At 36.7% G+C, this 72,089-nt stretch overlaps 4 protein-coding genes across 4 annotated transcripts; 2 read left to right on the forward strand and 2 right to left on the reverse strand.

Moving 5' to 3' along the window:
- Window positions 1-29,768: 29,768 nt before the first annotated feature.
- On the forward strand, window positions 29,769-33,298 carry LOC110689933 (probable pectinesterase/pectinesterase inhibitor 41). Its single transcript, XM_021866758.1, has 2 exons — window positions 29,769-31,035; window positions 32,556-33,298. Exons 1-2 carry the CDS (start codon window positions 29,961-29,963, stop codon window positions 33,245-33,247), a joined length of 1,767 nt encoding a protein of 588 aa, XP_021722450.1. The 5' UTR covers window positions 29,769-29,960; the 3' UTR covers window positions 33,248-33,298.
- Window positions 33,299-35,896: 2,598 nt separating this feature from the next.
- Window positions 35,897-37,334, reverse strand: LOC110689934 (putative pectinesterase/pectinesterase inhibitor 26). Its single transcript, XM_021866759.1, has one exon. The coding sequence runs from the start codon at window positions 37,135-37,137 to the stop codon at window positions 36,544-36,546; it is 594 nt and encodes a 197-aa protein (XP_021722451.1). The 5' UTR covers window positions 37,138-37,334; the 3' UTR covers window positions 35,897-36,543.
- Window positions 37,335-42,642: 5,308 nt separating this feature from the next.
- Window positions 42,643-43,332, forward strand: LOC110689904. Its single transcript, XM_021866731.1, has 2 exons — window positions 42,643-42,867; window positions 43,111-43,332. Exons 1-2 carry the CDS (start codon window positions 42,643-42,645, stop codon window positions 43,330-43,332), a joined length of 447 nt encoding a protein of 148 aa, XP_021722423.1.
- Window positions 43,333-52,767: 9,435 nt separating this feature from the next.
- Window positions 52,768-54,824, reverse strand: LOC110689935 (U3 small nucleolar RNA-associated protein 18 homolog). The gene has a single exon (XM_021866760.1). It carries the CDS (start codon window positions 54,478-54,480, stop codon window positions 52,768-52,770), a length of 1,713 nt encoding a protein of 570 aa, XP_021722452.1. The 5' UTR covers window positions 54,481-54,824.
- Between the last annotated feature and the right edge of the window lie 17,265 nt (window positions 54,825-72,089).

Raw genomic sequence — 72,089 nt, forward strand, 5'->3', positions numbered from 1 at the left:
AAACTTTAGAACATAAGTAGACTAAATTTAGAACATAGGAAAAAAAATTTAGAACATAGGTAAAAGAATATTTAGAACATAAAAAAAATAAAAATAAAATTAAAAAAATAAAAACTTTAGAACATAGGTAGTAAAAATTTAGAACATAGAAAAATAATAATTTAAAACATAAGTAGACTGAATTTAGAACATAGGCAAAAGAATTTAGAATAGGTAAAAGAATATTTAGAACGCAGGAAAAAAAAAACTTTAGAACATAAGTAGACTAAATTTAGAACATTGAAAAAAAACATTAGAACATAAGTAGGCTAAATTACAGAAATGCCATTACTAAAGGATCATTTTAGATGGTTGGATCAAAACTAATAAACGGTTGAGATTGGTTCTTATATAAGATTGGGTTCCTATATAGAGAAGGGTTCTTACATGAGTCTTCCCCTATATATATATATATATATATATATATATATATATATATATATATATATATATTACAATTAAATAATAATATGATAAGTGTTTCAAAAAGAAAAAAATAATATGTTGTGTTTAACTAAGCAGCTAAGTACCTATTAGCTAATAAACAATAACAAAACTTTTTTTTTTTTTTTTTGAAACAAACAATAACAAAACTTAATTATGAATCATATGATGCGTAACCAAAAAGGCTAGAAAATTTTATGGAGTATTAATCCAAACTTTTATGGAGTATCATTTATAATATATACTCTGTATATTTCTTCCATACATACATAAAGAAGCCAATCAAGTGATTGGAAAATTCTGTAATATTATCATGTACTTTTTATATACTACTTATATAAAACACTTTGTATATGTTGATCCTACTTTGCATGATTTTTTTTTTTTTTTTTTTTTTTTGACAAGAGCAAATGTGTTCATAAAATCAGAGTTTACAACCTACAGAACAAGAACTTAAACTTAAACTATGACATTTAACACTAAAGTCGTTACAACAACTTTTGAGATTAAAGACGAAACTAAACTTGAATTGGTCGGATAAGTCGCAGATTAGGGACTCCTTACAAACCAAGGAGCAAAAACATACTACATTCCATGAAGAGAGCAATGGAGGGGATCGAAACTGTTTGACCATGGCTAGCAAATCCTTTTCTGGCGGGATCAACTCATCACCAAGTAAGGTCATCAAACGGGTCACTTGAACTAGTGACCTTCCAATCAATAGCTTTCCTTGTTGGCAAGAAAGCTTTGGCAACGTTGAGCCTCGAGAAACCCCAAAACAAAGTTTGGGCGCCTGCTTCAGATAATAAGAATCAAGAGTAATGACCAAAAAAATCATTACATCCGAGGGAAGAAAAACCAAACCCATACCACTCCAACAACGTACACACTTCACCTTAGCCAAGGCCAACTTCTTGTTCAAACCCCCAACAACCGCACCTTTAACCTCTCTTACCATAATAACCACACCACATTCCTTAACACGTGATCTTAATTCCCACTGCACACAACCATCCAAAATACTATAGCCAAAACAACTAAATAGCCCGAAAAACAACCAAAGGTCTTAAAACTTACCGTAACACAAACTAAGGCAATTATACTCCGATAAATACTAAGAACAACCATACTTAAGAAAGAGAACAAACCAGAGGAGAGCACCGTCCAAACCGAAAACCCGAAACCACTTACACTAGGAACCTATTTCTCGAAACCCTAGTCCTAACTTCACCGTTTCCGTCACTAACTACTCTTGACGGCGGCGTTAGACCTAGCCCTCCGGCGCAAGGACCCACGAAACCCTATCCCTAACTTTACCGTTTCCGTCACAGTCAAAATTACCGATGACCTTCATGAAGGCGGCGTTAGGCCTAGTCCTTAGGCCTTGTTTCACCGGCGGTGAGACCCTTTGAACAAACACAAACCTTCCACACAAAGGTGGGCAACGGCGACGGAGGTGGACGATCTAAACACTCCCCTCAAAACCTTCGAAACTTAGAAAAGGCTCTCACAAACCCCTCCAAAGGATTAAAATCCCCAAGAAGAAAGAGGATAACGGTGTGAGTAAACCACCAAACCAAGAAGGGGTAAAGAAAATAAAGGAGAAGAGAAACAGTCCAAGAGAAGAAGAAAATAGAGGAGGGGGAAAGAAGACGAAGGGCCACGGCGGCCAGAGCTCCTGCGTCTCTGAATTTGAAGCCGCCTTAGAGCAGGACAAAGAGAGGAAACGATAACGGAGGATAGAGCCTACACGCCGGCGACCCTCGCAGATTACAAGAAGAGAAAATGGAGGAACCTCGCCGGAGAAACGGTTGCGGCGCCGGATCTCCGGCGAGCCCTAGGTTTCCGGCAGATTCCTTTCGAGGAGGAGAGAGAACAGAGAGTTTGGAGGAGGAGAGAGAACAGAGAGTTTGGAGGAGGAGAGAGAACAGAGCCTTCATATCATCAGTGCTTTGCATAATTTTAAGTGATTGGAAAATTCTGTAATATTATCATGTACTTTTTATATACTACGTATATTTGTATACCTCCTTTGCATAATTTTAAATGTTATTAAATACAAAAATTTGGCAAAAATTAATATTTTAAATTTAAATGTTAAGATGTAGATAGAATTAGGAAAAAAAAATTATTACCATGATTTAAGGAAAAGTTGAAAACTAACGCAAGTTTCAATTTTTTTTTTTTTTTTTTTTTTTTTTTTTTTTTTTTTTTTTTTGTAAACAACTGTATTTTCGTTTCTTTTAACCACTTGGTTTTTTTTTCCTTATTTTTTGAGATAATTAAGGATGGATTTTGATAAAAGAATCCATGATTCAAGGAAACTGCTACGTATGTTCTTTGGTAAAAAAAAAAATATTAATTTAAATTTAAATTCTTAATTAAAATATAGCCATAATGCCTACTATTTGATTACAAGATGATACAATATGCTCAAATGCAAATAATTCAATCTTCCAAACATTATTCTAAAATTAAGAGGGTAGGGGATAGTAATTTGACTTAAATATAGAGTGTGTTTTATTTACCTGATTTTCACTTATCTGAACATATTCGAACTTATCTGAACTTATTAGACCTTATTAAAACTTATTTAAGTTGTAATTTGTACTTGGGTAACCTAAGTAAAACTTTTTAAACCTTATCTGAACTTATTACACCTGAAATAAGTGAAAATAAGGTGAATGGAACATATCCATAAAAATAGATTAATCTCATCAGATATGTTCGGTTCATGTTTAATAAGTTTTGATAAGGGTTAACCAAGTACAAATTAAATTTCACCTAATTAAGTTTTAATAAGGTCTAATAAGTTCAGATAAGTTAAGATAAGTATAAATCAGTGAAAATCAGGTGAATAGAACACACTCTAAGGGTATTTATGTTCACCTTTAACTTGTTTCAGGAGTAATAAGTTCAGTTAAGTTCAAATAAGTTCAGTTCAGGTTTAATAAGTTCTGATAAGGATTATCCAAATACAAATTACAACTAAAATAAGTTTTAATAAGTTCAAATAAGTCCAAGTAAGTTAAGATAAGTTCAGATTAATGAAAATCAGGTGAACAGAACACACCTTAAGTATTATGTAGTGTTAATCAAGAATATTTAAAGGTTCAATCAAATTAGGTAGTCCCATTAAGTATTATGTAGTCCCAATCAAGAATATCTGAAAGTTATTATAGATAAGTTCTAATCAGTGAAAATCAGGTGAATAGAATACTATTTTTTGTTTAATAGAATTATTCTTAGGCTTTAACTATACAGCACAATGCCACTTATTTCATCCTCCACCTAGCAATCTAGCTTGGCACCGTGCTGTATATTAGTTATTCTTATGCTTTAATTGTCATACGTATTATAGAGTCCCAATAAAGAATATTTAAAGGTTATTATAATTAATTAAGACAGTCCCAATTAAGTATTATAGAGTCTCAATAAAGAATATTTCAAGATTATTATAACCAAATTAGGCAGCATCTATTTTATTTAATTAAGTATTATAGAAATAAAGAATATTTGAAGGTTATTATATTTAATTTAGGCAGTCCCAATTAAGTATTATAGAATCCTAATAAAAAACATTTTAAGGTTATTATAATCAAATTAGGCAGTCCCAATTAAGTATTATAGAGTCCCAATGAAAAATATTTGGAGGTATTATAATCAAATTAGGCAGTCTCAATTAAGTATTATAGAGTCCCAGTAAAGAATTTTATTTGGAGGTATTATAATCAAATTAGGCAGTCCCAGTTAAGTATATAGAGTCCTAAAAAAGAATATTTGGAGGTATTATTATCAAATTAGGCAGTCCTAGTTAAGTATTATAGAGTCCAAATAAAGAATATTTGGAGGTATTATAATCAAATTAGGCAGTTTCAATTAAGTATTATATAGTCCCAATAAAGAATATTGGAGGTATTATAATCAAATTAGGCAATCCCAATTAAGTATTATAGAGTCCCAAAAAAGAATATTTGGAGTTATTATAATCAAATTATGCAGTCTCAATTAATTAAGTATTATAGAGTCCTAATAAAGAATTTTTGAAGGTTACTACAATCAAATTAGGCAGTAGTTCTATTTTTTATTTTATTTTTTTAAATTTTGAAAGAAGGCAGTAGTCCTAATTAAGTACTCCCTTCATTCTTTCTTTTTTTTTTTTTTATATTTTTTTTATATATTTTTTTTATATATCAACTACTCATTTGTTGTTCATGTAAAGTTGTTTATAAACATTGACATTATTATATAGTTTTATTTGAGCTAAGTGATGAGGACATGAGGTAATATAAAGTAATAAAAGGGAAAAAAATTTTACCATAAAAGAAAATAAGCAAAATGGAGAAGATAAAAAACAAAAAATTTACTTTCAAAAAAAATAAAAAAAATAAATAATAAATAATATATGATTAAAAAAAAAAAAGAATAAGTCTTGTGTATAATGGGTGTACATTAATTTTATTGTAAAACGATCAGTTTGAGCGTAACTCTAACTATTTTTAGGGTAATTTTAACCATTTAAAGGGTAACTTTTAATTTGTCGTTGGTTTGAATTTTATTTTAATGTGTAATTTCTTATAGATATGTGATTACATAGTATAATGACTAATATGATTAATCTAATACATTATAAGTTTTTTGTAAGATAAAATTTATTAATAGAAAAATAATAACTTTTGCAGTATAAATGGTAACTTTAAGTACTTTTAATATAACTTTAATCTGTTTTACAATAAATTAATATACACCTGTTGTACACAAGACTTTATAATAAAAAAACACATCGAAACGGAAAATGAAAAGATAAAAAAGAACGGAAGAAGTATTACATAGTTCCGATTAAGGATATTTGAATGTTATTACAATCAAATAAGGTAGTCCTAATTAAGATAGAGTGTGTGTGTATGAGTGTATATGTGTGTGTGCACGCTATAAACTCATAATCTAATGGAATAACCCATTAAATTCAAAGAGTGATATAAAGAATGAACCAAACGCATGTACTCCCATTGCTTTTTAGTCCATTACTCAATATCTTGGAAAAAAGAAGTAGAATATTAACACCAAAACATAATCTTTTATTTCATTTTTTCTAAAACATTGGAAACATATACGGGTATACAATTATTTGTAAATAAAAAATATAATAATTTAATATACGACGTATATAGTTTTGTTGTATTGTACTACCTCCATTTCATATTTTTTTGCAATTTTGGAATATTATTTGTGAGATATAAAATATTCCAAAGTTGTAAAAAATATGAAATAGAGGCAGGATATCTATTTTAATTAATTAAACCCAAATCATTTGAGGTTGCCTATATATTAATTGGAAGGTACCATTTGAATATTACAAAATATATATTTCAACATGAGTATTTTTTTTTTTTTTTTTTTTGTGTGTGTGTGTGTTTTGTGTAAGGCAACATGAAAATATTTAATTCAAATACATACACGCCTTTTTTAATGTCTTTTTTGACTCAAAAAACAATTTTAATCTAATTTTTTTAGTCGAAAAGACATGAAAACGTATATATATATATATAAAAAAAAAATTAAAAAAAAAAAGCAAACAAACTACAATCCACTACCCCTTATTTTAGGGAACTTAAGTTCATCCTAACTTAAATAATTAGACTTCACTTGCACAAAAAAAAAAAAAAAAAAAAAAACCTTATATGATTAGACAAAATAGATGCATATAGTTTATGTTGTTCAATTGTCTTGATTCAATGTATTTAGTTTGACAATAAATAATTATTTGCATTTTTATTGAGGGAAATAATTATTTGCATTAATTAAGTGAATGTTATTTACGAGTATTAGAAAATCCGTACTATGTAAAAAATCAATACTTAAGAAAATCCCAAAATGTATAAGTAATTCTAAATTTCAAATATTAATAGAATATTTAACCCTTTGTTTATAGATAATATCCTTTGTTTAGAGAGAATAATGGTTAAAGAATCAAATATAACACTGTTGATGAGCAATAGTAATAAGGTTCAATTAAAACTCATCTTTCCCTTACATGTTAATATGAATATTCCAAAATCTAAATACTTATAATCAAATTCATTTTTTGTTCAAAAAAAAAAAAATCCAGAGTATCTTTTAAAATTAAATGTCAACGCTAATTTGAGAAAAAATAATTATCATATAGTACATATTTTTTATTTATTTTTTAAAGACATCATATATACTACATATTCATAAAAGAAAGTTGAAAGAGTCTCTCTCTCTAATTTTAGGGTTTCCTAGGTCAGCGAATAGAGTCATTGGTCTTGATCTAATCAAAAATCTGTCCTCTCGTGGTAGGGGCGACCGTGGTGTGCTTCTCTATTGATTGATTTTGGTATTTGTGTACGGGTGTTTTTGTCTAATTGGGATCTGATGATGGAGGACGTTTTGAGCGAACGATGGGAAAAACTAAAAATTACGAATGATGAACGTGATGTTGACGATTTAGGTGAGACTGAGGTAGAAGAATCGAAGGGGTGTATTGAATTATCGCTGGTGGGTAAACTTCTGACGATCAGGGCATACAACTTCGAGGCCATGAAAAAACCCTTATACAAATCTGGGCTCTTAGCAAAGGGGTGATATTTCGATGTATCGAAAATAATCTATTTGTTATGCAATTCTTTCATTGGAGGGATAAGGAAAAGGTTATTGATGGAGCGTTGTGGACGTTTGACAATGATCTTATTCTCCTCAAAGAAATGCAGCATAACGAGCAACCTGAGAACGTAGAGATCAAATATTGCCCTTTCTGGCTGAGATTATACAATCTTCCTTTTGATAGTAGATCGAATGCGGATGTTAGATTGATTGCTGAGAAAATAGGCATGGTGTTGGAGGTTGAAGATGATGTACTCGGCTGGGATAAATCAAGGAGAGTTAGGGTTTTAGTGGACACATCGAAAGCTCTGCGAAGATTACAACAAATTCGTTGCAGAAATGGAACAACAACTACTATCCATATAAAGTATGAGAGACTCCCAAATTTTCTGCTTTTTGTGTGGTCTGATTGGCCATTCAGAACGGGACTGTCCAACAGTGGATGAGGAGGGCGATGAGGCGGAAAAACAGTGGGGTCTTTGGCTGAAAGCTTCTCCACAAAAAGGCACGTCTATTAAGAAGGTGGAGAATGATAGGCTCGTGCATCGAAAGCCCTGATGTTCACTACAAAGCCGAAGACCAGTTCGATGAAGGAGAAGGAGTTAGCCCCTGGAGCACAGGAGAATGGGGGGAGGAAGGATAGAGAAATTAGGTTGATGCAAACCCTTGAAACGAATATAAACCGAATGGTACTTAGGCCTAATCCGACGTACCAATCAACAGATGACTCTTTATTGAGGGGTGAGACTACACCCTATATCAATGGGGATGGGGATACACTACCAGGAGAGAGTTTGGAGGTAGTGAATGCTGGGGATGTGGTGAGGGTGATTAACAAGAATAAGGGTTGTGATGTTGGGGAGGTATCGGGCGAGATAGACAACTTGGTGGTTAAGGGGGAAAGCTCGAGGTTTGTATCAGAGGGGGGTATAGCTGGGGGTGGAACTTGTGTGCAACTTCAATTGAGCAGAGGGTGGAGAAGGATAGAAAGGATGGACATGGGCTATAAACAAAACGGTGTTGAAGCTCAAGTGAATGAGGATTGGGTTTCACACTGCAAGAGGGTGTCAGGGGAGGACCCTAGTGACGAGGGACATGAGTTCGTATGTTATGGGGAGAAGAGAAGGAGAGTTGATACAAAGGGGGATGCTGGGAACAGTTACATTCAAGTAGAGGGTGTTGGTAATCCCCAACCCCTCGAAAGACAATGAAAATCATAAGTTGGAACGTCTTCGGGATTGGCAACCCGAAGACGGTGAGTACTCTCTGGGATTTATGCTGGAGGGAAAGGCCAAATATTGTCTTCATTATGGAGACAAAAACAACTGCTCAGGTGGTTCAAGGTATTATTAGGAAGTGTGGGTTTACAAATGGTGTTAGCCGTAGTAGTAATGGAGAGCAGGGGGAATTAGCTTTTGGTGGAGAGATGTTGATGCGTCTGTTGTTTCTTTCTCAAATAATCATTTTGCTGTTGATATAAATGATGATCAGGGGATTACAAAGTGGCGCGCGATTGGGATATATGGGTAGCCAGAGGGTGAAAATAAGCACCGTACATGGAGTTTGATGAGAAATATGAAACACCAATGCGAGGTGCCATGTCTTATGTTCGGGGATTTCAATGAGATTATGAGCATGAGTGAGAAAGAGGGAGGGGCTGTAAGAAGAGATAGACTGATGAACGAGTTTAAAGACATTGTGGATGATTGCACTTTACACGATCTGGGCTTCAGTGGGAGTCCTTTTACCTGGCAACGTGGCAGATGTGCTACTACGGTGGTTAGGGAGAGACTAGACCGTTTTCTGGGGGATATGAACTGGTGTGGATTATTTCCTGAAGCGGGAGTGAGACACTTGGTGAGAATTGCAAGTGATCACTCTCCGATCATTTTAGATACTATATCACACTTTGCACTGGAGAAGAAGAAACGCCAGTTCAGATTCGAGGCTATGTGGCTGGAAAATGAGGATTGCACGAATGTGATTAAGGATGGCTGGATGATGGGTGTAAACAGGCCGATCCACGAACGTGCTGGGTTGTGCACGGCAAACCTGAAGAAATGGGCTTCAAAAACTTTTGGTGACCGAAAGAGGAAGTTAAAAGACAAAGAAGATGAGTTAAAGAACGCCCAAGCTCTTCCAATTGATGCCCGTATGTTGGCAACTTGTGAGATGTTAGCTGCTGAGGTGGAGGAGTTGAGGAGGCAGGAAGAGACTTATTGGTTTTCATGGGCACGGGAAAACGAAATGCGTGACGGTGATCGGAATACCGCCTATTTTCATCGAAAGGCCTCCCAAAGACGAGTGAATAATTGTATCGAAGGTATCTATGATAAGAATGGTGCATGGCAGGAGGAGGATGATCGAATAAAAATGGTGGTAGCTGATTATTTTTGCTCTCTGTTCATGTTAGAGAATCCAAGGGACATGGAAGTCGCAGCTGCTGGCATTGAGGGCCGAATTACAGAAGAGATGAACATAGCCCTCGATGCTACACCTACGGCCGATGAGATAAAAGAAGCACTCTTTCAAATGCATCCGAATAAAGCCCCAGGTTTGGATGGTTTACACGCTTTATTTTTTCAGAAATTTTGGCACATTGTTGGGCATGATATTATTGCTACAATCATTGATTGGTGGAACGGTGTTTTTTACTTGTCTGAGTTAAATAAGATTGTTTTAATCCCAAAATGTAATAAGCCAAAACATATGAAAGACTTTAGGCCTATTAGTTGTTGTAATGTGCTATACAAAATCATTTCTAAAACTATGGCAAATAGGCTTAAACCTTTTCTGGATGTCATCGTATCCCAAAATCAGAGTGCTTTTATTCCAGGAAGATTGATAACTGACAATGCTCTTGTAGCCTTCGAAACTTTTCATACCATGAAGGGGGGGGGGGGGTGAAGGAAGATGGGGGTCGGTGGCGTTGAAGTTAGATATGTGTAAGGCCTATGATAGGGTTGAATGACCGTTTCTGCAGGTGGTTATGGAAAAGATGGGTTTCTCGAGTGCGTGGATTGGTAGGATTATGAATTGTATCTCAACTGTTTCTTTCTCTTTTAAGGTGAATGGTGAGGTTTATGGGGATGTGAAGCCTACCAGAGGTCTCAGACAAGGTGATCCTATTTCTCCGTATCTGTTCATTTTATGTGCTGATGCTTTTTCAGGGTTGCTAAATAAGGCGGCTCAGGAGAAAAGAATTCATGGTACGAGGGTCTGTAGATCGGCTCCTAGAATCTCTCACTTGTTTTTTGCAGATGATAGCCTTTTATTTGCTAGAGCTAAACCTCAAGAATGTTCCGTTATAGCTGATTTAATCAGGGTATATGAGAGAGCATCGGGCCAAAAAGTTAATCTAGACAAGACGGAAGTAGCTTTTAGCAAATGTGTGTCGGCTGATCGAAGAGGGGACATCGTTAGAACTTTGGGCGTCAGAGAAGTGGTGAAGCATGACAAGTACTTGGGACTTCCTACAATCATCGGGAGATCAAAAAAAGAGATTTTTGCTCGATTGAAAGAAAGATTATAGAAGCGCTTGAATGTGTGGAATAATAAACTTCTTTCCAAGCCGGGTAAAGAGGTTCTTATTAAAGCCGTGGCTCAAGCAATACCAACATATATGATGAGCATATCTAAAATTCCCGACTGTGTCATTGACGAGTTCCATAAAATTCTATGCAAATTCTGGTGGGGCACTAAAGATAATAGGAGGAAGATCCACTGGAATAATTGGGATGCATTATGTAAGCCAAAAGCTATGGGGGGCTTGGGTTTCAGAGACTTAAAATGTTTCAATACGGGAATATTAGCAAAGAACGTATGGAGACTTCTCAAAAATCCGAATACCCTGATTGGTAAGATCCTGAAGGCCCGATACTTTAAAGATTCATGTATTATGCAAGCAAGTAAGGGGTGTGATCCTAGCTATACTTGGAGGAGACTTTGGGGTGCAAAGGGGCTGCTGAAGGAGGGGCTCATGTGGAAAGTTGGTGACGGCAGGAGTATAAGAGTTTGGGATGATATCTGGACAAGCAACAATGGAAAGCCATGCAAACTAACACGGCCAATAGGTTTGCAAACTGTTACATGGGCTTATGAGCTAATGAATGAGGAGGGAAATGCGTGGAAGTGGCAGGTGTTAGAGGGTGTTCTGGGGCAAGAAGCGCAGCAGGTCAGTAAAATACCGATTGCTCAGTATAAAGGCCCTGATACGAGGTATTGGCTCTACTCTAAAAATGGGGTCTATACGGTAAAGTCAGGGTATTGGCTAGCTCGCTCTGTAAACACTTTCAATGCAGGAAATCATACACTAGCCTACTGCTGGAAATCTATATGGCGTATGAAGATCCCTCCCAAAATCCAACATTTCTTATGGGGTGCGTGTAAAGATAACTTGGCCGTAGGCACAAGACTCCAACAGAAACACATCGCTCAGGTAGCAATATGCAAGCTGTGCAATAATGTGGAGGAAACTCCTATTCATGCCCTGTTTCAGTGCACATTGGCAAGTGAGATATGGGATTATAGCAATTTCAGATTGCTTATGCAAGACGCCCCCACAGATTCTTTCGCATCTAGGTGGTTATGGCTTGGAGAACGCGTAAACACGGAGGAGTTAGCCAAGATTGCTACGCTGTGTTGGGCTGCGTGGAGATGTAGAAACATTGCTTTGTTTGAAGACTCTAACCCAAATGTTGTGCTGCTTGCAACAAAATTTAGCAAATGGGCTGATGACTACAATGTCTACAGAGAAAAACAGCAGGTCACACATGCAGTGAAGCTTCCTCCATCAATTGCGAAGTGGGAATGCCCCCCTCCTGGTATGCTCACACTCAATGTAGATGCTCACATTGCTAGAGATGGTTGTGCTGGGTTAGGGGCTGCTATCAGAGACGAGAGTGGTGCCATCAAGCTTACAGCTACAAAGAAAACATTGACATCCGAAGCAGAGAACTTGGAAGCACAGGCTGTCAGGTTCGGCATGAATGTGGCACTGAGATTTATACAAATGCTTATGGGTGGAATCTGATTCACAGGTGGTTGTTAATGCAGTGGTGGCAAATCAAGTCGGTATTACTCCTTTCTGCCTTGTGATTGCAGACATTGTTAAGCTTAGAGCCTTGTTTGATGTTTGTATTTTCTCTCATATTAAAAGAAACGGGAACACGATTGCACACTTAATTGCTAGAGGGGATACGGGTAGTGCTTCGGAATTAATCCGATTAGACTCTTTTCCTCATAGTGTTGTAACTCTGGCAAACTTGGATCTCGTTTAATATGTATGGCTCTACTTTTCCTCAAAAATATATATATATATATATATATATATATATATATATATATATATATATATATATATATATATATATATATATATTCATATATTGAAAAAATAAATAAAAAATAATTAGAGAAAGATTAAGTCAAAGATAACTAATCAACCCCACCCCCCAAATCACGAAGTACTGAATTTTTAATTTTTTTTTCAACGAAGGCAAAAGGCTAATCAATACTATTATTTTAAAACAGGAAGTTGGAGGGACACTTGCCTTCCTCCTATTTTCCTGTTTTAAAATAATTTTTATTTAGTTACAAAAAAAAAAAAATAAAATACCTCTTCCATCTCAATTAATAACAGGAAAACTTTAAAGATATATAGAGTGTCACGTCACTTTTTGGGTTTTCCTTTTCTTTATTTATTTATTTTTAAAAAAAAAACTTTTTGGGTTTTCCTTTTCTTTTTTTCTTTACAAGTTTAGAGGCGCACGCAATGCGTGCACGACTATCCCCCTCTTTATACTTTGTGAATAAAGTTATCTTTATAATTTCCTTATTTGCATAAATGGCATATATATTGACATAATTTTATTACTCCGTATTTTTTATAATTTGTAATGGTAAGAATCCATTGAAGGGATGATCTATTAAAGAAAACCATGCAAAACAATCCTAGATTTTACTTTTACACGGGCTTAATTTTTTTTTATTTTTTTAAGCATTACACCGCTTAAATAAATGTCATTGTATTTATGTATCATTTAAATCATACATATACTTGTAAAATAAGTTTCAATATATTTATCTATGCTACTCTTTAAAATGAACTCCCATTTTTGGTTGGGAATTTTTGTTTTCCGAAAATACCCTTCTTTACAATTACTTATTTACTAACAATACTTTTTATTTTAGCAGTTATTGAATTACAATGATAATATAATTAATGAATTTATTAAATAAAAAAAATTGACGGTTACTTTTTTTTTTTTTTTTTGAAAGAGCGGTTACTTTTTTCTTAAAAACATGCAGTTTTCTCACATTATCCTTACAAACAATTAAGTACTCTCTACAATTAAGCATTGTTTTAAAACTGATTAATTAAAAAAAAATATTTAAAAAAGCATATCTTTACAACGTGACCTCCCCACTACTATCAAATTATTAATAAACTTCCTTCAAAAACAAAATATGTGAAAAGCATTAACTGCTCATCCTTTCCTCATCCAAACTCTAATTTTTAATTTCTCATTTAATATTAGATCCTATGTTTAATATTAGATCCTATGTGTCATTTACAAGCAAGATTTACAAGATTACAGAAGTTTTTGCTAAAAAATTACGATTTCGTTACATTAAGACTAATCATTTTCATCTTCTTTTATTTGTAGGATGTCAGTTGCATACGCTTCATTCATGTATATAAACCCGTACTCTAAATTTTGAAATATGAACGCAAGGATAAATAGATTATACGAAATTAATCAATATGTCAAAAATAATAAAAAAAATTTAGAAGATGGATCTTCTTGATGCTATGGTATGTAAACCATTTTTTTTAGATCTTTACAGTACATTCTTATTTTATTATTTTATTTTTAAAAATAAAAGATATGATTAAGTGGTTAGGTCAGGATATCTATGAAGTTTTACAGTTTATTATCTTTCTTTTGATTCATATCATCAAATAATCTATCAAACCAAGTTTTACAGTGCATTTTTTATATTAGTTCTACAATTACATACATACTCATTTCTTTTTATTTTTTTAAAGGATGAATTGAACCCATTCAAGGTATTATATTTACAAATGATTAAGTAAATTTAAAGAGAATAGTCGTGCACGCATTGTGTATACCTCTAAACTTGTATCATTTAAATTATACATAATTGTAAAATATGTGTACAATGTACTACTAATTAAATTATAGTATGTTGCTTTTATACTTATATAAAAGTTGAAAAATCATATGCAAACTTACAAACACTGACTTTTAAACCACCGAGTGTCAAATTTATATCATCAAATAAATATTCCCGAATTAAACTAATATACAGCCTAACATAACTACACTTGAAGGAATTATTTGATTTGAGAAAAAATAACCACCATTAGAGAAGTTATCTTTTTAAATTTATGGAGCAGTTAAAAATGGAAGTTATTTTTTAAGGTTAAACTTTAAATACATTTTAATTTTTTTTAATTATAATAAAATTTTTTAGAGAGGGTAAAATGGTCCACTAAAAAATTCCCAACAAAAAACACCTCTTCTCTTTATATATTACCTAGATTTATTTTTTATTAAAAATAAAAAAAAAAAAACTTGCATAGAACATTCGGTTGCTTATCCTTCCAAAACAACGCTTCCCTTCAGTTTCACCATTCAAAATTTGCATAGAACATTTGATTCACCCTTAGTTTCTTCATCCAAGATTTATAAATAAATTGAGTAATAATGGGCATTAGAGTTTAGTATCATGCCCATCAATGAAGATAGAATAGGCTCCGTATTCCCCTCCTTCTCCCTTTTTCAGTAATTTTAAATAAATTTCTATAGTGCATACAATATCTAATATGTACTTGGTATAGTTTTCAATCTCTTGACTAAAATGCTTTTTAAAGGTTTAGGGCAATTGTTAAATGGATGCCTGTACAAAGTTGTTTCTTTTAAAAGGACCTTGCTTCATTGAAACTTAAGGTTTGCCCCTATTTTTCTAGAATTTTTTAAGTTAATTTTGCTCTTATATTTGGGCTTTTGTTGATTGGTAAATAAATGGTTAATAAGTTGATTAATTGATTACTGCTTATAATTGAATTTTTCCCGACAACGTTTATGCTTTCATTAATTGGTATGAATTTTAATTCAAGTTGGAATTCTGTTTCTCTTGCCTTTCTTTTCCCCAATTTTGAATATTTGATTCTACATAAAACGTTCAAACGAAAAGGCTAAAATCATGGAAGTTTTTCAACTTATCTTTTATTTATTTTTATACAAAAATAAAAGGAAAATAAAATAAATTCATCTTCAACATAAACAGACACCCAACTTAAACAATGGCATTGTAGATTCAAGCTTTAACAATGGGGTTACTAAAAAATCATATGAAAAATTAAATTTTAACACGAAATCATATGACAAATAAAATTAATCACAATATCATAAGATATTACGCTATTTTTTTAACCAAATTGTGTATACATATAATTACATTGATTTCAATCTCATAAATTAATTTTATATTGACACATAAATATGATGATTACATCAATCTTATTGATATCATATATACTTTGGTAATTTCCGAATGAGTTTTGGATGAAAAATAAGGTTAAAAATTGAAGATGAAGTACGCCATTAAAGAAGGTTGAAACTATTAATATGAGTTTTCATCTAAAAAAAGTTGTTATCTATTTTATAATTAATTTGGATGGTTGTTTATAATATTGTAATTTTGGGAAGAAAAAAAAAATTTACACTCTAAAGTAGGAAAACAAACAACACTTAACTAACTGGTCATGACTTAAATGATGTGTAAATTAGATTTTTAAATTTTTTAAACATGTAATATTCAAAGCCTAAGATTAAGCAACAAACATATAAACGGTTCAGATTTAATCTCTTATCATAGTCGTCTGTAGTCGACGACTATACTAGAAGCTTCCATGTTTGTTATTATATATAAAGAAAAATTTAGAAGAATTTCTTTAATTTTTAAGAGCTAAAAATTCTAAATGGGATTAACATTATGAAACGGAAGGAGTAAATTCTATTTTTAATCATCTATTTTGATGAAATTGATGAAGCTTAATTCACGGCAATGTCTGATGCATTTATATGGACCAATATTAAAAAGATGATTCTAATGTAGTCTTATGACTTTTGCTAACCACAATTTTTAAAAGTGGACAGCTGAGATTATTTGTTTTTTTATTTATTTTTATTTAGTAATTTTAATTAAAAAATAATTTTTTAATTATTTTAAATATATTTTTTTTCTTCTAGAAATAATTTTTGATGTTTTCAAAATTCTAGAAATAAAAACATATAAAATAATTAAAAAACTATTTTTAATTAAAATTACTAATTAAAAATAAATAAAAAAAGAAATAATCTCAGCCGTCCATTTTAAAAAATTATGATAGTCAAAAATCATAAGACTATATTAGAATTTTCAAATATTAAAAGGGTTATAAGATACATAGAAGTGGGTTAGTTGCTTCATCTCTAATTCATTTTCGCTTTTTTCTACAATGGACTGTGAAAACTACATGTACTTCGGATTCGTTACGTTTGTACTCATATAGACAATGACTGTATTGTAATGCAAATGGAGAGGACCATATAAGCAACACACATATGACACATACATTGATCGTTAAAAGTTAGACTTGCACATGTGTTATTGTTGGTATTTACTCCACTTTGTTTACTCACCAATAATGAACGAAATGCTTGCATCAAATTATGGTTTAATTCCAGTGATGTTGTTGTTTGTTCTTCGGATTTCAAGGAGCAAGGGAACTCCTTGTTCAAGGCTGGCAAGTTTAAACTTGCCTTTTCTAAGTATAAGTTGGCTAGTAAATTTTTGTGTTTTACTATGTCGTGTTCTTTGGAAGCTTTTTCTTCGTTTCGTTCTTTGGCATTTGCTTTGCATCTCAATCTTGCGTCTTGTGCTTTGAGGTTTCTTGATTACTCTGATGATGTTAAGCTTTGTTCTTTCGTGTTAGAGTTTGATTCCAGTTAAATTAAGGCTCTCTATAGGAGGGCTTCTGCATATCAAGAATTGGGCAAACTTCGTTCCGCTAGAAAGGATCTGGTTAAGGCTACTACAGGGGATCCTGATAATGCAGAGGTGTTAACATAATTGCATTGTATTGAGGGTTTGTTAGTGTCTTTGGTCGATCAGAATTAAGAGGGTAAGATGGTTCAGTTTGTTACCCAGGTTGAGTCGACCTCTCAAGTTCCCAATGAATGTGCAACTGGTTGTCAGGTCATAAAGGGTTGTTGTGTAGCGGAAGTTGAAGCTCCAATTAATAATTTTCAGTGTAGTGTATTAAGTTCTACTGTTGTTTCAGAGCCAATATTATCGCCTGGTTCGTTTGGCGGTGATCAAGAATGTAATTTTCCACCGCCAGTTTTAGAGGATGCTGATATGGAATGTGAGTTTCAATCGGATTCAGTTGGTGATGACAAGGATTGTAAGCCTTTACCACCTTTTCGCCAGGAAGTAGAAGTCCCTCGTATGCATGAGTTTGTTTCTCGACATGGTTCACGTTTATCCCTTCGGCTTTCTTCCTTAACTCTGCAGCAGGTTAAGCAAGGCAATGTCATTCGTTTCTACCATTCCAAGTCTATGTCCCTAATGTCAATTCGGGTTTGTCCAAGTAAAACTTCTGTCCAGACGGAGGTCCCCCAAGATGTAACTTCTAGGGAAGCAGAGACCTCTACTTCTTCTTCAGTTAAGTCCCCTAGTGGATTGGATTAACAGGCTGTGTCCATTTCAGAGTTCCTATCAGCTCCCATTTCACAGTCCATTTATGCTCCGATTTTGCATTCTTATCCAAAGGAGGCGATCGCCTCAGAGATCTCCCATGATGTGAAGTCTATTGTAGCAATGTCATCTACCTTTACTCCATTAAAGGTATGTGATGAGGAACGGTAGACGGTGCCCATAACAGTCTCAGCTAGTTCCCATTTTGCAGCAGTCCTCAGTTGCTTCCGTGGCGCATAGCAGTTCGGAGTGCATGACTGCCTTTTCTAACGTGGACAGTCATATGGAAGAGATGGATTCACAGAAGTTGGTGAGAGAAGTTAGTGATTTCAGTTTTAAGTTCTCCACTTTGTATTCAGGTGCCAAGTCTTCGGGTCAACCACTTTGCCCGTTAACGGTCTATTTCTCATCCACGGGTTAGAAAAATGAGTTCTTCAGTGGATCGACTTAAATCATCTATAGGTTTCCAGGTGGTATGTGTGGGTGCAAAGCATGATCGCGGGCCTAGTGTAGAGTTCAAGTACTCCAACTCGGCTTGAATAAATTTTGCTCGCAAGTGTTTTTGCATAGTTTAGTTTGTTGGTTGTCTTTGTTTTATGTTTTTCTTTATTTGTACTCAATGTCAAAAAAATAAAAAATTATGGTTTAATAGTTGTAAGGATGGCAAACTAAAATAATTGTCCCACTTCTTGAACTGTACGTATATATGCAAGGATCATCGGTATAAGTGCTTTTTTTTTTATAATATGAATTATGAAATGGATCTGAACAATCCAAACTTGGAAGAGGAGAGTTCCATATTATAATCAATTGGTGATAGTTAGAATAACTCCTCTACCTTATTAAACAAAACCAAATCTCTTTTTTTTTTTTGTCTAATATTGGATATTCACAAGTGAAATTACAATGGGTTTCAAGCTTTCAGCAAAAAGGTTATGCTGGCCCAAAGCATCAAGATTGAAGTATGCTTGATGTCAAAGACGTATATAGCAAATAAATGAGTGGCGCCTTATTAAATTAGAGGGGAATGCCTATTGAAAACTTGAACTAGTAAATGGACTCAAACATCTAATTAACTATTGAAAACAATACATTTTTATTTTATTATTTATTATTTTATTTTATTTTTTGAGTAAAAAATAGAGTAAACATTTTATTAAATAAGATCAAGTTCCGTCAAAGTTAAACACACTTTGGAAAAACAAGGCAATACTAACAAATTCTGAAAACCTATTATATCCTAGGTCAGGCCACCATGCCCCTAAATTAGCAACAATATTACATGCCCATTTAACATGAAAAAGAAATGCAATAATCAAATTATAGGCATCTTTCCTAATGTCGTCCTAGATTATTTGAAAGGAGAGAACGAATCCAATTCTATTGCTACGAATGCCATGTACTACTCGCATCACATTTCACATAAACACACCCATAGAAAGTCTTATGGTGAATGAATGTGTATCTGGTACCTTTCCATAATTTTTCAAGGTTGCAATGTTACATTTTTGAATTTTTCCCAAGCCTCTAAAAAAAAAAAGTCAAGACCTCCCCTAATTTTGAAAAGCTAATATGTTTACAAATTGGCAAAATAGCCATTTGGCAGCCTATTTAGGAGGGCTGCCAAAGTCCAAAGACCATAAGTTTTAAGGACAGTAGCCTAACGCTCTCATTTTGTATGCATGTATTTGGTATTATCTCATTTGTCCGATTTACTATTATAAATACTACGTATTTCTAATGAAGTTTGACTTGATCGATTATATAAATAAATAAAATAATGGTATCACTTTGATTAATTTCAGCCAAATTCGTTATTAAGGAGCTTATTAACGTAACAAGGTTTGCTTATTAACGTTACTTTACCGAAGTACTACTTTATTCTTTAATCTGTTTGTTTACTCCCTTAAAAGAACTTCTTAGGTTGAAATTGATTATTAATAACGCTCATATCAAGAAACCTAGTGCATTATTTTCTATTCTTTGCATGACAGTTTTCTACGTGTGGGGTATTATTCTTTTGTTATCTTGTTATCTGAAAATTTCCAAAAACTTTGACCACAATATACTAAATAAGTCAAAGATTTAATAATTCAATATGGGTACATATTTTTAATAGTACTTGGATTTAGATATGTCATTTATTTATTTATTTATTCGTTCCAAATTAGATGACACATTTTTTTTTATCACGTTTGTCAATGTAAAAGTTCAATCGAATATGTTTTTAATTCTATTATTGTAAAAAATATTATCCCTTCCGTTTCATAATGTTAGTCCCATATTCTATTTTAGGCGTTTTAAAAAGATCTACCCATATTGAATATGTTCTATTTTTAACTTAATTTTTTGGAATTAATTGGTTGTGGATTGATGACATGGCTCTAAGTAAGAAAATCTCTACCTTAGATTATGCATTATGACTTATGTTTTTCCAAAAATAAAAAAATAAAAAAAATTTAAATAAGGTAAACTAACTATGAATTATTTTGTACTTTAATGTTAGATTCCAAATATTGTTATTTTCTTATTTTGTGTGATTGATTTCATGTGGGACTACTATGAAATAGATGGAGTAAAAATTAAGTTTTAATTAAATACACATTTAAATGAATCTAACAAGATCTCACATGATTATATTTTTTATACCTATAAATCACAAATGTTAGTCAAAGCAAAGACAGTTAATAAATAGTGTTAAAAGTCAAAACTTGTTATCTAATTTGGAACAAATAAAATATATTATTGGTATAAATTTTTAATATGTGTGGAAAAAATAAAAATTTATAAACCGATTATTGTAGGGAAACTTTTAATGCCCTAGAAACGAAAATAGGAAATAAAATAGAATGTTTAGGTATAATGTATAGCCTTTTAAGAAATTAAACTTCCAATATGTGGTTCGATCAACCGATTGTTGATTGTTTCCTAGTAGATGATATAATGTACCAATTATCAAAGAGGAGAGATTCGGATGTATATCAACAATTATAAGATTAAATTATTAATATGACAAATACATTTTGGTACATATGGGTCCTGGACTTCTTCCTATCTCAAGTTGTAGGAGACATGCATGATGTATTTCGATACTATAATCGCCAACTTCTTGATGAGCTACAATACTATAATCGCCAACTTCTTGATGAGCTACAATCTTGCATCACTGAAAAATATTTTAATTTGACTACTTACGATATAAATTTTCTTTTTACTATCCTTCATTCCGTCCAAATTTTGTCCCTGCTTTAATATACCAAGGTTACAAGTAATGCTTAACGGAGATAGTAATAAAAACAAAACTATGTGTACGAAACCTATGCCAACATTACAATCTCACAGTGTTAGTCCCAAAATTGGCTTAAGTACGAAGCTTGGACTTGATAATCAATGTCCAGGCTATGTTCTATATATACGTACCAACCGCTCGAGCAAAAAATGTTAGGTTTCGATCTTCAAGCCATATGGAGTCGTGGGAGTCACTTATCAAATACCCCATTACTTAGCCGATCACTCACTTTACCCATACATTTTACTTAAACATTAACGCATTATTAGGGGCCAAGCTAGCTAATCGAGATCACGACTAAATACCGAGTGTAGCTAGCACTGTCAAAAACCGAACCGAACCGGTGAAACCGAACCGATTCAAACCGATCCGAATGAGAACCGAACCGATTAAAAACCGATTTTTTGAAACCGAAAACCGACCCGAACCGCATTTTAGTAAACCCGAAACCGAACCGATCCGAATAACGTTAAACCGTTTTAGAACCGAACCAAATCTAAACCGAACCGGAAAGGAAACCGAACCGAAAATAAACCGAACCGTTTACAAACCGAAACCGTTTAAACCGTCATAAAAACCGTTATAAACCGAACCGTTATAAACCGAACCGTTTACAAACCGAACCGTTTATAAACCGAACCGCTTATAAACCGAACTGTTTATGAACCGAATTCTTATAAATCGAACCGTTTACAAACTACTTACTACTAAGAGTGGTTATTGGGCGTGTCAGTGTGGGTCGATGCAAATCATTTAAGGGGCGAGTCGGTTGCAGGTCAAGATGAATATTTAGCGGGACAGAAATAATAACCAATAATTCGAGACAAATAAGGAACAACATATCAATATGTAATGTGACTAAAACTATTAATACTTGTTCTATGAAATTAAAACATTTTAACAATGAAGCAACACAATATATATTAAACATCACTAGTTCACTACAATACAACATCACGTCTTCTTAATTAGATGCAACACTTTCATCTATCACTTGTTTACCAATTTCAAGGACGTCTTCTTCAATATCACAATCATAACCACGTAACCAGTTTTGTGTGGTCACCAACGCCTCGACATTCTTAGGCAAAAGCGCACTCCTATACTTGTTTAAAATACGACCACCCATGCTAAAAGAAGACTCTGAGGCTACCGATGTAATAGGAATGGCCAAAACATCCCTAGCCATAACAGCTAATATGGGGTACACAGTAATTTGAGATTCCCAATACTTAAGAACATCGTACTTCTGCCCTTCATAAATTGGTTGCCGAGGAGTACACAAATAAGAATTACCACTTTTTGCACTCTTATTATGAGTTCCTTCATATCATCTTATGAATGTATCTATTTATTTATCTAATTATTACAAAGTACTCCGTATATTACAAGAGTTGTTCTTTGCTCAGAGTACAAATTAGTTTGCTATGGCTAATAGCCTAATAGCAAACTTTGTTCATACTCTTTAATCTTTATAGAGGAAACAACCCTCTGAGGACTCCTCATTATTGAACATGAATTCGTAAAAAAAGGACTTAACTTTATTACAAGTATTATATTAGTCCCACCATTAAACATTTAAACATGAATTTAACCTTTGTCCGACCCATTCTCCACTTCCGCTCAAGCTAACATAGATTACCTCTATTCAATTTAAGATGATTGATCATGTTTTTCAATGGACCCATTCCTATTACACTAGTCAAAGGTACAATATGATTGATGGAGATGTAGCAATCAACTCACCAGAGGTGGAAAAGGCAATAGAACATGCACAGCCAAACGTACAAATTTGGCACTGAGAGCTTCAAAATCCTTTCAATTGCATACAATAAGTTTGCTTTCAGAGGATGCTGTGAATTTTGTACAATTGGATTGATATACTACAAAAATAGCAACAACAAAAAACAAAAAACAAAATGTCAAGATAACGTCTGAGATAGGAAAGCAGGGGGAAAAGATGAAATTTAATAGATAAAAGGAACAGACATTGGTGTAAACCACTCAAACAGCAAGAATTCAGAAATATATGACCCCCAACCAAGATCCCAAAACAAGACTGCTAACCTCACATAACCATAACCTCACATAACCAAAGCCAGCAGTGGAATTCACATCTGAGTTTAAAATGAATGACCATCTGAATAATAGGGTGGTCTTTCTATTTTACATCTGAATTTTACATTTCAGTAAGTGGTCTTTCGTTCTAGCTAAGAGTTTCCTAATCTATAAGTCTAAATGCAGCAGAAGATTGTTAAAAATAAAATTCTAACAAGGATCAATCTCACATCTTGTATTATTCACAAATACTTCTTCAGATGATTAAACTTGAGGAAATCTTTAACACATTACTACCAATAAGATTCCAGTAACACCACTAATCTCAGCTATTAAACAATTTTAGAATACAGATAATGTATAAGAAATTAATTAGTGAAAAAATACATGTAATTGATTAATACGAAGTTAGTATATCACAGAATCATATAGCTGGGATGGTATGGTTGTAAAATCGTATAAATTGCTAAAAACAAAAAAAAAAAAAAGAAAAAAAAATCGGAAACAATCAAAATCATGAACAATCGGAAAAAAAATCGAGATTAGCTTGAGTAAGTATAAATTTACCTTCAACTTAGCTTGAGAGTAGCTAGAGAGAGATTGAAAGAAGGTGCTGAGCTTGGAGATTGGAAGAAAGAACTGGAAGAAAGAACTGGAAGAAAGAAGCTAAGAACGAAAGAAGAAAGAAAGATGGGAAAAAAAAAAACTTATATATGACGGCTGAGAATCAAGGAAGAGAAGGAAGCTAGGGTTTTTTTTTCTTATTTTGGGAGGGAAATTCTAACTCAAAATATCTAAATTCTAAATCTAAAATTTGTTTTTCCTTTTGGTTTTTGGAGGGAAATTTCCCACCATTCATATTTTGAAGAAATTGTCAACCAAAAAATAAAATCAATTTTCCACTTTGTAATAATCAAAATTTTTAATTTTTGTTTAACAACATTAAACAAACTTTTATACAATTGATTAATTACATGGTTTCAAAAAAAAAACTAATTACATTTCTCGAATCCCGATAAAACGATATACACCTACATAATATCAGTTTTTAATTTTTTATAAATTTTTTTAACACACATTAAAATATTAAGTTCTTTAGATTATAAAATGTGAATCAGTTAGCGTGTAAATGTCTAGCGTTGCAATTAATAAAAAAATCGAAGACCGTTTAATAATATAATGACGTCATATCTTAGAGAGCTAGTAATATTACGGATTTGTACGTATAAGCAATACACTTGTAATCGTGTAAACTTATAAATGATATAATTGACTAGTAGATTAGTACATAAATACAAATTACTTAATTAGAAATGTGTTATGACTACATGAGTGATTGACTAATATCGTAATATGACTATATAGTATATAAGCAATTGTCAATTTAGCATAGCTGCATAATAGAATAATAGTGTACTAGACTATCCTACTCGGTAATATACTAATACCATTTCAGTATTTGATATGTTAGACTTAAGTTAAAAGTTAGTCTTTCTTATTAACTTGTTAGTCTAATTAAATAATTACTAATTACTAATTAGTGACTTAAGCCTTAGGGGTAAACCAGTAAAGGATATAGAATCAATATTACCTTCTTCTTCATTAATGTGTTCTTTCATTATATTGTATAAATCAAACTACTTTGTAATATCTTCATATATAACTTTATGCAAATATATAATGATAAACGAGCCTTAATTATCAGTCTTGTTGACTAATTAAGAATCGAATACCAAATTGCAAATTTCGATGTTACAACAACTCATCAAATCATGATTATGACACTGTTAACTAAATGATCAAATCAGAAGCAGATAATAATCTGATAGTAAAACAATAATACATTAATGCACTAAACTTTTATAATCTACTTCGTAATAAACTAGTAAGATCAGTATGGCTAAACTTGAATCATAACATGATATGTATTTATAAAAATAATGAGAATTTGCATATAATATGATGCCTCAATATGAAGTGATGAAGTCTCGGCTTGATATAAAACTTGTTAACTAGCAAAAAGTTAGAAAGTAGTACAAAATTTTTTGAAATCAAAAACAGATCTAGACTCGAACCGTAATTTAGTAAATCTGAAATAAAACCGATCTAAATAATGTTAAATCATAGAAGAACCAAACCCGTGAACGAACCGAACCAGTTATAACCGAACTAAAATAAAACTACACCAAAAAAGAACCGAACCGTTTCCAACCTGAAACTGTTTGAACCGGTATAATCACCATTTACACCGAACCATTAATAAACCGCAACCCGTTTGCACCAAACCGTTTACTACCGGGACTATTTACAACCCGTACCGTTTACAACCCGAACCGAATTTAAACCGAGTTAAAAACCGTTTACACCAAACCGTTAACAAACCGCAACCCGTCTGCATCGAACCGTTTACAACCCGGACTGTTTACATCCCGGACCATTTACAACCCGAACCAAATTTAAACGGGGTTAAAAACCGTTTACACCAAACCGTTAACAAACCGCAACCCGTCTGCACCGAACCGTTTACTACCCGCACCGTTTACAACCCGAACCGAATTTAAACCGGGTTAAAGACCGTTTACACCGAACCGTTAACAAACCGCAACCCGTTTGCACCGAACCGTTTACAAACCGAACCGTTTAGAACCCGAACCGAATTTAAACCGTTCAAGAATAAACCGAAACCGAACCGAACCGATAATTATTTAAACCGAACCGAAACCGACCCGTTAGACATTTAAACCGATTTCAAACCGACCCGATTTCAAACCGAACCGATTTCAAACCGAACTGAAACCGAACTGTCAAACCGTTTTGACAGTGCTAAGTGTAGCTAATATATATATATATATATATATATATATATATATATATATATATATATATATATATATATATATATATATATATATATATATATATATATTTATAGACGTATTTATACATACACGTGATACAACCATATTATTATATGTATACACAATTAGCGGTCAAGATAACCTATCTCATTTCCCTTAGCCTGCCGGAACACAACGAAATGAACATGCATGTTGTTGGTGGCATATTGTACAACTCTTAAGCTTAATTTTCCACACATAAATTTGTCATAGAAATAATGTCATATCTATCGCTATAGTATTTTTCTCTTGCATTTAATTGTCATTTTTACTGTAATCCACTAACGTTATGTAGGAACCTATCTTTTCCCCTACAATTCTCCACCCCCACCTCCACTCCTAAGAATGAATCAATAGGAAAATTCCATGCAGCTTTTTCTATAATTTAATTTGACGTCAAAAACCATACATAGGGGTTTAGGCGCGGTCCCTATCAATTTTCATGTATTTTTACCCCTTTTTTATTTTTTATTTTTATTACTTCCGTTTTATATTAATTTAATTACTTAGTAGAAACAGTTTAATCGTTGCAAATAATATGAAATAGAAACAATATTATGATATGTATGCATTTATACTTTCTCTTTAGCAAAAAAACTTTTGATGGCTTTTTTCATTAGCTTTTGACTTTTTATCTTAATTAAACAACCGATTTTTTTATTGACTTAAAATCTAACTTTTATGCCCAAAATTGAAAATTAAGCAAGCTAGTTTACTACTCGTAGCTTTTTGGTATTGGCTTTTGGTTTTTCACCTTTATAATTGTTTTTTTTTATCCATACTTTTCACTAATGATTAATATGTAGTAATAAATAATTAATAATTCATAACCAGAAATTAATATCAATAATAAAAACATTCCACTCTTTTTACTTGACATACATGTTTTATTGATCACAATTAACAATGCATAGTTTTAACTATCATCAATATCTTTAATTCTTAAGAAATAAAATAAATTTTATATTATTTATTGAAACTGTTCTACCAAGAAATTAGATATTTCTATAATATTTATTAAAATAATCCTCTTCTACTTTTTTTTTTTTTTAATTGACAAATAAAATGACTTGAATAGTGTTACCAAAGGAGGCCTTAATCTTCTAGATAGACCAATGCAAGTATGCAACCACTCTTCCATTAATTTGGCAAGCAATACCATTAGCCACGACTAGGGGTGTACACCGGTCCAAAACCGGACCGGACCTGGACCGGACCTGTTTGGACCGGGGAACTGAATTGGGTAATTATGAGGACCGGGGACCGGACCTGAATTAACAGGTCCGGTTCCGAGCTAGACCTGAAAAATCAGGTCCGGTCCAGGTTTGGACCTGAATGGACCTGTTTTGTGATTTTTTCGTTTTTTTTTATTTTTTTTAATAAAAAACTTGTTGGACCTGCATATGGACCTGCGTATGGACCTGTTTTGTGATTTTTAGACCTGTTGCATAATTAAATAATTACATACAAACCAAAATTATTAATCACAAAAGTACAAAACTACATAAAGTCTATAAAAGTATAAAGTCCCAATTCTCAAACACCAAAAATACCAAAAAAAAAAACATAAATTCGATATGAAGTACTTTTGGCTATCTGAAACACAGGAAACACTCTCTTATTATCCTTCATGCTGCGCCTATAGCACTCTGCCATCTTGGAAGCCCTTTTCTTTTCTCCAGGTTTAAGATCCCGCCTATTCGATATGAAGTACTTTTGGCTTTGAGGAAATTTTCCTGCATCATGGCCATCAAATTATAATACAGTAATACATATATGAATTCAAATTATAGACAAACTCTAATGAGGAATGACTAGTTTGTATTACCTTCACTTGAGCTTCCTCTTCTCTCTCTCTTTTCTTCCGTTATTACATGACTTACATCCTCAGTCTCTTCTTCGTCTTCCTTCCACAAAGAATAATCCTCTGATGATGAGTCACAAATCTCAATTTCTTCTTTAGCCACACTACCATGGTTGATGTGGAGATTACTTGTACAAGAGAATCTTCTTGAGATTGAATTGGAATTAATGGAAAAGTGACAACCCTCTTTCTCGCAACCACTCTTGTCAAACACTGACACCTCAAACGAGGAGTCTCCAACAAAACGGAACACTAAGAAGTCATTTGTTTCCACTCCATTGTCACGAACAAACTGTTTCCATCCATCTGTAAACACCAATGGCCTTTCATCATATGTACTCGAGAGTCTGATTTTCCATTTGTGTTTACTTGGCGCTATAAGTGTAACACCACGGGGAGAGTTTCTCCTTGAAACACTCCATGAACTTCTGAGGAATATTCTGCAAGAAATGTTCACCAAAAAATTCAATCAAGTGAGCTAATATATATTAATAATATAAGTGCAGTTGCTTTCATAACATATTTTCCTACCATTTGGTGCTCAAAATCGCCATACATGACCTTGAAGAATTGGTGTTTTGTTGCAGGAAGTTCAGACCAATAATTATAATTCTCCGCAATTTTACAGCCTTCGCATTTCTTCCCCATAACTGCAGTGATAAATTTAGGTGACACCGAACATAGAAATAACATAGAAATTCAGACATTATTCATGTTCCCATATTATATGTCAGAATTTACTCAAACTCCTGAAGAATTGGTGCTAAATTGTAAGGAATTCAGACCAATATTTATAGATCTGCTATTTCTCAACCAGTGCATTTTTCTGCAATGATAAGTTTATGCAACAACGCTTATATAATGACTAATAACATAGAATTTATGCATCCGAATGCATAAAATCAACTATTCAATTTGAAGCCATGCCAAAGGTCAATGCAAAGTACTAGATAAACACTAGACTACTAGATGTTTACAATCTAATCACTACTTTCTCTGCTCTTCTGATTTTATTAAACCCTAAAACCCTAAACTTTAAACTAAAAAAACCAAAAAAAAAACATAAATTCGAAGATAAACCATACTTGTTATCAATTCTAAACATTAAACCCTAAAACCCTAAACTTTAAAATAAAAAAAACCAAAAAAAAAAACATAAATTCGAAAGAAATTCGAAAATAAACCAAAAAAGAAAAACATAAATTCGAAAACATTGAAGTAAAAAAAAGAAATTCAACATGCAAACATCAAATAATCATTATAAGCAATTGAAACATGAATAAACATATAAATTCTAACACTTAATTCATTATTTCGAATACAAAATACCCAAACATAATTAGATAATTTAGATTTACATTAAAAAAAAAAATAACTTACCGGAGAAATGGAAAATCGCGCAGTAGCTGTCTCATGCGGTGGTCGGTGGGCGCCTGGGCTTCGCCTGAGAGAGTGAGGAAGGCAGGAGGTGTCGGCGGTGGGCGTTGCCGCGTTGGGATGAGACTGGAGACAGTGAGCGTGAGGGAGAGGGGGAGACAGCCTGTTTGTTAGGGTTAGAATGAAATGAAAGAGAACTGAAGCGTCACTCAAAAGCAGCGTTATTTTGATTTTTGAATTTTTTTTTTTTTTTTTTTTTTTTTTAAAAATACAATTTTTCCGGGTTTCAGGTCCGGACCTGAAAACCCCGGGTTTAGACCGGGTCCGGACCGGAACCGGGAACCTTGATTTTTAAGGACCGGGACCGGACCTGAATCAACAGGTCCGGGTCAGGTCCGGTCCGGATCAGGTCGGTTCAGGTCCGGTTTCAGGTCCAGTCCGGTTTTTGTACACCCCTAGCCACGACTACGCGCTTTTGCTACTACTATCAAATCTTACCCCACTTTTGACTTCTCATTTCCATTCTCTTTACTATAAAATCCACCCTTTGCCACCCCATCCATCAAACTACTCACTTCTACACTCCCATTCTAACACCATGACACTCTACCACCCCTCATTTCTTGTAACACTCTCATCCATCCTACTCGCCGTTCACCTCGTCGCAACTCATACAAATTCATTACCATTACCACCATCAACACCTTTAAACCCAAACAATGCAACCGCGCCAGTATCTGCCTCGACTGTTTGCCAATCTACTCAATATCCAGCTTATTGCAAGAATATCCTACAATCCGGTAATAATACAACCGGCAATGTCTATGAATACGGCCGCTTTTCCTTCAAGCGGTCCGTTTCACAAGCCTCAAAGTTCCTCAAGCTAATCAACAAATACCTCCACAACAGCCGTAAACTAAAGCTCACACCCTCCGCCATCGGTGCCTTACAAGACTGTCAGTTCCTAGCGGAACTCAACGTCGATTTCTTAAACACCTCCTACAACGCCGTCAACACTAGGGAAAACAAAACACTTTCTTATACAACTGCCGACGATGTACAAACCTTCCTTAGTGGTATCCTCACTAACTTGCAGACTTGTCTCGACGGAGTCAAGTCTGCTGAGTCAGCATGGTCATTCGACCGTGGCATTACCTCTCCTTTATCAAGTGACACTAAACTATACTCCATCTCTCTTACTTTATTCACCAAAGCGTGGATCCCGAAAAAGAAAAAGGGCTCAAACCCTCGTGGTAAAAACCACAAGGGTTTCTTCGGTGGTGGTGGTGGTGGCCGTATTCCCGGACTAAAAATGTCCGAAAATGCTCGGGCCGTGTTCGAGGCAAGCCTTAGCCGTCGCCACGAGCGGCTGCTTGCTAGTAACAACGATGACGATGATCAAGTGAATATATACGATGTTGTTACCGTAAGCCAAGATGGTAGCGGGAATTTTAGTACCATAAATGATGCAGTTGCAGCTGCACCAAATAAAACCGAAGAAAGTGATGGATATTATTTGATTTACGTTACTGCTGGTGTTTATGACGAGATTGTTTCCATTGATAAGAAGAAGAGGTATATTATGATGATTGGTGATGGTATTAATCAGACGATTATTACCGGAAATCGTAGTGTTGTGGACAATTTTACTACTTTTCAATCCGCTACTTTTGGTAAGTACACTTTCATTATTATTGAATTGGTTACCGACTTACCATGTTCATCTACTTATTGTTACTCCTTTCATTTCATATTATGAGCGCATTTAATTAACATTAATATCTATAAACAAAACTAGCTAAGCTAGTATATATGTTAGGGTAGTTATTTATTTAATTTCATTATTTGCTGTAATAATGCATGCACTTTTATTGTCTATATTATGGGGATATTATGACATTATCCTTAAATACGAAATTTTATCACGGGTGTGCTACGAAATAAGGACATTTTATGCATGAATATTGAACTATACTAAATGCACCACATGCAATAAACTAATAATCCAATATTTTATTTTATTTTATTTTTTTGAAAACTAATAATAATTCAATATGATAAACTAATTTTCGTACCAATTTATTATTTTGTTTTTATACCTAATATATAAAATTCTAATAAACTTTGTTCATACAGAATTGTTCAGCTTGTAAATAGACAGTAGATAATGTGGTATAAATGATTTCTAAAAAAACAGATAAATATGATTAATAGAAAAAACAGATAAACATAAATTAAATGATATGCAGGTCATATTTTAATAAGAAGTGATGGAGTTAATTGGTCTTAAATAGGAGTAGTGTTAATTGTCAGAAGTCTGTCGAATTCTCGTACTTCTTCATCGTCACCGACTCGCAATAGCTACCGAGAAAATAATCTTGTCTCATTAAATAACTTGTGCTTTGGTTTTGACCAACAAAGAGATTGTTTGGATAAATAAGATTCATAGAATCTTATAGAAAGTCTAACAATAACTTAATTTTATAAAATATTTTGATACATTACGTAATACTTCTTTCGTTTTTTTTAATCGCATCATTTGATACGAGCACAGATTTTAAGAAAAGGAGTAAAGGTGGAGAATGTCAAATTTGTCCATCATGTGAAATAAACAAACGAGAGAGAAAAAAAATAGGGTAACAATATTACGTTGGTATTACATTTAAATAAGGGTAGTTAGGACATTGTGCAATTAACGTACAACTTTCTAAAAGGAACATAATGCAATTAAAAATAAAATAAAATAGAAGTATAAGATTTCAACCACTAACCATATCATAGAGTGGAGAAATGGTTTATATTTTAGGAAAAATTACTGCCTTTGGTCCATTTTGTTCTACCAATTCGAAAGCACATTTGAAATCTTTTAAGTGGCAAAAATAAAAAAATCAAGGTCAAACTAACAAAGAAATAAAATAACAAGGTCAAACATAATAGTGATTTTAATTTCCTGGTCAAAAATTTCTCATTTCTACTACATAATTTACTGTAGGATGATAATACAGGAAGATAATACACCATAATTGTATTATTGCATTGATTTTGTAATTTGTAAACAAGTTATTAAAACAAAAAAATATGAAAAATGTCTTATTATACTCCCGTATTTTAAATCGGTGATAGTTAAATCAGTTGATTGTATATGTATCAACGTATGTAAGCTAAATCAAGGTACATTTCATTTTTTATGCAGCTGTAACTGGAACAGGATTTGTGGGCATGAATTTGACCATAAGAAACACAGCTGGTGCAATCAAACACCAAGCAGTAGCTCTAAGAAGCGGCGCGGATTTATCCGCCTTCTATAGCTGCAGCTTTGAAGGTTACCAAGACACGTTATACGTACATTCCCTTAGACAATTCTATAGAGAATGTGACATATATGGTACAGTCGATTTTATTTTTGGCAACGCAAATGTTGTGTTCCAAAATTGCAACATATACCCTCGATTGCCCTTGGATAAACAATTCAACGCCATCACTGCACAAGGCAGAACAGACCCAAACCAAAACACCGGCATTGCTATTAATAATTGTGTGATACGTGCAGCTGATGATCTTGCTAGTAGTAATGGTACGACAAAGACATATCTAGGGAGGCCGTGGAAGGAATACTCGAGGACGGTTTATTTGGAGTCGTATATTGATAATGTGGTTGATCCTGCTGGTTGGAGAGAATGGGATGGTAATTTCGCCTTGGATACGTTATATTATGGCGAATTCAACAATTCAGGTCCAAGTTCTAATGTTACTAATAGAGTAAATTGGGCAGGGTACCATGTTATGAATGTTACAGATGCTATTAATTTTACAGTTTCTACATTTGTTTTTGGAGATGAATGGTTACCTCAAACAGGGGTACCTTATATGAGTGGCTTGTTGTAAACATGATATTTTAGTGTCATTCAAAATTCTAATTTATGTAGATTTTTAATCAATAATTACATTTAATTTATTTCTATTGGTCATCTTTATTGACGAAGAAATAAAGTTGTACTTTGTGGAATCGAATAGAATTTAATTCGAGGATATAATGTATACAAAATGTTTCGTTGCTACAATGCTACTCCATGAGAAAATACACAAATATAAATAGTTTTTACAATTGTGCCGATGCATGCTAATAAGTTTTATTTAGTAATTATACTCCGTCCACCTCAAAATGATGTTCAACGTATATTTGATCATCAATATCATTATTATAATTCTAACAAAATCTTACGTGGCTATATACTTTATATTTTTTCGAAGTATAAATTAATTAATTTTTCTCTCAAAGTTTTAATGTTTGACCATAAAAAGTCAAAAATAATAATAATATTTTGGAACGAATTAAGAATTATTAGTATTTATTTATTTATTTTTTTTTTTTTTAGGAATGAAAGATTCAAAAGTTAGGTAACTCTATTAGTAATTTATTATTGTTGATAAAAGGATCATATGCTTTATATTGGTCAAAAATTTTAACTAAAATAACTTTTCAGCCCAATTTTATCCTACAACCCAAAAAAAAAAAAATTGGGAAAAACTTTGGAAAACATCAAAGACAATGGGAGTATTTATTTGTTAGTTAGGTGTCGAATTAATTAGGTTTTTCATCTCACTAATTGACCAATGAAAGACTTATTTCATATACAGTGCAATTAGATCTAATAAAATGTTTAATCTGCCAACTAGTCAGGAATAACTGAAAGATCAAAGAAAAATTAGGTAGGTTTTACAAAGCTGGGAAAAAAATTAAAAATCTAAGAAGCAGACAAATAAATTGCCCGTCAAACAAGGACTCGTGAAATCTCTGAGCTGTTCCCAAGCTAGTGGAAGTATATAATGGACCTAAGCCAATTATGGAGTATTGACATTGTTCACAAAAATCACATTAATTTATATGGCCATGTAACAACCGTAAGTATCTAGAGGATCGTACCAGTAACTTTACTTAAACAACTTCAGTGAATTTCAAACCAAGTTTATGCTAACTCACATATTGTATTGATTTATCAAATAAAAAATTTATTAAGACTATTGTTGATCGAATATACGATGTAATTAGTTCTAAGGTGTTATATACTGATGTTGGTTTTTTTTAGATTTTTTAAGAATTGTTTGTAAGTGTCGTTTGACTACTTTGGCCAATTAGCCATATTGGTATAAAAGTTAGCACCCTTGTGACATATTGGTATAAAAGTTATCGCCGGCGATAGATTGGTATAAAAGATAGCAAGTTGTGACTTATTTGTATAAAAGTTGGCCACCGGTGACATATTGATATAAAAGTTACCATGTAATGACATATCAGTATAAAAGTTACCATGTGATGACATATTGGTATAAGTTTGCTAGTGATAACGTTTAAGCCTTTATCTTGTTAGAATGATAAACATATATTGTACAAATGATTATTCTTTTTTTTTTTTTAGGAATGATTATTCTTATTATTGTAGCTTAAATCTATTGTTTTTCTTTACTTTTTTTTTTTTTTTTTTTGCTTCAAATATTTATTTTAAATTTCTTGGACACTATTAAAAGCCCAAAAAAAGTCAAAGAATAAAAAAAGGGAACAAAGATATAATATAGAGAAATATTCAAGATTATGCATAAGAATTAATCAAGAAAAATTACAAGACCATGCTTTGTTTAAAAAATTTCAAGATTACATCGAGCTTTCCCCCCCCCCCCCCCCAAATATTCAATTTTATATAAATATATTTGCTCCCAACTTCTTAAATATTACAACTTATTACATGCCAATTTTAACTTTTGAGACATTTGGCCTTGTTTGGCAATTGTCTGTTGGCTGTTGGCTGTTGGCTGTTGGCTGTTGGCTACTGGATGTTTCTCTTGGCTGGTCTGACTAACTGTTTGTATGGACTTTTTATGTTGGCTGTTTGACTGTTGGCTATTAATAAATATGTTTGGTAAATTTGGTTGTTGGTTGTTTTATATAAAAATGACCTTTAAGGACATTGATAAATTTTATTATCTTTGTATTGCAAATAATAATAATAATAATAATAATAATAATAATAATTACTACTTATTAATAAATAACAATTATTAATTAATCTACTTATTATTTATTTTATTAATATGTTAATTATTACTAATTAAAAATTAAAATTTATTAATTATTAATGATTAGTTATTAATAATTAATAATTATGTATTCATTATTATTAGTTATTAATAGTTAATTATCATTATTAATAATTATTAATATTTGATTATTAATTAATTTTTATTTATTATTAATTATTAATTAAAAGTAAAAATATAAAAGTAATTAATGGTAAAAAGCCAAAAGCCAATACCAAAAAGCTAGTAAGACTAGCTTTTTATTTTTGGTGAAAAAGCCTGCTTTGTAGCCAACAAAAAAGCCATTTACCTAACACTTTTTTTGGCTATTTGACCAAGTTGAAAAGCCAAAAGCCAACCAAAAAACCAAGCAAAAAATCATAAAAATTTCTCTTTTCATTCATTTTTTAGATTTTTTTTTAACTCACAATTTTGTATTCTTTTTTTTTTGTTATTGTTTGTCGATAATCTTGGGTGCACGAGCATGGAGGAGAGAATTATTTAGCATAAAATGAGAATTAACAATAACCAAAAAAAAAAAAAATAAAAAAAAAAAAAAACTCCTTCGGCAAGAAAAGAAGGGTGAAACGTCACAACTTGTTAACTTTTTATACCAATTTGTCACAATTTGTTAACTTTTATACCAATTTGTCACCGGTGCTAATTTTTATACCACCGTGTCACGAAGGTGCTAACTTTTATATCAATGTGGTCAATTGGCCTCGGTATCTTATTAATAAAATCTTATTTCTTTGTCTTAGACATAAATAGAGGCCGAGTATTACAATTCAACGACTGATTGTCTGATTTAGCTTCATGCACACGTAATGTATTCATTATTCAATCCTCTCATTTAGCGAATTGATAGAGTATTTTCTTTTAATTTATCAAGCAAATTTTTTTATCAATGTAAATTCAAATATGTAACAACACATGAACAAAGAAATCAAGTTTTGATATGTAAGAAATTCATAAATCAATTATAAACTAATGTTATTCCGTAACAAATTTACCATATTACCAAAACATACACACGCAACACAACACGACACAACAAAGATGAAAAAAAAAAAAAAAAAAATCTAACCATACAACATTCATGTACGTTTTTACTGTTTCTGAGCCAAAGCATTAACAACAGCCAAAGCATTAGAACAATGTTGCGCAAACACCTTATTCTTGTCACCCATTACATCCACTGCATTTCCCTTTTGAAGGCTATCTTCACAACTATTTGCGTTATTCATCGCGGTTGTCATCCAAGTGTTAACATCTTTATAAGCATTAGAGAAGAAGGCCACCAACGAGTCCTCGAGTTGAGCCATTGCATCGGTGTACTGGTCATTGCAGTCGGTCAAGGCTTGCTCGATGCCAGGCCCCATCGATTCTTGGTCCTCAAGCTTGTCACCAACCCATGCAGCAATTTCTGATCCTAGAGACTTAGTCTTGTTAAGGGACAAAAATGCCAATTTCTTCATGTCAGCGGTTTCACTCTCTGGTTGTGACTTTAGGGTTTGGGTGCATGATTGTTTGTATTGTGCGTTAGCACACGCCTTTTCGATGAGGGGGTTTGGTGCGTTGCCTTTGTTGGTTGGGCTAGCGGTAGGAACACCGCCTCTTACTTTCAAGGCTATTGCTACATTTTGTTGTAGGATCAAACCAATTGTAAGAGGCAATAATAACATTAAGAAAACGCGCTCCATTTATGTGTTCTTTTTGTTTGGTGTTTTGATTTGGTTTGAATGTTTTCAAAGATGTTGTATGTTTATGCCTAGCTATAATATAAGGGTAATAATTTAGTTTAGGCAAGTTGTTTATTAGCTGGTTGTTTTGATTGAAGAGAAAAAATTTGGTGTATCTTGTAAAATTGTATACAAAAGGAATGGTAAGGAGAAATATAAGGGTCATCGCTATGAAATTTGCTATTATAAGAATGGGTTTATTATAGATTGGTTGCTCGTCTTTCACCAATAGGACCTTAATTAGGGACACAATTTGTGTTTAAAGTCTTTGGACTATAGTTGAAAACTTGTATGTTTGTGTCCTTTAAACTAAAAATGCATAAGGTTTATACAATTAGTCAATTACTTCATCCATTTCTAATTAGTAGCATTATTTTCCTAAATTGAGAATGGCATAATAGACACATCATTTTTTTTATTTTATTTTTTATCTTTTATTATAAATGATAGTCTTTCTATATAATGTGGAGAGCGATTTCTATTTGACTTGGCCACTTGGGTAATTTTTAGTTCACCTTATTTTGACTTATTATATTGGATCTAATCAAAACTTATTTTTTCCTAATCATCATAATTTATTTTGATTTCATTTGATCTGATCTGAATGCGTAATTTGATTGAACTTTGACCTTTTATGTACGCTATTTCAATTCATAAGAAAAAACATATGAAGTACATCAAATGGTCTTTTATTAGATTTGTATTAATGTGTGTTTTTCAAATATGTTTCATAATTTTTTACTACAGAATTATAGATATTTGGCGATGAAAAATCAACATAAAACAATATATATTGTTTGAACTTATTTATTTCTTACCTGACTTTTTTTTTATTTAAACTAAAATAAGTAATAATATAATAAAATATGGAGTATTTAAGAAAAGTTGAACTAAATATAACCCTAATTAATGTAATTTTTTTTACTTACAATACCTTTCTCATGCCCCTTCTTTTTAACTAAATTATTATACTAAATTGAAACGATAAGTATTAAAGATCAACTAGTTAATTAATTCATGAAAATTTGTGCCATATTAACTTTTGTTAGGTGACTTTTTTTTTTAAATGGTAAAGAGGATCTTGAGTTCTTGACCAACCGTACTAGACCTTAACCATTATAGTTTTTTTGGCCCAATATTTGCAACGGGCTAGGCACTTGAAAGTAGTGTGGAAGGTAGGCGTATTCCCTTCCCCCAAGTACCTTCACTTGGTAGAATTTAAACCTAATCTTCAAGGATTTAAGGTAGAAATTTTAAATTACCAAGTTAGCCTATATATTGTTGGTTGATGTCAGATAGAGATGACTTTGTGACGAACTACACTTAGTAATGTTGCAAGCAACTGCATGCTACTATTTGCATCGCTTGCTTATTGTGCGATACTACTCTCTTTGTTTGATCAGACATGTTTGTCGATAACTTTAATCATTCATATCCTTAATTGTCTATTATTACAGATTATCAAAGACTAATATTGTAAAACTTGTAACTAATCTAACAATTTATTGCATGATAACAATTTTTTATACACTAGTAAAAATTATATTAGTCAAAGCCACTAACAAAATAATCCAAAAAGTCAAAGTGTTGCACTTTAAAAACATAAGAAATACTATCTCAACTAATTTTGAGGCAATAAGTAAACAATGGTTTTTTGCTCAGGTGATCCTATGAGTTATTTATTAGACTTTGGAATAATAATTTTGCAAATTATTTTAATGATTGCTGTTTTCACATTGTTATTTGAACCCTAATACAAAAAAAATTATTGATAGTGATTTATTGATTGTTATTTCAATTACCCAATTTTTTTTTTTACTTTTATTTTAGAGAGCCACAAGGGCGATTAATGAGAATCGATCTCAAGACATCTTGGAATCGAGAGGGAAGCTCTAAGCGCTTGAGCTATCCCTCACTCTCACCAATTCTGATATCCATATTAGTAGTTTAAATATAGAAACTCCAGTGACATACTTTCCTAGTTACGGAGTACTCCCTCTGTCCCCATTGTCATTTTTTGGGTCACCATAAATTACATTTAATCTATAAAAGAAAACATAGTAATGAGTGATCTTGTTAGATTCAGCTCATTGCGCAATTTATTAATATCACGTTTTTATATTTTTTACGTGTATGAACATGAAGATATGTGCGTTCTAAGACACATCTTGGAGACCGTAAAAAGTCAAATGGAGCAAAAACAAATAGGTACAGAGGGAGTATTATTTTAATTTGTTAACAGTGGGTGGTTTGTTGTTATTTACTAAATCATGTGCATTTTAGTAGGTTATAGTGGCATAACATTCAATGTAAACGATTTCTTGTTTGGCATTAAACAATATTACAAATGAATCTAGTTTTGAGTTAATTTTGGATACAGATCTAACGATATTAAAATTATTGAACTGACACTCGTTATATTTGATTATATGTATTTTGTAAATTAAACGCTATTAATTTATTAATAAAATTCAAACTCTATTACAATCTTTAATTCATAATTCTCTTAACGATTGATTTATTTATTGGTTTAGAAGATAGTTAAGGGGGTATAATCTTAATATATTTTAGGGTCAAAGTTCTCTTAGAGAAGTACACCAAATCAGAATAAAATAGATTAGAAAATGAAAACCAAACCAAACCAAACCAAATTAGTCCTTATTAAACTAGTTGATTTGGGTGAAGGCGTGAAGAGAATAAATTCCTTTGGTAGGTTTTGTACGTGGTTAAAGTTGTGATGAATTAATTTGATTGTAATAATGACCGATGTTATTAAACGAGAGGGATATATGGAGGATTAAAATTTTGCTATTAATGTAGGGTTTTTCATTTGGTTTTATTGGAGACAGATCAATTTACATGATTTTAACATAAAGAGATGTGTCAAAAAGAAGTCCTCTATAGAAGAGCTATGCTGGTATATGTCTTTTTGGATCTAGCCATGGCAACGCCGTAGGGATGCCTACTTCTAGCCCGCTTAACCGTGCTAGCAAAATCTTTCAAAAATCAGTTTATACAACCCACAAATTTAGACAAAGGAAAACGTATTTTTCCCACCAACGTGGAACAAAGATCTTTAGTTGTAAAATACAAACTAGCTCTTACTTCGTTTTCATAATATTTTAATATCTAGACACAAAAAGGATGAATTCTACATGATTTGGAATTATGAAGTATTGATACTCACAAATAGTTATTATACATTCAATGTGTACAAAACCTTACCTAATTCTCTTAAAAATATGTATGCAAACGTTTTAAGTCTTAATTTCTTAAGCATTGCAAACAACAATCATCCCCCCCCCCCCTCACCCTCTCAAATGAAAAAAAAAAAAAAAAAAAGACATCATCACGAAATTGATCAAGAATTTAATGAAAACAAGACTTTGGTATTTCATAAGATAATTAAGCTAAACAAATAGCTACATACTCATCCAATTTGTTATATCAATAACCAATATATCATTAACCATTAATTCAATTTTTTTTTACCACCACCAACAGCCTTCTGCTTAGAATTGGCTGAAACGTAACGAGTAACGACATCGACGATGTTGCCAAGATCCTCAAGATCCTTGTAATTTTCATACAAACCAAGCTTTTCGCCACTAGTCCCTGCCTTAGTCAATTCATCTTCACAATGCTTAGGGTAAATTTGAGCCATGTGAATAAACTTTTCAGCCGTCGTGCCATAGTTGCTAGATTTAAGCCCTACGGCGTACAACCCTCTTAACTCATCGTTCATGTCTAGGTACAATTTCACGCAATGTGACAACGCCTTTTTAACTTCGATAATAGCATCATCTTCACGCATTTCTTTGCGTGCCTTTGTAGAGGCATGCCCAAACTCGCTTTGGGCATGCTTAACTACTTTGTCCGAGAATTTGCTAGGTTTCACATCTTTTTTGTCGCCTCCTAGAGACTTAAGGACGGAGGTGCACTTACCACCAGCGGTACTAGCCCTGCAAACTTCATCAATGTTAAATATCTCGTCCTTGCCATCTGCAGCACTAGGTGGGGTGAGCTTTGGGACGTTCGTTTGGGTTTCGTCGATGTTATAATTAAGTTTTACATGCTTAGCTATGCAAATGGTGAAGAGGGTTAGAAGAAAGAATGAAAGAGCTTGGAGCTTCATGTTATATATGTTATATGGATTTGTTTTCCTAAGGAATTATTTGGTTCTTTTTATTGAGAGCTTAATGAATGAGTTTTTCAAATTTGAAGGTTGTCTATCTAATTATTATTGGATATGTACTATATGAAGTATGCTAACTTGAGAAATTTAGAGAGAAGTCCAAGGCTTGCCATCAATCATTTGCTATAATTAGGATGTTAGTTATAAAGATGGATGTTAATGCAATTGGTGAGAAAATTAGTCTATTTTGTTAGAAAATTTTTTATTCTTTACATTGGTTGGAACCTTATAATTTCACCTTATTATGAGGGATATATATAAACCAATTGTTCGTAAGTTTAACCAAACTAAAACAACTTTCTAATTCTATGTATAATCAAGTTTCAATATATTAAAACCATATTTTAAATGAGAATATAGAACAAATCCATTTGGGCTCTTAGATTAACATAACCAAACAACACATTTCTCGTGTCATCAATGATATTTTTGAAATTTTGCATTCACAAACCGGATTTCTGTACAAATTAAATAAAAACTAGTAAAAGTAAACAAAATCGCTTTAAAAGTAATAGGAAAATTTTAAAGTTACAAAATCATGAAATTGTCATTAATGACACAATAAGCATGTAGTAGGTTGACCAACTATCATGATCCAATATGTTCTCTACCATATTTTGGGTTATTATGTTGTTCATGAGGCAATTATATACTTGTATTGCATGGTGGTATGAAGGGAATTGAATATCCATAAGGATGAGAAAAAAAAATGATTATTGATTAGACAACAATAAATTAGGAAAATAATGAGATTTTTTATATATATATACTCTGCTGATCTCCTCTATAGCTAAAGCTTTTGTAGGAAGAGGCTCTAAGCTCGCGTCTCACAGTCATGCCCGTCTTCTCTGCACCATTGATGTCTCAGGGAAACTGCTGCTATACCTGCAGATTGGGACTTCTTGCAGAAGGATGCATCCACTTCAAAGGATTTAATAAACTGCACTAATTGAATGGGATACACAACATTCATCATAAATCAAAAGCCAAAAATACATGTATTTCACAAAAGCTTAGTACTAGCTCCATTGTCTTCGCCTTGCTCTCTTCTTTTTCTAACTTATTTGAGATACATTTGAAACGTTTTTGTTTCTCACAGTGGCAGTTTCGTAAATTAAATGTACCACTTTAGTCATGGTGGTACATTTTATTTACAAAATGGATGATAAAATTGTACCACTTTAGTCACGGTGGTACATTTTATTTATGACCCCATCCTAGCTTACAAGCTTCGGGGAGAAATTCCCGAAGACAGGAACTTAGCCTCTAAGATGAAAAGAATCAGCTCAAGGTTCATCATCTTCAGAGGAGAGCTCTTGAAAAAGTCCTTCTCAGCCCCGCTATTGAAATGCGTGGGTCCAACAGATGCTGATTACATCCTTCGGAAAATTCATCTCGGCATCTGCGGAAACTACATAGGGGGAAGAGCCTTAGCACATAAAGCGCTAAGGGCTGGATATTACTGGCCAACCATGATCCTGGATGCTAAGGAGCTGGTCAGAAAATGCGAAAAATGTCAAAAAATTGCACCAGTCATCCATCGGCCATCACGAGATCTTCGGCCAATCCTGAATCCTCTTCCATTTGCTCAATAGAGAATGGAAATTTTGGGACCATTTCCCGATGCTCCATACCAAAATAGATGGCTGATAGTCGGCATAGACTATTTTAGCAAATGGATCGAAGCCGAAGCAAGTTCGAACATTACAGAGCAAACTGTCTGAAAATTAATCTGGCAGAGCATTATCACTCGCTTCGGGATTCCGAAGGTTCTTGTCTTCGATCATGGGAGGCAATTCGATAATTTGTTGCTGAAGCTGTACACAGATCAGTTCGGCATTAAATTGGCATATTCTGCAGTTTGTCATCCGCAGAGTAATGGTCAAGCCGAAGCTGCCAATAAACAAATCCTCAACGTTCTCAAGAAGAGAGTTGAAGATCAAAAGTCCAAGTGGATATAGGAACTTCCAATAACTCTCTGCTCACTTCGGACAACAGAAAAAGAGGCAACGGGGCATTCACCTTTTGAGTTAGTGTATGGATCTGAAGCCATCCTTTCAGTGGAAATTGGCTCAGAAAGTCTACGAGTAAATCTCTTCTCACCCAAAGAAAATGAACAACTCATGAAAGAGTCTCTTGACTTCTTAGATGAGATCAGAGATTCAACTCGAGATAAAATGGTTGCATACAAGCAGAGAATCAGCAAATTTTACAACCGAAGAGTCTATACAAGACTTCTAAAAATTGGGGATCTTGTTCTTCTGAATGCTGCTGCTGTGCAAAAAGGACGCATTCATGGGAAACTCTCAGCCACTTGGGAGGGACCTTATGAAATATATGATGAGCTTCAGCCAGGAACATATCAGCTTCGGCAGTTGGATGGTATTGAGTTGAAAAACCACTGGAATGCCGATGTACTTAAGAAATACCATGTGTAAAGCCCTTCAGGGAAGAACAATCTGTGTAAGTACATCTTTCTTATTAATGAAAGGCCTATGAGCCACCATTTATTCAAATTCAGCAAGTTTCTATTTTTTTCTGTCTTCAATGGTTTTTGAAACAATTCAAGGTTTTCGTTCGGTGCTGCCCGAAGTATTGCCTAATGAGACCTTGTACTTTGGCAAGCCGTAAAACCTGCCAAGACGAGGATAAATGATAAACCCCCGAGGTATTGCCTAATGAGGCCTTGTACTTCGGATGAATCAGTTCCTCCGGGCAAAGAGGCCATAGGCGCATTCGAAACATTGCCTGAAAAACAAAAAAACTGATAAAGCCCTGAAGTATTACCTAGTGAAGCATTGTACTTCGGATGAATTAGTTCCGGATGATGATTGCATTTTCGAAGTATTGCCTAATGCAGCATTGCACTTCGGATAGATCATTACCTCGGCATCGTGTTTCAGATAGTCGTTCCCTCGGATGAATTATAAGGATCAAGATATATTGTTCTCGGAGCCTAAAGCTTCTGAACAACGAAATCAGATCCCTCAAAAACAAAATAGAAGAGAAAAGAAAAAGGAGCAAAAACTTTAAAGCGTGAATACTTGCAAAAATTTTGCCAAGGAAAAATCCTCGGCTGCATCAAAAAAGTCGAAGCAATCACCTCAAAAACCTGAAGATCACATCTTCATATTTCTAAGGGGGGCAAGAGGCACTTAGCTAGCTAGTTCCGAGCCGAAGCTTAGTACTTAGCAAAATAGCACACTCACAGTAAATAAAGAAGTTCTCAACCAAGAATATTTCCAAGCCGAGGTTCAATACTTAGAAATTTTTTGAAGAAATTCAAAGAGGCAGCTAAGTAAAGGAATTAGAAAAATAGGTAATGGATGAAGAAAAGCTGAGAAAATAACTTCATATTCATAACGAGGATTTCAAAGTCAAGTACAAAAAAGAGATCCTAAATCGGCAGCAACCAACAAGCGGAAAATACAGCTGCCGAAACTAGTACAAATACTTAAGAAAGCAAAAATAAGTTTGTACAATGCAAGGCAAGCTGAAGAAAAAGAAAGGCAAAAAAGCAGATGCGACGTTTAAATCATTCAAGAACATGTTGACCAGCAAGATTCCGTAGACGACTGACCGAGTTCCTATGCTTCGGCATTGGCTGGATCAGAGCTGGGAGCCTTCGAGGTCTTAGTAGCAACAACAGAGGATGAAGCACGCTGAGCAGTGTCTTTCTCTTTCATTGCAGCCTCTTCTTCTTCCCCTTCTTGGGCCTCTTTCTCGGCCAGACGAGCAAGGCAGGCAACCTTAGCTTCCTGAGCAGTTAGCAGGTTGGGATGATTAGGAACCGTTGACCATTCTTCGACCACATCCCAATTGATGCTTGGGTCAGCATGGAAGGCCAAGCGCCAAGCAACTTTGAAACCGTTTTTGAAACCCTCATCATACTGATCTTGGGTGTTGATTCGGACCTTCAGCAAGTTCAGGGCCTTCATAAGATCCGCCTTAGCCTTCGCAGCCTCATCTGTCTGAACCTCAAGCTGGCTTTGGACTCCTTTTAATGCAGTCTTAACAGTGGATAAGTCAAAGTCCTTGGCCTTCAACTAATTGTTGAGACGCTGAACTTCAGCCTCAAGATCAACCTGCTTTGCTATGAATTCCTCCGCCATCATTTGCCGAACTTCTGCCTCTTGTTGCATTTTTTGCTCGATCCGAGCCTTGAAGCTCGGAATGTCAACAGCCTCATATTCCTGGATTAAGGCATGGCCTTCTTCAATCCAAGGAAATATAGTTTGCTCGACCTCTCGGCAGAAGTTACGAAGACTGGCCGCCATTTCATCCATCCGAGACTGGCTTGCCGCAGATTCCTCTTCTGCCTTCTTGCTCTTAAGTTCAGCTAGCCGAGCTCGGTAATCAGCCTCCTTGGCTTTATTCTTCAAATCCTCGTTCAAATCAGCAGTCATGACATAATTGTGAATGACCTACAAGGTTCGAAGATAAGTTAGCTGAGGAAAAGGACTTAGCAAAAATTTTAGGAAATAAGCTTAATGAAGAGGGGCAAAAATACTTAAGCAAAAGGTTTAAGTGAAGCTACTTGCATTAGCAGTTTATGATTCTCAGCAAAAGGGTTTGGCACCCTTACAAAAGGTTCAGCCACTCCAGCAGCGGCTCGAAAAGACCAGATCTTTGCTCTCTCTAGCTCGGGCAGGCCAGACAAGTCACCAAAGAACTCGACAGCCGAGTTTTGGTGAGAGAGCATGCTGTTCCTAACAGCTTTTGGAACAGGCAAAAGTGGGGCGGACTCAAACCCCATGTCCAAGGAATGGAAGGTCCAGAAAGAGTTCCCAGCAGAGGTTGAAGGAACATCAAAAGCCGGGTTCTCGCCTCTTTCATCGGCCTCATTGAAATTTTCAGACCTCCCATCCAGAATCAGAACATCATCGTCCTCGGCGGGCTGCACAATGAGTGCGTCAGCTTCTTTTTTAACCTCATCAGCAAAAGGTTCAAGGATATGCCGAGGAGACGGAGAAGATCTTGGGATGGGAGGAGGCCTTTGCTGAACCTCTTCTTCTCCGTTCTCGAGGGGAAGGGGGAGTTCTCTCTGTGGCCACCTCAGTCTGGCCCTCATCCAGCCGAGGTCTTTTAGTAGGAGGCTCAGTAGCCGAGAACTGTCCCGGATTTACAACAGCTCTCCTTCTTCTTGTTCCGGCCATTTCGTTAGCCGAAGATTCGTCTGAAGAAGATGATTGTCCTTTATCAGGCTCTCTCTTTTCTCCTTCTTCTTCGTCAGACTGCAACAAAAGAGACAGGGGGGCAAAGAGTCATATCAGTAAAAAAAAAAAAAAAAAAACCTCCAAGCCGAAGCTTAGTACTTAGAGAAAATTTGGAAAAATTTCACAAGTCGAAAAGTTCAAATGCAAATCTAAGTAGAAGGAACAAGGAAAGGAGAAAAAGAAAAACAGAAAAAATACTAAGACTCACCGAGGTCTTCAGCGCTAAGCATGTTGCGTTCAGCAGGGAAAGTTTGCGGCTCGGCACTTTGCTCAGAAGTTCTTGCAAAGACACCGGCCCTCACGCTAGCAGCAGCGGCAACAGCTTGTTCTTCTGGACCCAACAAGAAAAATGGGTCCTTCTTCAAGTACCAGGGTTTCTGCCCGGAATACTCAGCTGGCTTGACTATATCTAGCGTTGACGGCCGAAGTGCAGGAGCCCTAGCTGATGGATCAATTATAGTTGGGGCGTTCCTCGTCACTCGCCGAGCAATGTTGATGCCAAGTCTATTGTATTCCCAGCCGCAATTCCCTTCGTGCAGCTCTGAAAAACCGAAAGAAAAAGGTTATTCTGCATGAAAGAGAAGCATATAAAAGAAAAAAGAAAATTGGAAAAGAAAAGCAAAAGCCTTCGGCCCCAGCCGAGCTTCTTACCATTCTGGTACTTTTGGCTGAGGCCGACAGCAGCTAATATCTTCTCCTTGAAGATATAATGATAACAGGGTAGCCAAGTCTCTGGCACAAAGGTCATTCGGCCAGTGCCCCTTGGGTTCCTCTTTTTTCCAAAGAGAGTCAACAACTCCTTCTCTTCGGCTGTGAAATCATTTGGGCCGATGACTTTCATTTTCAAATCTGGCATTCTCAGATGCCTCGGCCCTCCATAGTAATTCGGGTGACCCTCCTCGGCAGGAGCCCGAATCCATATCCACTTGCCCCTTCAATCTTTGTCCGAGGTGTCATTCGGCTAAGCAGTCAAGAACCCTCTTTGGGTCTCAATCCTCCACCATCCAGGGCCATGATGCTCATCAGATTGCTGATTCGGCATCAGCTTATGCAGTTTCCGAAACACGTGAATGCTCGGCTCAAATCCATAGAAGAGACAAACCCAGAGAAACGTCATGACTCTTCGGATGCTGACCGGGGTTAATTGGCACAACGAAATATTGTACCCATTCAGCACCTGTATAATGAACGGATGCAGAGGAAATCTAAGTCCAAATTGGAGTTGCCTGGTGTACACGTCGATGTAACCAGGTGGGGGCCTGTGAATTCTATTCTCGGTTACGGGCATTTGACACCAATACCCGTCTTCCTCTATTATGCCGTAGAATATTTCGATTTGCTCGGCGAAGTGATGGAGGGCATTTCCATTGACCCACCAGTCATAGGGAGCAGCATTCATCAGCCCATAGTTCTCGGGCGGGTTATGCCATTCAGTGGCCCCAGAAGGCAGACGCCGAGGCCCATGGCTGAGCCGCTGCTAGATGTGCTCGCCTCTTCCCAGCCTCGATAAGGCACCGAAGCCAGTGGTATCGCAGTAATGGTGGCGTCTTCAGCCATAGCCCTATCTTCTCTTCTAGGGAGAGAGGTTCGGCGGCTCAAGGGTGGCATTTTCCCAAGTGGCTGGCTGCGCCGAGCCCCTAATTGAGGAACTTCCTCCTCCTCCTCCTCCTCCTCGTCAACCATCGTTCTTTTTCCTCGGTCTTGAGCCATATTTGTGCGAAAATTAAGAAAATCGGGAAAAAAGTGAAAGCTTGAAAAAACAAGGGAAATCCGAACAAGTTTCAGAGAAAATTACCTTTATCAAACTTGGGATTTGCCGATCAATAAGCTTGGAGCACCGAATTTCAGTTTAAAGCTCGGAATTACAGAGAATAAGGAAAGAGTAAAGTCAGGTTCTCAAGGGTGTTTGCGAATTTTAGGGTGTTTGTGTTTGCGAAAAGTGACGGAAAAAGAGTGGAGAGGGCGGTTTAAGTAAAACTTGCTGGAATCAAGAATACCAAGAGTCCAAACCGCCAAAAACCCCACTACTTCTACTTAATCACAACCGTTAAACACTTTTCCCAAGTTAACCACCCACTAAACCTTCTACCTTCCCTAATAATTCTCCTTAATGACAGTTACAACGTCATTAACTGTCCAAATTCCAGATTTAAATTACAATCATTTGTTTCCCTCCATTTTGCAATTCAAAACCCGACCTGTCATCCTTCCGAATCGAGTCTAGGGGGCAAGTTGTTTGGGTCCAATTCAGTCATTTACTAATTGGGCCGGTCCAAATGATTTAATTACAAAATCCCAAAAGTAAGGTTTAACCCTCCAAAAGCATGCTAAGTCAGCCAAGCGCAGTCAGCATGGCAAGCCCATCTGACCTCAAGGGCCCAGTTCTCCTCTATTGAGCAAAGGTATAAAAACCATCAATTGTCTCCTCTAACATTCATTCAGGACAAGCCTCAAGCAACTAATTCTCTTGCATAGCTTATTCTTCTCACACTGAACTGACTTTAGCATCGGAGGGGCCTTCCTCGGCAACCACCCCCGAGGCTAGTTTACGTGTGTTTTCTGTGCAGGAAATCCTCAGTCCAGTCTCAACTTGGATCGAGATCAGTCTTCTCCCACCGAAAAGGGTCTGCTGAAGGTTCTATTGTTTTCATACCGAAACAACAATCACGTAAACTCAAGGCTACTAACCCATTGCAAGAACCAAGAATTTCAGGTTTTACTGAACAGCCCTTACCTCGACAACAACTGTGAGGATTTTCCAATGCCGCAGAGGCTGCTGCTTTCGGGTTGAAAAGATTATTATAACTTCCATGGTATAGTTGGTCTCTTTCTAACAAGATTAGGTGATCATCCACTACTCGGCAAATACGGCGTTGATGAGAACAATGTTTGTGCATAAACTGCGCGCTGGATAATATTGAATTCCATTCTTTGTTAATAGCCTTGAAACGAAATACTAATTTAGATGGCAATCTGTAGACTATTTCTTGTATGATATCGTTTGGAAGATAAATAGATTTCAGTATCTTTTCAAACATGGGGTTGTTCTTGTTCATGGTTTTACTGGTGTAAAACGCTACGGTTGGTTGGGGAAGATTTTCGTGGGTTAGGATTTTCGAAAGAATCTTCTATGTTTGTATATTGAAACAACTCATTATATCATACAGTGTATCAAACAAATAAGATATGATAAGTATAATATATAAAAAGTTGTAGGATTAGTCACACCACAAGATATGTGTTTTTTTTTAGGAAAAACATATGATAAATTAGGTTGCATGGAAATGTAAAACGGGGAATTGGAGAAACGGAAATTTTAAAATTATAGGAAATGGGGACACGAAAAAAAAAAAAAATTAAAAAGACATTTAATTAGAATAAAATAACAAATTGCAAGAAATAAAAACAAAGTAATACTTAAGTCTTTTAAGTCTGGAAAAGCTTATGATAAAGATAAAAGTACTAAAATCTAATTGGTCTTATTAATGTCGTTTGAACAAAACTCAGATTCATATTCTGGTTCATCAAGAAAAAGGTCGGCAAACTCAAGAAATCCCCCTTCTTCCATGTTATCAAATTGATCACCACCTGCATCTAGACCTGGCAAACTTGACCCGACCCGAATGACCCGACCCATGACCCGAAATCGACCCGAATACAGTGACCCGAAACCCTAAGCAACCCGACCCAACCCATACCCGACCCGAAGTGGAATTGACCCGACCTTGACCCGAAATCCAAAGTGACCCGACCCGAAGTTGACCCGACCGGAAATGACCCGACCCGAAGTTGACCCGATACCCGAAGTGACCCGAAACCCGAACTTGACCCGACCCGAAGTGACCCGATCTTTAACTTGGATTAATTGACCCAAATAGACTCGAAATCCAAAGTGACTCGAACTAAGATTACCTTATACCTGAAATGACCAGAATCTATTTAAGCTTTTAAGCTAACGATTTAACCTGAGCAAACCGAAATAGAAAATAACCGCAATCAAACTGACTTCATTTTTTTTATTTGTAATGTGTAACAAACTAACAGTGTAAGTAATTTACATATTTTGAGCATTACTTTTCTCGATTTCTTTGGCCTTTCCTCTTTATAAGTTATTAAAAATTCGTAAGTTACTAAAATAGGAAGTCTATTATTAATCAATTTCTTACACGACATGCCTGCATACATGTATTTATTAATGGAGCACTTAAAAAACATAGATTATATTATAGATTATTATAAGAATAATACAAATAAATATTACAACAGTAAACAGTGACAATGATAATAAGAGTATTAAAACTAAGGACAATAAAAGAGTAAGGTATAACTCGTATAAGCGTATAACTCAAATAGTTAGTGCATCCCTCTTAGTTTCAAGAGATCTTGACATTGATTCTCAATCTAAACACCAAAAAAAAAAAAAAAAAATAAGGTCAACAAAAGTCTCACAATTACTATATGAGTATATTCCATGAAAAAAGTAGCCTTAATAAATATAGTAAGTTTCTTGTCAAAAAATAAATAAATATATATACATAGTTGAATTTAACCCAGTGCATCGACCCGAATATGACCCGACCCGAAGTTGACCCGAAATTTGCACCCGAAAATCGACCCGACCCGAACTGACCCGACCCGAAAATTGACCCGACCCGAACTCGACCCGAAGTGTTGACCCGATACCCGACCCGACCAGATTATCAGTTGACCCGAAATCAACCCGAAATGACCCGACCCGACCCGAACTTGACCCGATACCTATTTGACCCGAACTTGACCCGACCCAAAATGACCCGACCCGAATACCCATTTGCCAGGTCTAGCTTCATCCCACATCCGTGTTTTCTCATCCCAAATTACCTCAACGTTGTTCCGGCAAGGCGGTGACGGCGGCAAACAAGGGTCTCCAAAGCTTGGAAACAACTTAATCAAGTATGCTGCTCAACTTCTCGTAATATGTAAAATCAAGGGTTTAATTGTTTTTTTTTTTAAGGGGAAACGCCTATTTATACCGTGAATTAAGCTTCCCAAGGGTTTCCAAACTTCCAAATTATGAGAGACGTATCCCAGAATTAGGAAACTCTATGAGCCGTTACGATGCGCTTCGAAACGTAATACGTTTCCGAACATTTTGGACACGATACGTCAGTGAATTTTGCCGTTTCCGTGTATCAGAGATGATAACTTTGGGCTAGTTTTTTTTTTTTTTTACCAAAAATGCAGGAAACCATAAAAAAAAAATAGTTAGGATTTTTTTTGTTGTCAGTTTTCAAAAACTTGATGTTTTAAATAAAGTTGACTAGCTTTTTATTCTTTTAATCAATAGCATAAAAATACGAAAACAAATAAAAAAATCAAACGAACCCTAAAACAGATAAATATGATATATAATTTTTTTTTTTTTTTTTTTGAGGAAGTAGATATGATATATATTACGTATATGAATGTAGAATAGGTTTTAAAAAAAAAATTAAATAAAAAATAGTTGATCTTCATTACCTTGTCCTTTCAATGCCAAATTTTATTTATTTTTTTAAATCATCAAATATCAATTCCACAATGGTTTATTTTAATTTAAGACAGTGGGAATACATGGATAGTTGCTATGGCGTATACTTGTGCTCTGTTTATAAGTATAGTAATTATGTTTCAAAAAAAAAAAAAGTATAGTAATTACGGTAAAGTGAAGAACACATGATTACTTTACTGGTAAAACAGAATCATTGGCAGGCATGGCAGCATATAGTCTCATAAGTTATGCAATTATCTGAATAATAGATTGGATAAAATACTAAAAATTAGAACTATGTCATTGGTAAAGCTTCCATCAAATTACACTGAAATACAAAATAAATTCAGCATAAATTCATTACCAGCATGCTACAGGATGTGATGTGTGTCAGACTGATAATCATGCAGCTTATCGGACATAAACAAATAAATAAATATAAAATAACAAATAAAATTGGAAATACCTTTGATTGATGAATTTGTTTGAGCTCATGATTAAATTGATACGCGAAGGAAGTTCTGAAAACAGCAACTCAAAAGCCTCAAAGACAACTTACAAAATCCCACTAGCTTAACTCCCTTTGTTGATCTCAAAACCAGAGAGAAGCTATTCCTTTGAGCAAAATTGGAAAAAATAGGATAGTAGTACATCCAGACAGTCCTGATAAATTATGCTTGTTGATAATGATACAACTTATACAGCAAAACCTTTCCTGCTGCATTCCCCGCAGCCATGAAACCACCAGCAGGACTAAAATCCAAACATCTTGGATAATGTAGTGTTTTGTTTGCAGGAGGCCAGTTAGAAAAGACAGTAAATGAAGGGATGTGAACCAGCTTTAGGCTGCTCTTCTGCATAGTTGAACAGATGGCTAATATCTGGGCATCATGGTTGAATTTCATGAAACTTGCTTCAGTTCTGAGATGGTCAAGCGTTTTGATTGGTTTTCTCCTACCACCCAAAAATTCCTCCCTGTTGTACACATTAACTATTCCACTCGATGAGCCAGCTGCAAATAGATTCCCTACTGGTGCGGTACAAAGAGCAGTGCCATTTATGGAGCCCTCGTCCACACCCTTATGGAGACAAGTTCTTGTTCTTAAATCCCAGTGGTAGACATGCCCATCACCACCAGAACTCAGCAATTGCTGCCCGTCATCAGTAAATGCTATTGAGCGAGCTGTTCCATTCATTTTAAGGGAGCCAATCAGTTCCTTTGTTTTAGCAGATACCAATAAGATGTAACCTTCACTTCCCAAAAAGGCTATAGTACGAGAATCTGGTGAAACCTCAAATACTTCTAAGCTTTTTTCCTCTCTTCCAGTCAGTGGCCCAATCTTATCAACATTTCCCTTGGATATGTCGACGCTGTAAAAAAACTTTCTTCTCCCTGAAACAATAACTTGAGAGCCGTCAGGTAAGAATGATGCATTTCTAATAGGACAATCTTCAATGAAGATGGAATCCATCATTTTATTCCTCTTGCCATCAATCTGAAAAAACCTCAGCTTTCGGTCTAATCCAGCAGCAAGGAGTAACTGATGATTTCTGTGAAACTGGACAGAGTTTATTGGGCCATTAGAAGGGTCTTCTGCATTTGCATCTACTAATCTCGAGTACTCAAGGATTCCAGGCAAAAGCTTTCCCCCTCTCTTCACCACAAGCTCTTCATTAGTTTTAAGAATATCATCAACACTTTTATACCCTGAAGCAACCACAGCTCCATTTTCTACCTCAGAATCCTCGTCAGAATCATATGTTCTGACCTTCGAATCAAGATTGGCCCAATCTGTGCCAGGGTTCAGTTTTGCATGGTGAGCCCTCAACCTTGACACATACGCAGAACCAGATATAACGGTCTCATCTTCTTCCTTCCTCAGCTTCCTCAACCTATTAACCTTTGAGATATTAACAACAGTCTCCTCATCATCCATCCAAGCAGGCTTCCTTTGCTTATCACCATCTTCATCAGCAGATCCCACTTGATAACCCCCATCTTCTTCATTAATCAACACATCTTTATTACCAGAGCAGTCCAAGACAAACAATGCAGAGTCATCTACATCCAACACACCTTTTTCATCTTCATCTTTATCCTCATCTTCCTTTCCAAATTCAACTGGGGAATGAAGAGAACCAAACAAAAAATTCCCCAACTTCTGCATTTCCAATTCTTCCTCAGCAAGAATCTTCTTTTCCTCCGCATCATTCTTCTTCTTTCTTTTCTTATGACTTACAGCAGCTTCAACATCAGAACCTTCTTCCTCCAAAATCTCCTCCCTGCCTTCCAACAAGGATAGCTCCTCACCCTCATCACCAATCCGCTTACCCTTCTTCTTCTCTTTAATCTTAACAACAGCATTTTGAGAGATTAAACTCATCTCTACCGCACAAAAACATACACTCCTGGCTGCAAATCAAATTAAATCAATTTTAAAAATCAATCACTTGAAATTTGATCTAAAAAACTCCAGAAATGCTTACAAAAATCCCACCTGTACATTACACAAACTAAACCAAAGAATTACAAAAATAACATAACCTCACATAAATTCATGTAAACAAATAAAAACTACAATTTTATTCAGGACAATAACACATCTCGACTATACAAAATTACAACTTCCTAGCTTCATATCAGCCCAAAAGAACATAATTTTTAACAACATTCTTATTATAATCAAGCATACGAACATCAAATAACTGAATGATTCAGAGATAGAGAGAAAATCCCAATCAGACAGTGGCAATTGACAACTTTACCAGGCTTGCCCTAAACCAGGACAGGACTGGCCACCCTTGGCACCCTAGGCTATTAGCAAGGAACACACACTTCAACAAAATACATCTAAATCCCAATTAGCAAGGACGGATTTAAGTGTAGCTGTGTAGGTCATACCCACCCTGTTAATTAGTAAAATTTCAAAACAAATACAAGTATGTTGCATCTCAAATTCTCAATATCATATATCAACGAAAAGGATTAGTTAGACTAACTATTTCCACATCAAAGCGACTACCAACTTGTGTAAAGTCCCTGGTTCAAATCTTATTGACGCCCTAACAGCCTAAGTGCCTAATCACTAATCCTTCATCTTAGTATTTACCAGTTAGCTTCCTGTTTTCAGCGGCATCTTTTCCTTCTCTTTCCCATTGTTTACAATAATTACAGTATCATAAACCTTATTCTCCTCTTATGTTAAGTTCTAGATTGGCATTACCCAAATTCACACGATTTCGTAAATTAAAAAGCAAGCATTGTACTGTCTCATACTATTTGTGGTAACACCATTACTAAGAATTTTATCAGCTCAGGCCGTATCGAAACGACGGAAGAGGGGCAGCCGCCCAGGGCCTAAAGAGTCGATATTCATAGTTCTGTCTTTAACATTAAAGGGTTATATAAACAAAAGCTTGCATTTTATCAGCAATCAAATTTGACTCAAATATCAAAGTAAGCTCAAAAAATTAAGATTAATTCTTCTCGCTTAACAATAAATATAGAAAAGTTCTAGCAACAAAATTGCTAGTTATAATATTTCATAACTTGAGTCATTATTTTTCAATATTTCAATAATCTAACTTGAGTATACTGACAAGATAAATCCTAGAATGTGAAATTGATATTCGATAATTAAAAAGAAGAAAGAAAATCTTACCTCAGAAGCTGTTTCAATTGAAAACATAGGAGATTCATGACATGCATTAATGCATATAATCGTGACTGTTAGATCTTAAAAATATCCACGATCAAAATTCATTCTTATTTCTTACTCCTCCGTTTTTTTAATTGACACCGTTTGACTTTTACACTATTTAAAAACTATGTTTTGACTAGCTTTTATGATTTACAACTACGGTAAAATATAGTCAAGTGAGATCTTATTTGAATTGTCTCAATATATATTTTATTAATAACTTTTTATAATTTTTCAATGTCGAGAATTAGAGATATTAATAATTAAAATAATGCATTAGCAAGCGTGATAAAAGAAAGGTGTCAACTAAATTAAAAACGAACGTAGTATCTTAAAAGAAATGCAACACTTTGACTTTTATAACCCATATTATTTCATCTACTATCTTGCTTTAATCACATTTATATTATATCATATATCACTAATAAATAAAGTCGATCTCACAGTCAAGCTACGAGACAGCGACACTTGGTGTTTCTGTTTTTCGCCAAGTGTCGCGCCACGTAGGAGATAAATAAGTATTATTGTGACACATATGTATGATGTTAAGTAAGCGACTTTTTGATAGATTTTTTAAGATAAAATTGTTGTATAGAGTTTTATTATCGATAGAACTCTAATATTTCATCTATACAAAGTTAATGATAACTTTTAATAATTATCCTGTAATTCAATTCTATTTCCATCATCAAATTCGTTATAAAAAGTTCTTTAAAATAAGATCCATTTATAATATATTTAATTACAAACTTTTATACGTAGTTGGCAAGCCGTGTCACCAGCGTTATAGTGGTTACTCAATCAGTGATATAGATAAGGGTTACTTAGTCAGTGTTAGAGGTTACTCAGTTAGTATTACAGGGGTTAGTCGGTTAGTTTTATAGGGGTTACGTTGTCCCTTTGTCCGACCAGATGGTGTGGCTAGCCCCATAAAAAATGCATTGTTATTTAATTTATTTTTAAAAAAAATATTAGAGAATCAGTAAAAATAAGTTTTCATTAGTAAAATTAATTTTATTTTGGTAAAAATACTTTCAGTTTAGTAAAAATAATTTTAGTTCAATAAAAATAATTTCAAGTCAATAATAACATGATATCTATTTACAAACAAAACTACAAAAAGTACACTATTATATAAATATAAACCATATAATATCGTATGTCTAAATATTTTACATTATCAAAAGGGATTTTAGAACCGTATTTAACATTCAAGCAAAAAAGTTTATTCTGAAATTTTATCTACAGTTTGAGCATTGGCCAGGCACAAAACTAGTATATATTAAAACTCAATGAGAAGACATGAGCCTGCCACGTGTCATCATGACTAGGCACATGATGTAGCGCTATGTCATACAACTACTATAATTCAAAAAAAAAAATTAATTGTTAGCATTAATGTTCAAACCTATGACCTCATGCTTATTATACTTAAACTTCAACCACTACTCCAATGACACATCTCATATCTACAATGTTTTGTTAAAAAGAGTTAATCATATTTATAAACTTGAAATCGAACGAAGCAAATTAATAATTTTTAAATACTAGATATTGGATAATATATTTTGATATTCAATAATGATTGAAAAAATATATTTAAATAGTATGAGCACTGAATTAAATGTTGTTGGAATAAAGTAAGGGAATTCAAGGCATCAAGTCCAGCCACCAGATCAGACACGTGTTGGCCAGTTGGACTCCAACGGTTTGATCTTTGGATTCTCTCACTTAATTGTAGGGTTTCGTAGTTACCCGACACTACACGGAAGGAAACCCACCAAGACCTGCCCCTTAATTAAAGCAATTCACAAGCATAATAAACTTAATCAAACAAGATTAAGAACAAGAATTATACCTTTGACGCGTGCTTCGCTCCCAAAGAACTCTTACTTCAAAATCCCAAAAAGACGAGATCTCCGACGAATCATACCCTCGACCCAACCCGAGCGTCCTAAGTCTTGAAGGTTAGTCAAGACCCGGACAAAATAACTATGAGTTTTACGAATCAAAGGTTTACTATTTCTTTGAGTTGCCTTTTTAATTCCACTCAAGGTTGTTCACTTCCCAATACCCAAGCTTGGTATTTATAGGGAAATGATCCCTTGATTTCCAATCTCCCATCAATGTGGGAGAGTTGGTAAAATGATAATTATTTAATTCCAAAATTAAATGATTAATCAATTCAATCATAAATCGACACATGGCACAATAATAGAGAAAGCCAAGTGAGGACCAAGGCTTGGGGGGACCATTGCCTTGATCCCCAAGGCCATGAATTGGTCCCCACACACAAGGATCAAAATCGGGTCAAGGTGGGCTAGCTGGCTGCCAGCTAGCGTGCCAACTAGGGCTGCCAGCTAGCATCGCCTTGCTGCCCAGCACCCAGCCAGCCAGCCAGTGCATGCTGTTGTTGGGCTGTGCTGGTGCTACATGCTGGCGCTGGGCGCTGCTAGCACCTAGTGCTGGCACTGGCCTAGCAGCCCACGCACACCTCCTTGCGCGCCATTGCTAACACAGCCAGCATGCGCATGCTGGCCCTTCCCTCGCATCATCCTACGCACCACGCACCATGCACCACGCAACGCTCGCATCAGCCAGTGCCTAGCACTGCTATGCTTGGTGCGAGGCACGCACACATGCATGCGTGGTGTTGCTGCCTAGCAACCCAGCATCCCCATTGCACGCACACACGCACTAGCCCACACGCATCATTGTTGTTGTTGTGCGAGGCTGCGAGGTGAGGCTGCAAGGCACACACGCACACACACGCACGCCCCTGGCATTGCGATGGTGTTGTGCGTGGTGTCATGCTTTGCAATGGTGCCTGGCCTGGGCTGCGAGCTGCGACAGCCTGCCACATGCACCCAGGCACCCAGGCTAGCGCGCTGCTAGCTGCGATGGGCTGCCTGGTGCTTGTGGCACTTGCGATGGCTTGCCATGCGCACCCAGGCTAGCACGCTGCTGGCTGCGATGGGCTGCCTGGGGCTTGTGGTGCTCTGCGATAGGCTGCCATGAGCATGCCCAGGCTGCGATGGTGCGCCTTGAGCTTGTGATGGTGCGCCTAGCCATGCTAGGTGCATGCTAGCTTGAACTAGCCTAGCATCCACATGGCTAGGCCAGTGTGGTGCTAGGGCCATGTTCGTACTTGTCGCTTTGTGATTTTGCGACGCTCGGTCTCGACGCCCTATGCTCGATTTTTCGACGTCTGTATTCGTAAAACTCTGTTGACTCGTTAAATCCGTTCGGATTAATTCGTCGTCTCGGATCGGTGATTCGATTGGGTTCGACCCGAAGGGTTCAGTTAAGATTAAGCTGTAACATCAATTGCACATTGATATTACTGATCGGAAGCGGCCTCCACCTAGGCATTCCGATCACTTGACCTTACTGAAGAATTAGCTCTGTAATAATTCTGAACCCTCTATCGGAAGAATACACTTATTGGAAGGACACCATTCCTTTCATTAATTTCTTAAGTAATTCTTATAACCCCCAATTTAAGAAGATGTTTAAGGTGATTGATCACCACCACTATTCTCTTGATAAGAAACTTTCATAACCCCCGTTTAAGAGGATGTTTAAGCTGATTATTCACCTCCCATGCTTGAGTTCTTTTATGTTCTTTCATGTTTCTCTATAAATAGAAGAAGTCTTTTTTCTGATTTTTTACACTTGAAAAATACATCAAGCACAATAGTCTATACACATTCTCTATTGGGAATAAGTTACTTGACTCAAACCTTCCACCCAAAAGTGTCTTTGTGTAAATGTAGTGTGTTAACCTTAGGGAACGTGCCAGCGAATACAATGGAGCACCTTGGTTGCACCGGAAATTCTTTTTCAAGTCAGTGATTTGCATCACAACACACCAATATTGTTACATTGTTTGTGAGATTATCTTTTTTATCTTACTTAAGTATTTTTATACTATTTGTACTAGAGTACTCCTTTATTTACAACAAATGTAACTAATTTAATTTATATTTGTATTTTATCACATAATTTTTATTATAAAACCTCATTTATTTTATACATATAATGACCCGAGGCATTGCCTAGGCCAAAAACTAGTTTTCCTTTTAAAACATAAAGTACAAATGTAACTATGAAAAATATGTACGGAGTAAATATAAGCATGAAATATGTTCCCTAAAATTGCAGATGTTTCGAGTGCGCAATTTCTTTTGTACTCTGCATGGTACTCCATGTTGTCTGATATCAACTTTTTTATTATATATATGTATATATATATATATATATATATATATATATATGTTATTTTCTAAATAATTATATGTTATTCCATATGGGTATTGTTTCGGGGTTTTCTGATGTCCTGCGGGAGAGTTACAATTCCGAAACTGGAACCGGACGCCTGTACCTGCAAAACAAACGGATGCTCCGGATGATTGGAGATCCGCTTCCGACGGTCAAGTTAGTACTTGATTAAGGAGTAATTAATGCGGAAATAAAAGTGATTGGGTCTCTCTAGATGAGAGTATTAAATGTGTGTAATTCCCCTTAATGAGGATTAAGGGAGGTATTTATAACCTTGGGAAACGTGTCAATCCTAGGTTTAGGTTAACCTAGGGCTGATTGGGCTTCCCTTGGAAGTTGGGCCTAGGTGGCCGGTTTTTCCATTAGGCATGGAGGACGCCACGTGTCATAACATAATAGGTCCAGGGTGGACAAATAGGCGTGTGCCACATGGCAAACCGTGACAGTTCCAACTGGTGGACACTTGGAAGGACCTGATTGGCCCACGTGGCGCATTCCGATTGGTGGGAGCAAAATCCCCTAATCATTTGCCCCTCACAGGTGGCACATGACTGGTCACGTGTTACCTGTGACAGGTGTCGCATTGTGACAGGCGACGGCCTGCTACAGGTGTCACTCGGCAAAAGGCCGAGAGATTCTCCCGCCCAAATTTTGAATTTTGGAAGTGACCCTTCGCCTTCTCACTTCGCCTATATAAGGGAGTGTTGACTTCAGTCATTTTCACACTTGAGAACTTTTTAGAGAGAACATTCGGACCCCTGAACTTGCTCTGACATTTCGGACCCTTTCTGCCTACCGCCTGCTCTGACAAGCCGACTACACAGGATTTCCAGAACTCCTTCAACTTCACTCGTTCAGGTAACCGTCGGTTCTCTTACTCTTAATTTTCTCTTTATTTTATTCTTTTTTGAAATGGCACCACGGAAGCACACGACACGACCTAGGTTAGTGATCAGCCGGTCACCGGGGACGGCTGAATCTAGGACTAGGAGTGCCGCCTGCCCTTTTCCGGACCCATCTTTGCCCTTTATACAAAGTCCGACTGTCTCTGTGTCTATGCAGAACATGATGGCCAGAACAAAAAGAACTGCTAGGGTTTCGAACTCAGACGGCACCTCCCACAGGGTGCCGATTATTGAAACATCTGACCAGGAGCCAGATATGGAAGTGAACCAAAGCGGCTTGAAAGCCGACAGTTCTGAGGGAGGAGTCAAAGTGACCCCTTCCAATTTTACAATTGACAAGTCTACATTCTCTCCTGCCCCTTTTGAAGGAGAGAAGGCGGGCCCCTCTGGGAGAAGGGAGGAGTCGTCCTCTTCGGACTCGTCAGAGGACGAATCCGAATCTAGCTCTTCTGGTCATACTTCTCTGGACATAGAAGAGAAAAACAGCCGCCTACAAGAGGCAAGGCTTTCTCACGCAGTTGAGAAGGGGGACAATTGGGCGGAACCATCCGCCTCTTACCGAGAGCAAAATACCCCCTACTACTGCACTGTCCCACGGGGCCGGATCACGGCTATGCAAGAGAAAGTGGGGAGCTTTATTGCGAACCACACAATGGGCCCCGGCTTTTTAGTTTTCGTGCCGGATCCAGAAGACACAGTGGTCTGGCCGGCTGGTACTAGTTATGATGGCGCCTGCTTTGGCTGCTACGAGGCGGCCATCAAGGCAGGGCTGCGCTTCCCACTACATCCGGCTGTTCAGCGGATCTTGGATGGGTATGAGTTAGGGTTATGGCAGTTAGCCCCGAACTCCTGGGTCAACGTACTCGGCTATGTGGCCGGGTGCGAGCTGCACGGGGTGGAGCCAAACTTCGAGGCTTTCGCCCACATGAACTACCTCAACCGGACCCCTAAGGCAGGCGGTACCGGCTGGTATCAATTGACGAGCCACAGAGGCTACCTCATGACAAGAGGTAAAGCAAACAAGTGGAAGGATTGGCGAAGCACCTTCCTTATCATTGAAAGTTCAGACACAGAGCTGAACAAGCGCTTCAACAGGTGGAACAGGAATGCGCCTCTTCTTGCAGGCGGCCGCAGCATGCCGCCTGTTCCCCCCCAAGGCTAAGAAAGAGATCCTGGATAAAGGACTCTTTAAAGTAGAGTCAAGGGTCGACTCTACTACAGGGGTACGAGAGCAAGTACCCCTGCACTGCGTCCCGAGCTTCAAATGGCTCTACGACGAGTACTTTTTGGCCGCCTGTGGCCTCAGCAGTCGGTGCTCAAGAGGTAGCCGGCCTGTCGAATACTTTGTTTTTCCATGCATTACTGTTATGACTTTTTATTAACTTTGCTATTTGTTCTTGCAGCGGAAGGCCATGAGCAAAATTACCGCCTCCAAGACTGCGGCGGCCATGTTGCGAGCCTCCATCATGCAACAATCCTCAACCGACTCCCCCAACAAGGGGGCGCCCTTGGTGAGCTCCGAACCTTTCACTCTCTTTTTGGAGTTGGGTTTATGCATATACTGACCGAGTGTTTTTTTTTTTTTCAGACGGGCACTCCAAGAGCCTCTTCTTCCCAACAGCCGGACTCCAAGACCCGGAGGACGACTGTTGCGAGCTCTCCTGGTTCTGCCAGGAAACATGCGGCGGCTGAGAAACAGCCGTCCACTCCTTCTAAAACTTCAATCGGGCCACCTAGAAGTATGAAGTTGTCCTTGTGAATTTTAGACTTGCTCCCTTCTTTACTAGGTCTAACCCGTTTGTTTATGCTTGATGTAGCCGGCCCTCAAGAGCCAGACTTGGTCGAGGTGGCCAAGTCTATGATCAAAGCCGTCCCTCCGGCTGAGAGGGAGGCGGTCAGGGGTGTCGGCACCCTTGACCTAGACGGGATTGCAGGGGTCCTTGCTGAGGTATACTTAGCATATTTTTGGTTATTTAAATTCCAGGACACCTGTTTTTTGTTTGAAAACTGACACATGTTCCCTTTTACTTAGGCCCTGCTCCGAGTGAACGGCCTTCGCAAGCCGCTTGACAGGAAGAACAAAGAGGTAAAGGCTGCAAAAGCTATGGCCGCCTCTGACTGTGATAAGGCAATGTTTCAAATTGCCCAAAATGAGGTTTTGACAATTGATATTCTTTATTATCAGGCGCAGGCTACTTCTGCTATCCGGGCTCAGTTAGAGGCGGCCCAGAAGAAAAATAATGAGCTGGAGGCGACCATCAACAATCTCAAGGCCGAGCTGAGACCTCTTCGCCAAAAAATGTCCTCATACGACACCTTGGAGAAATCCTTGGCGCACGTTAAGGAACGCCTGGTGACCCAGGAGAAGAGTCTTACTGAGGAGCTCTCGGCAAAGGCCGAGCAAGAAAAGAAGGAGCTGGTCCGAGAGATGATGGAAGACTCTGCTCAAATCCAGCGCCTGACCTGGGGCCATTTCTTCCCCAATGCCGACTTTTCCTCCTGGGAAAAAATGTACCGCCAGTGTTCTGATAGATATAATCAAGAGATCCTGGCGGCTGCTGAGGACGAGGCGTTGGAGGAGGAGGAGCCGGTAGTGGCGCTTGTGCCACTTGGGGGGAATGCATCGAAGAAGGATACAGTTGAAGCCGAGTCCAGCAAAAAGAGTGTTGACCAGGCGGCAGCTGCTACTATTGAAGATCTGCCCCCTTCTTAAGCTTTATGTCTTCTTTTCACGGCCTGCGTGCCGTTTGTTTCTATTTACCCGGCCAGGGGGCCAGGGTTTTGAATATTTTGCCGGTCTTAATGACCGGCTTCTTTTGTATCTTTTACCCGGCCAAGGGGCCGGGGGTATGTTTATTTATGCAAAAAAAATTTTGTTCCAAATTTGTTTCGATTTTGCTAAGTATCGAAACTTTGATATCCAATTGCATACTATACCGACTGTTTTGCATGGCCGATAGTTGCAGACAGGTACGAGGTAGTTAGTCACGCCACCTATGCCCCTGGACGACTGGTTGTCTGTTTCCAGGCTAAGCGATCAGTCGGCCACTTTAAAGACTGGATCTCCTTTAACCAAGTAGGAAGGTGGTTTCCTACCTGCCTTGTTTTTTTTTTTTTTTAAGCTAGAGACTCTAGTCGGTCCAGGCCGACTGTTCCCCGCCGCATTTAATCTAGTGTGAACAGGCGCTGTATGAACACCTTTTTAGTTTCATACTAAATTTTTAAGGAGTGATCAAGTAAACATAATTGTTACCTAGTCGCCGTTTGACTGAGTAGTAGAGGTTTCAAGCGGTGGGTACCGGTTGTTCCCCTTTATTCGCCAATGTTTGTTGGCTATTAACTCATAAGATACCGACTGTTCTTATCCCAAGTAGTTCAGTCGGTTTGGTAGACACGGATGGTTACTGCGAACACTTGTTTGTCCTGATTAGTCAGTTAAGTAAGAGGTATCCTTGTCCGGGAAACGGCTACGTGGTTGTCTTGGTTAGACAGTCGTATAGGTGCCGTGTAATGATTTTATAGAACAATGTTCCACCCAAAAGGGAGCTGCTCTCTGCGACGAATTTCATCCGGATGGATGCCGTCGGACACCTGCTATAATGTTGGGACGGGTCAAATTAAACTTATATTTGGATCAGTTGGCATGGCGCCTGGTCTGATCATTTTAGCTATGAGCCTTTGATAGTTCTTGGTGAACTGTGTTGTGGGAGAGTAGCCGGTTGTATGAAACAAGCGGCGTGCCCCTCTTAAGTAAGAATGAAAATTAAACATGGAGAGTAGTCGACTGTTTGTCAGTAGATATGCCCCTCTTAGTACAAAATTGAATGAAACATCAAACTTTTATTAAGTAGCCCTCGACTATTTACATCATTCAAAAGAAATATTTCTTAAGATTATCTACATTCCAGGTTCGAGGCAACGGTTGGCCGTCTGGTGTTTCCAGACGGTAGGTACCGTCCCTGACCTCTTCATAGATTCGGTAGGGTCCTTCCCAGTTGGGAGTTAATTTGCCAGACTCATTAGCCCTACCAACTGCTTCCATTTTTCTAAGTACAAAGTCCCCCACTTTGAGTGGACGCCTGTGTACTTTTTTGTTGTATGATCTGGTCATTCTCAGGCGGTAAATTTCATGGCGCAAGACAGCATTGCCTCCCTTTCTGGGAGTGAGTCTAATTCCAGGCGCATGGCTTCCCAATTTGCCTCTTCGTCATATAGCATTACTCGAAGAGTCGGCTCGTAGTGTTCAATTGGAAGAACAGCTTCCGCACCATAAGTCAAGAGGAATGGGGTTTCTCCAGTCGCCCCTTTTTCATTCGTCCTAATGGCCTAGAGAACATGTGGTAATTCATCCGCCCATAGGCCGCCTGCTCGTTCAATCTTTTTCTTGAGACCGTTTGAGATGATTTTATTAAAGGCTTCTACCTGGCCGTTTGCTTGTGGACGGCCGACTGATGCAAAGTGGTGTGCAATTCCTTGGTCACCCAACCAGCTTTTGAGAACAGGCGTCTCAAATTGGGGACCATTATCAAAAACCATAGACATGGGAACCCCAAACCGAGTGATGACATTTTTCCAGATGAATGAAATTACATCGTTCGTCTTGATTCCCTTTACAGCCTCCGCCTCCACCCATTTAGTGAAGTAGTCGACTGCAACAAGTATGTACCTCCTTCCGCCTGTAGCAGGCGTATATGGACCCAGAATATCCATCCCCACTTAGCAAACGGTAGTGGGCTATGAATGGTAGTGAGGTCAGTAGCCGGACGGTGAATTAGTTTGTCAAACCTTTGGCACTTGTCCCATTTTTTCACCATCTCCATTGCATCTGCTTCTAAAGTAGGCCAAAAGTAGCCCTGCCGCCTTGTCCGTTGAGCAAGCGACCTACCGCCTATATGGGAAGCGCAGTAACCAGAGTGAAGATCGTCTAGTATCTCTCGCCCCTTTTCTGGAGTAACACACTTTAAGTAGGGTTGAAGGTACCCTCTTTTGTGAAGTTCTCCCTTTATCATTTCAAAACTGGCTGCCCGTTTTTTTAGCGCTGCCGCCTGGTGATGATCATCCGGCAGGGTACCGTCTGTCAGATATGCCCTGATTGGATTCATCCAGGTTGAGCTTCTGTCTAGGATTCCAATAGGGTCTTCCTCGATGCTTCTCTTCTCCATTACTTCCCAAAAAACAGTTCGAGGAGTATCACAAGAGGCGGATGATGCTAATTTTGAAAGTGCATCCGCCTGGTTGTTTTCTGATCTCGGCACTTGAGTCAGATGAAAATCTTCAAGGGATCCGACTGCTTGTCGTACCGCCTGTAAATACTTGATCATGGCCGGATGGGTTGCTTCGTATTCGTCGTTATACTGACTCACTATTAGTTGTGAATCAGAACAGGCGTCTATCTTTCGTGCCCCTGCCGCCTTGCACATGCGGATTCCGGCTAGTAAAGCTTCATATTCTGCCTCATTGTTTGAGGCCTGAAAACTGAAGCGTAGAGCATACTCGTACCTGTCGCCCTCTGGCAACTGACATATGACGCCTGCTCCACAACCATTTGAAGTAGAGCTTCCGTCCACATATACCTTCCAGACTTGGTCTGGAACTTGAGAGTCAGGGGGACGAGTCATCTCAACAATAAAGTCAGCAAAGGCTTGCCCCTTCACAGCTTTTCTAGGCTCGAAGGTAACTTCGAGGCTCTGTATTTCTATGGCCCATTTGATCATCCGGCCTGACGACTCCATGGTGGTCAGTGGCCGCTTGATAGGTTGATCTGTATACACGACGACTGCATGTGCCAAAAAGTAGGGCTTCAATTTTTTAACAGCCATGAAGAGTGCAAGACCAAATTTCTCCACTAAGGGATACCTCAACTCGGCATTTTTCAGTACGTGACTAACAAAGTAGACCGGGAGCTGACAACCGTCTCTTTCAGCAAGGAGAACAGCGCTTAACGCATGATCAGAGACGGCCAGGTACATGTAGAGTACTTCTTTGGGCAAAGGGCTGACCAGCCTCGGCAAGGAATGCAAGTGAACTTTCAATTTCTGGAAGGCGGCCTCAGCATCCGGCCCCCATTCAAACCTTGCCTTTTTCTTAATTGCCTGGAAAAAGTATAAGCATTTGTCGCCTGATCGGCTTAGAAATCTTCCCAAGGCCGCCAGACAACCTGTTAACTTCTGAACCTCTCGGACGGTACGAGGCGACTGCATGTCGATGACCGCCTGCACCTTCTCAGGGTTCGCCTCTATTCCTCTCTGATTGATAAGGAATCCGAGAAATTTCCCAGACTCAACTCCAAATACACATTTCTTGGGATTGAGCATGACATGGTGCCTCCTGAGTGTGGCGAAAGTTTCTCGGAGGTCCGACAGAAGATCTATCTGAAGCTTAGACTTGACAATCATATCATCAATGTATGCCTCGACGTTTCTCCCAATCTGATCAAAGAACACAGTGTTTATCATTCGCTGGAAGGTGGTCGGGGCATTCTTAAGACCGAACGGCATGACCGTGTAACAGTATAACCCTTGATCAGTGACGAAGGCCGTCTTCTCCTGATCTTTCTTCCATAAAGGAATTTGATGGAAACCAGAGTAGGCGTCCATAAAGCTCATCAAAGCATGGCCGGCTGTTGAGTCGACCAGGTTATCAATTTTAGGCAGAGGGTAACTGTCTTTGGGGCATGCCTTGTTTAAGTCTGTGTAGTCTACACACATTCGCCAGGTGCCATTCGGCTTTTTAACGAGCACCACATTTGCAACCCAGTCTGGGAAGTAACATTGCCGAATGAACCCTGCATCAAGTAATTTTTTAACTTCGGCGGCTGCCGCCTGACTTCTTTCTTCGCCATGGTTCCGCTTCTTCTGCCTTACCGGCTTCTTTTTCGGATCCACGGCCAGTTTATGTACCGCCAGATCAGGACTGATGCCTGGCATTTCATGGACTTCGAATGCAAAGATGTCCTTGTATTCTTTCTATAGTTTGTGAAAGTCGTCACCCAGGACTCTCAGAGCAGTCGTCCCAACCTTGACTATTCGGTCAGGACGCGAGTCGTCTAAGATCAGGTCCGTATGCTCACCATCCGGCTGAGGGCGGAATTCATCCGACCGCTCCTCTGCCAATGATTGCTATTTTCTGTCTTTTCTTGCGGCCCCCGTCTGGGCTGCCTTTCTCTTCTTGCCGCCTGCTTCTTGAACAGGCGCACTCTCCTTGACATTGTCAAGGTCTGTTTTTCCACCACCTGACCCAGCGGCCATAACAGTGGGCTTGATATCCGAGAGATAGCACTCTCGGGCCATCCTCTGATCTCCCCTTAGGGATCCGACTGTTCCATTATCCCTCTCAAACTTGAGCAACATAAGAGATGGGATTATAACAGCCTTTGAATTATTCAGGGTTGGTCGTCCCAGAATCATGTTGTAGGCTGAGAGTTCTTCTACTACCAGGAACCGGACTACCATGTGTCGTCCTTCCCCTTTTTCACCCAGGCGGATGGGTAAATCCACTCGTCCCACTGGGTGGACGAATCCTCCTCCAAACCCTACTAAAGGGTGGGATGCCGGATGTATGCAATCAGTCTGATATTTTAGTTTTGACAGACATTTGCTACTGATAAGATCTGAGGAGCTTCCGGTATCTATAAGGATTCGGCCAACTCTCTGGTTGGCCACTTTACATTCAATAATGATAGGGTCGTCATGCGGCCCCCTTACCCCTCCTAGATCTTCTTCAGTGATGACAATCTCAGGAAACGAATATTTGGAGGGTCGTTCTTGGTGAACGGATTTTTCATCTAGCCGCCTGATATTGTCTTTGTTGCCCCTAATAGTGGGGTCGCCTCCTGAGAAGCCACCTGCAATGGTGTAGACGACTGCATCATCTGTATCAGAGCTGTCAGCCTGTTGACTCTTTTTGGCCGACTGCTTTTTCGAGGAAGTGTTCCCCGTAGATTTCTTGACATAAGAATCAAGATCGCCTTGCTCAGCCAGGCGGTCCAGATACCGCATGAGACTGATGCATTCGTTGGTGTGATGACCAACATCTTCATGATAATCACAGAATTTTTCTTGGTTCCGGTTGCTTGCAGAACCCTTCATGGGGACCGGCTTCTCAATTGAGATCCGTCCTTTGATTTCCTTTAGGATAGCTTGGTTATCCTTGTTAAACGCATACTTTGGGGAGTATGGTTTGAATTCTTTTTTCTTCTTCTGGGCCGGCTGTTTAGAGGAATCAGCCGCCCAAACCTCTTTTCTCTTCTTCTCATCTTTATTCGACGACTGTTTCTGTCGTCCTTCTCTTTTGTCGAACCTTTTCCCGTCCTACTGTTTTCCTGTACTACAAAGATCAGTCGCCTGTATATAGGCTTCCGCTTTAACCAAGGCCTCTTGAAGAGTCTCCACCCTCTTTCGGACCAAATCAAATTTGAATGTCGATCCGTCTTTGAGGCCTCTGAAAAAGTCAGTATAGGCTACCTCATCCGGTAACCCTTGAATCTGTATTCTCATCAGGTTAAACCGCCTGATGTAAGAACGAAGCCCCTCCTTCTCGCCCTGCTGAATCGTTCCTAAATCAAGGGTCGTCTTCTTCGCAGGTATGTTCATGGCAAAGTTGGAGGTGAATAAGTAAGCAAGCGTCCTGAAGTTATTCACACAACCAGTCGGCAGGTTGCCGAACCATTGTTGTGCGATTCCTTTGAGAGTCGTTGGAAAACACTTGCACCAAGTGGGATCATCCAACCCTTGAAGGTACATCGGGTTGGTGAATGCCATCAAATGGTCTTCTGGGTTAGTAGTGCCGTCATAGGCGCCTACTAATATATTTTTCACTTTGGCCGGCTGAGCGGCTTCAGCAATTTCCTTGGAGAAGGCCGACGGCTGTTCCCCAAGTCTAAGCAACCGTAGCTGCCAGTCCATAGGTTGGACATTCTTTGCTGCATGCCCACCAAACAGAGGTGGCTGCAAAAAATATTGTTGTTGCGGTACAAATGGTAAGTTTGGTACCGCCTGGCCACTATGAAAGCCGGACTGACGGGAGGTACCGCCTGACTGACTCTCATGATGCGACTGAGTATGCCTCATCGAGGTATTGCGCAGACTGTCTTGGAAGTTTGAAGTAGAGGCCGACTCTGACAATCGGTCATTCTTTTTCTGCTCTAGCAATAGCCGAGCATCTGTGTATGTTTTCTTCGACCCGTCCGCCTGAATATGACGAACAGGTTTCCTCTTTCCTGGAGTAGGAAAGCGGTACTTTGTGAAATCAAGGGCAGGCGGCTCCCACTTCCTAGAGTTAGGATGAGGGGTCGCCTCTCGCCCTTAAACTGGCTTCCTCTTCCCTGAAGTGGAAGGTTTCTTAGCCGACTGCTCCTTGGCCAGAGCAGGCTTCTTGTTGAGCAACTCTTGAATCTCTCCCTTGAAGCCCCTCATGAAGGTCATGAGTTCGTTTCTTGTAATGGGAGCAGACCCATCAGTCGACTGCTGCTGAACAGGCGGTGCGCCGGCTGGATCACTGAGTCCAGTTTGAAGATGTTCCCGTTCCCTCCTTTCAGTATGACGGGTGCGTCGGGCCCTTAGGGTCCCGTCTGAAGCTGTGTGAGCTTCAACTTCAAATTCTTCCTCAGTATCATGGTCCGACTGAACTTGAGGGTCGTCTAGGGGACGCCTCTCTTCAGGAGTCGGTACAGACGTGGATGCCATCTCAGAAATACTCTCCCCACAAACGGCGCCAAAATGTTTCGGGGTTTTCTGATGTCCTGCGGGAGAGTTACAATTCCGAAACTGGAACCGGACGCCTGTACCTGCAAAACAAACGGATGCTCCGGATGATTAGAGATCCGCCTCCGACGGTCAAGTTAGTACTTGATTAAGGAGTAATTAATGCGGAAATAAAAGTGATTGGGTCTCTAGGTGAGAGTATTAAATGTGCGTAATTCCCCTTAATGAGGATTAAGGGAGGTATTTATAACCTTGGAAAACGTGCCAATCCTAGGTTTAGGTTAACCTAGGGCTGATTGGGCTTCCCTTGGAAGTTGGGCCTAGGTGGCCGGTTTTTCCATTAGGCATGGAGGACGCCACGTGTCATAACATAATAGGTCCAGGGTGGACAAATAGGCGTGTGCCACGTGGCAAACCGTGACAGTTCCAACTGGTGGACACTTGGCAGGACCTGATTGGCCCACGTGGCGCATTTCGATTGGTGGGAGCAAAATCCCCTAATCAGTAAGTATGTAGTCATGAAATATTAAATGGTAAATGGCTTTGCTTGGGGAATAATCAAGAATGATTTAAGGCAAATAAATTGTATGATCAAATCTTTGTAAGATGGAGAATAGGAAATAAGGAAATAAGGAATTTAAGGAAGATAATTAAAATACAAAACTAACAAAATAATTAAACCAAAATTAACATAGGGTGGCCGAAAATATTGATCATATCCATGCTCATATTTTCGGACCTCCACTACTAGTTTTAGGAAAATATTTGCTAGATTTTAAGGATTAAAAATGATTGTGTAAATAATATATTTTGTAGAAAATAATTAATTAGAAAATATTAACTTAACACTAACTTAATTAGATGATAAAAATCAGATTTTCTACACTTAGAAAATCCGAAAATCTCATTAATTAAGTTAGGAATTTCGTCCCTTTAATTTATAAATAAGATATATAATTTTTGTTAATTAAAATATATATATATATATATATATATATATATATATATATATATATATAAATATATATATATATAATTCGGTTTTTATTAAAATAAATGGATAATAAATCTTATCCAAAATCCAAAATAATCATTGAGTTTTGAAAATGTAGTTGGCGCCAAAATTCAAATATCATTTTGGCTCCAAAATTCAAATAGTAACATAAATTACCAAAATACCCTTTTTTAGAAAATACTAATTAATTAATTATTTGGAAAATACGTCTCAAAAATACGGGGTACATATAAATATCACTGTTGTAATTGAATAATTTTTGTAAAACAATAATAATAATTGAATTTAAGTTCAATTAATATACTTACCTATATTGTTTTAATCTTTCTTATTGTGCTTGATTTGTTCATTTTTCAACGAATTCATGAATATTAACCCATTTTGATGTTG

Source organism: Chenopodium quinoa, unplaced genomic scaffold (assembly GCF_001683475.1).
Source record: "Chenopodium quinoa cultivar QQ74 unplaced genomic scaffold, ASM168347v1, whole genome shotgun sequence".
Lineage (NCBI taxonomy): Eukaryota > Viridiplantae > Streptophyta > Magnoliopsida > Caryophyllales > Amaranthaceae > Chenopodium > Chenopodium quinoa.

Excerpts from the sequence above, each read along its gene's own strand:
- LOC110689935 (XM_021866760.1), bottom strand. The coding sequence starts at position 54,480 with ATGAGTTTAATCTCTCAAAATGCTGTTGTTAAGATTAAAGAGAAGAAG.
- LOC110689933 (XM_021866758.1), top strand. The coding sequence starts at position 29,961 with ATGACACTCTACCACCCCTCATTTCTTGTAACACTCTCATCCATCCTA. Across the intron at positions 31,036-32,555 it reads TTTTCAATCCGCTACTTTTG|CTGTAACTGGAACAGGATTT; the intron begins GTAAGTACACTT and ends TTTTTTATGCAG.
- LOC110689904 (XM_021866731.1), top strand. The coding sequence starts at position 42,643 with ATGAAAAGAATCAGCTCAAGGTTCATCATCTTCAGAGGAGAGCTCTTG. Across the intron at positions 42,868-43,110 it reads TCCTGGATGCTAAGGAGCTG|AGCATTATCACTCGCTTCGG; the intron begins GTCAGAAAATGC and ends TTAATCTGGCAG.
- LOC110689934 (XM_021866759.1), bottom strand. The coding sequence starts at position 37,137 with ATGGAGCGCGTTTTCTTAATGTTATTATTGCCTCTTACAATTGGTTTG.